The sequence below is a fragment of the Pinus tabuliformis genome, chromosome 2_2 (genome assembly GCF_031772625.1).
Source record: "Pinus tabuliformis cultivar Carrire ecotype Pingquan chromosome 2_2, CPIR1, whole genome shotgun sequence".
NCBI classification, from domain to species: domain Eukaryota; kingdom Viridiplantae; phylum Streptophyta; class Pinopsida; order Pinales; family Pinaceae; genus Pinus; species Pinus tabuliformis.
Window position 1 is genome coordinate 105,344,552 of NC_142300.1, and position 72,089 is coordinate 105,416,640.

Here is a 72,089-nt window from a genome sequence, read left to right on the forward strand (position 1 = left end):
GACTGTTGTTTGATTTAGATTTTTGTTCAAGCAGCTGCGGAAACTTGTCACTTTCCGCAGCCAGCCCAAGTTTCCGCAGCCATTTTGTTAAAGGCTATGCTACAGGTGTCCAATGGAGAAACCGGCCACATGGGTAAGTTGCAAGTGATGTTTACATGGAGTGTGTCCCTTCAGATTAGCCAAATCACTCATAAACAGTCGCGGTCAATGATGGTCAAAGGAAGGGCCAAATGAGGAGTTTTGCGGTGGCACGGCTCTGTTTTGCCCACGTGAAGGTTTGCGTGGCACGATCCTTAGTTTTCGGAGGTACTGGCACACCTGGAGAGCAGCCCGTGAACTGAACCAAGCAGCCACCACTCCATGAATTCATGACCATCACGCTAGATCTCGGGTCAAGGAGATTTACGTGTCTCTTGGCAGCATAAATCTACGAATTAGTTGCAGCACCTTTTTCTTATAAATAACGCGTTGATATACGCTGAATGGATTAGCTTTTGTATTGTAATCTTGACTATTGTCGCCCACTGTACTGCATTTCACTTTGCTTTAAACACATGAGAAGACAATTTTTCTGAATCTGATTTGTGACTAAGTGATTGACTGGCCGAGGTTGCAGAGGGCCCTTGTACACCAGAGCTTTGTATAGTTTCTTACTTGCTTTCATTTACTATTTTTTAAATCATTTCTTGTATATATATTGTGTTGTTCTGATGTTCATTTGTTGTCTATATTTCCTTTATGCTTCTTTTCTAACTGTTAGCTGATCAGTGCTTCTTTTACAGGTTTTGTTGTAGGTAGCCCGGGCAGATTTACATATTTTTTTTGATAACTACTAACATGAGATCATCTTGTCCTTTCTGCTGATTTTCATTTCCTGAAGTTTAATTCCAGCACTGTCATTTTTCAAATTGCGTTTTGCTTATTTATTTTTCTGCTACTTAGACATCATATTACTCATCTGTTTATGATTTCCTTTCTGTAGTCAAGTGACTCTATTAGTAAGGAATCGGAATATTACTTATTGTAGTATGATTTAGTTTGCTTTCCTGCAATTTAGATATCATGTTACTCAGCTTGTTCATGATTACTTCCTATAGGCAGATTGAGGTGAAGGGTAAAGGATCAGAACAGGGGTTGAAGTAGTGTGATTAGTTAAATTTTAGTTTCCTTTTATGCAATTTAATTTCCTGCAATTTAGATATCATATTACTCAGCTTGTTTATGATTACTCCCCATAGGCAGATTGAGTTGAAGGGTAAAGGATTAGAACAGGGGTTTAAGTAGTGTGATTTAGTTGTTTTGCTTTCAGTCTTTGAGTTTCTTTAAGTTCAGTTTTTACTTTCTTTTTCATGCAGCAATAAGGATACTAGGCCATTGTCACTAGTTCAGTGTTTGGTTCAATTACTTCCTTTTGAGAGTTGATTTCATTACAGTCAGTTTAGAGCTTTCTTTTTGAAAACTTGTAAGTTTGGAAAATCACTGTAAAAATCACCATTACCATCCATACTTAACTTTCAATTTCGCCATCACACACTAGGGAATCCATAAAAGATAAATCCAAAAACAAACTAAAAAAACTCAAAAACGACAAAAGACTAAGAAAATGGTTATCTTGTACATATAGTACACCTCACTTCGTCAGTTTACGAATCCCGGATTGACATTTAAATTAGCAATTTAGAACACACTAAATTGACCAAACACCTATCCTCAAAATAGAAGAGAAAGATCATGAGGAAAAGTGCCCCATTCACTTGGATCGGGGGCAACCTGTTCAAACTTGGCCCAGATCAGATTTTGAGGCATTGTGTCAGGGAGGAGGAAGTTTTTGACATCCTCCTAACCTATCATGATGGATCCTGTGGAGGCCACTTTGCAGCAAAAAGGACCGCTTTCAAAATTCCACAGGTAGGCTACTATTGTCCCACTCTTCATCAAGATGTCAGAAGATACATCAGCCAATGTGACTGATGTCAAAGGATGGGGAAAATGACTCCAAGGGATGAAATTTCCCTCCAACCTCAGGTGATTTTCGAGCCATTTGAGAAGTGGGGCATGGACTTTGTGGGTCCTATCAACCCTCCTTCAAAACAAAAGTCTTACATCATTGTGTGCACGGACTACCTGACAAAGTTGGTAGAAACAAAGGCAATCAAGGTAGAAACAGAAGAAAAATTGGCTGAGTTTTTGAGGGAAAATATCTTCTATAAGTTTGGCTACCCAAGAGAATTAGTCACAGATCAAGGAAGCTAGTTTACCTCTAACCTCATTGAAGACCTACTTGCTCATCACAAGATTAAGCACATAACTTCCACCCCTTATCATCCAAAAGCAAATTGGTGGGTGGAAGTCACTAACAGGGCTTTGGAAGAGATTTTGACTAAAGTGGTGAGCAGCAGCAGAAAATATTGGGCAGATCACTTGGTTGAGGCCACTTGGGCCTACAACACTACTTGGAAAACTACAACAGGTTTCACACCTTATGAGCTGGTCTACGGGAAGAAGGCTTTGCTGTCCATAGAATTTGAATACAACACATTGAGGTTGGCAGCTCAGCTGGACCTAGATCTTAGCCATGCACAACAGGAAAGACTACTTCAACGGAATGGACGAGATGAACAAAGAATGCAGGCCCTCCTCCACTCAGAGGTGGTCCAACTTCAAAGAAAAATATGGCGTGACCGGTACCTTAAAGAGAATCAATTTCAGCCAGGAGATTGGGTGCTGTTATATGATTCAAGATACAAGGATTTCAAAGGGAAGTTGAGCACAATATGGCTGGGACCATATACAATGGAGAAATGTAACGAAAATGGTTCAGTCCTTATCAAGACCATTGATGAAGAAGCCATCCCTATGCTCATCAATTGGCATCGATTGAAGATCTACAAGAAGCCCCTTTCTAAGCAAGAGTTCATTGAAACTATGGATAAATCAATGTTGGTAGTGGAGTAGGCCCCTGTCTCCACCCCACCCACATTCTGAGCACCCAAAAAAAAAAGAGAAAAAGAAAAAAGAAAAGCAGGAAAAGAATAAAATATCCTTGGGTGAAAACCTCTTGGAGGCACTCAGGCCAGGCAGTGAGGGTGAAAACCTCCTGGACGCACCCCGGCTGTCTCAAAAAAGAATGAAAGAAAGAAAAAACATAGAAAAATAAACCTGACTTCTGTTGAACAAATTCCAGGTTGCATGAAGGACATTGCAGGTTAGGAGGATCGCACAAGACAAATATAGAGGTAAGCACCAGGCTGCATTCATCCCTCACAATCAATTCCTCCATGACCACTACCCTTCCCTAAGATTTGATCTCATTCGGGCCAAGATTTCACCTTCTACGGGAAGTTCTGTGTCTTCTACAGGAAGTTCTGTGTCTTCTACAGGAAGTTCTGTGTCTTCTACAGGAAGATCTTGTAGAACCCACAGACGAGCGAAATTGATCTCAGAAGGAAATCCGAAGGTTGGGAATCTACCTATAAGACCTATCCACATCCCTATTTCCATTCATCACCATATGTTGCCTTTTTTTTTTTTACCTCTGTACACCTCCATTGCACCCATTTTTTATATATTCTTGCATAGTCACACACAAAAATCTTGTTTTCTTCATATTTCCAGCAAAAACTTTTATTGACAAATCAAGCAGCAGTTTCCCACTCACCATACCTGTCAATCTCCATCTAGACTTCTCATCAGTAGAAACCCTCATCAGCAGTATAGCTCTGCTCATTCTAGCTTACATTCTAGGAGGAAAAGCAGCTATAGGACATCCTACAGGAATCTTGTAGCAGTTGATCCCTCTGGAAGACATACTTTGGAGATAGGGACAACCAAGAACGGAAAAAGAGAGATGCAAAGAGCTCTTCGTGAATGTAAGAATATCAACAGCAGCCAAAGACAAGCATGCAGTGTGCATGCAGCAACAGAAGACGACGGAATGGGTTCCAAAACCCATGCATGTAGCAACAACAAATGAAGGAATGGGTTGCAAAACCCGAAATCTGCATAATGCGGCTGTGAACTGGCCACAGCCGCATTATGCAGATTGAGTGGAATTGGGAATGGTTCAGATTGAGTGGAATTGGTGGCCAGTCAACTGGCCACCCTTGGCCAGTTACATATCCTCGTGGGATCCAAACGAGCCCCATTACATTCAAAATTTCTGACGAGATGTGTAGCCAACACGTGTGGAGTGTCCATTCAAGGAGCAATCGTTGTGACTGGTAGTGGTGGCGGTAGATAATGACAGAGAGGAGGTGATGGCAGTCAGAAACATGCAGAAAAATTATGGTTGTGACATCGAACCAACGGTCTAGTCCAGCCACCTCATCCCCTCACCACGAATCATGCTGCAGTTAAAAGATGCTCGGTTGAAACATGCACCACCTTCTGTTCACTCTGCACTCACAACATCCTTGATTGGACTACGTCTCCACCGCTTCCAAAAACAATTAACTAGTCGTCCTCCATCAATTTTTCTCCCTATTTTCGAAAATCTCCCATGCATCGGGCTCTATCGGAAGCACAGTTTCATTCTACAGGAACTAGGAGCTTTCTACAGGAAAGGCAGATCAACTCTGCGGGGAAAGGAAACCTAGAATTTTTGTTGAATTTGAAGCTCCAAACGAGGTAGGCTTGAAAAAAACCTTCTCTATGCATAAGTTGTTTGTGCAAGGTGGTAAATTGAATGGCATCAGTTTGAAAAACAAAAGGAAAAAGTCTGCCTGTGTATTGAAAAAACGTGAAAGTTTCCTGCATATTTCACCGAGTTTCCCCAATTTTTTTGCATCAGAAATCTCCTCCACATTTCTTTTTAAATTCTCTTGCAAGGAGGATATATGTAGTCATAGAAACACGTTTGTGTGTCTGGAAAACTGAATTTACATATCTATCTGTATGCTGAGAAGAGAACCTGTGTCCTTATGCTTTGTCTATAAAAAAAAATTATTCTTTTCAAAAACAGACAGTCGAATTCTAGGTGACAGCAGTTTTAAAACAAGGGAATTGTTTCTAGTTGATATTGAACACACGAAAAATTCCTTCTTGGGTTCAGGGGAAACCAATTTCAAGATATCCTCTGTTCCAAATTGACTGTTTGGTTGCCTGAGAATTTCCTTTTTTGAATAAAACATAAAAAGAGCACTCTCACCATGCCAAGAGGATTCATAAGGAAGGAGACCTCAGACTCTAGCAAACTGCACGAGCATCCTAAGGTGGTGGACCTTTTCACCCGAGCAAATTGGATATCCTTCTTTGACAAAATTCAGGGTCATGATGAGGAGATAACTGAGGAGTTCTTAACGTCCCTGAGACCATAGTCGAAAACACATGCCACAGTTAGTTTTAGGGGTTTGACCATAGAACTCACCCCTGAGCTCATCAGTGTAGTTACTGGTCTACCATTGGGGCTCCCTTGGAGCAAAGAAGAGAGGTAATTGGGCCAAGTTGCTAAGAAAACATTCTTTCTGCCCGATGAGCATCCTGTAGAAGACAAAAATGGGGTTAGAAGAACCAGCTTGCCTCCTCTTTGGAGTGAACTCATTTTCCAAATTGTGAAGTACATCACATGTGAAGGGAGGTTTAGCATCATCTATGGATACCATTTCAGGTTGCTGTGTGAAATAAGGCATGGGATTGACTTGCCTCTAGCCAATAAACTGAGCATCCCCTATTTCCTTCTCCAGTCACTAATTGAATGTGGTACAAAGCTCAATGAGGGGATCCCAGATCATTTGGCCCATCACGGGCTCATCAAACTATTGGTGGAAGATTCCTTACATACCTATATTGTCCCCATATCTTGGGAAACCTTCAAAAATATGTCCAGGGAGGATAACATTAGAACTTTGGTTGAAAACATCACCCCATCCAGTAGTGAGGAGGGGGAGCACACTGAAGAAATTGAGAAGAAAAATGATGAGGGAACACAGGACATTCAAGCAAAAGGAAAACCAAAGGAAGCACAGGAAAAACAGAAGGAAATGGGCTAGATTACTAAGCCTAAAAAAGAGGAAGAAACAACAGAAAAAACATCAAAGGAAAAGATGATGCACAGTAGAAAGGAAAAGGCTGAGAAAGTCCAAATGAAGGCTACCACAGCCAAAGAGGCACACAGAAACAAAAGGAAAAGACACACCCTGAGATATCAGCAACACAGATAGAAATAGTGGACATAGGGATTTCTACAGGAAGCAAGGAAAGAGAACAACAAGAGGAGAAATCACCAGAGAGATTGGAAAGGGAGGCAGTAGTTGTGCTTGCTACCTTAAGCACACCTCCAAAACAAAAAGGGAAGAGAAAGAGGCAAACCTCCATGTACTTTAAAGCAAGGAGAAGCACAAGGATCAAAGTGGGCAGACACCAGCCATAGTTCAAGGAGCCAATTGTCATTGAGGACACAACAACTAAACCAAAAGAAGAGTCTCCTTCAAAGATATCTATCACCTATGAATGAGGAAGCCCAAAAAGCTCCACCTGGAGAGAGAGAATTAGGATGATGGACTCAAGGACAACTCTACAAGAAGTTGATACATCTCTACAGGAAACTCTAGCTAAGTTAAAGGAGACCGAGAAATTAGAGGAAAAGGCAGCCAAAACATCACAGGGAGAGGAAAAGACCGAGGAGATACTGGAACCAAGCCCTCAATGTAGCTTGGGTTCATACTACAACCAGTTAGAGGTTTGGAAAATCATCCCACAGAAATTTGTTGTGCCACTCTTCTTTGCATTGGAACAAGAGAGGATCAGAACACGCACATGGATGAAAAATTGCCAAATCTAAGGGAATTGAGGACATAGGACACATGGAGGAGAAGTTAAAAGAATTAAGAGGAGAATTGGCCATGGTCAGGCATGTAGAAAGCTGCAAAAGAGCCCAGTTGCAGGAGGAGAATGAGCTGCTGAAAAAAAAGTTGTAGCTACAGGAAGTCCACAAGGAAGGTAGGCTGTCCATTTTGGGAGGACAACAGCAGCAAGAAGGACCTCCAGCGGACAAAGACACAACTGAGAAACAACAGAAGGAGGAAAAGCTACAAGCTAATGTGGAGATGCTCACAAAATTGCTGCAAGAATAGGAGTCTCAAGCAGTAGAAAAGATACAGGGTTTAAAACAACAGTTGAAAGAAAAGGACGCCCAGATGGCCTGCATGGCCAGTTGGGCAGTAGAAGCCTTACAATGTAGGAAACCTACTAAGTAATATGCCTTACATCTTAAAGATCACAAGAAATAGAGCACAGGAAATGGGAGGAAGTAGAGAGAAAAGCAGGGTTTCATGACCGACAAGAGGACATCACCTCGGAAGCCTGGGATGTCAAAGAGGCAGTCAAAGTAATAAAAAATGATGAGATAGATTAGTTGCTCAGAGGATGAGTAACACATTTAGCAGGGGGTGATGATGAGCCCCAAAAATGGGTAAATTATTGGGCTCATTTTTCCTATTATTCTTAATTAATCCACCATTCTTCATAGTTTATGCATGCTTTTGAATATATTTATGTTAACTGAATGAATGAGAATAGTTACTTGACCATGAAGTCTAATACGTGCTTATTGCAGATTTTTGGACATATTTTGGACCAAGGTCAAGTATTTATGAGCCAGTTGATAGCCAAATATGAGGGAACAAGGCTGAGGATTAGTAGAAAGGGTGTCTCCTACACTAAATGGCCCCTTCCTCGAGTTCTCCACCATCAGCTCAGAGTTCAACAACCCACCAAAGATGATTTCCAAGGGTAGCCGAGCAAATTTTGTGAAGTGGATGATTACTTGCAGTTTTGAGCAGCCAAGCTCCTCAAGTTAAGGAGGGCTGTTGGAGGTCCTTGTGGTGCATAAGTAGGAAGGCTTCAAGCCTTGGTAGTTTAGCTCTTGAATAGTTGCTTTTCGAACTTTGGTGATGCTCTGCATTTCAGCTCATTTTCGAGCTTTTGCTGTAAACATTTTTGTGAAATGGTTCTTTTTTGAGTGATGGAGATAAATTTCACTTTGCACTAGCTCTGAGATTTTCTTAGGAGGCTGTAGCTCTTGGGGTTGGGCCCAACCCAAGTGCCAGTACCTCCTTTGTGTACTATTATGTGTTTTCTTTGCATTCATAGAATAATTTCTACTATTTAGGTTAAGATATTGCTTTGTTACTTAGGTTGCTTTTGATGATTAAAATAGCTTTTCATGCTTCAGGTTGATTTGATAGCTTGATAACAGAAAAGATCTACAAAAATTCAACCAAGCAATCCTTGATCTCATCTCTCCCTCCTTGGGACCATGAGCTGAGACCAAGGCATACTTGCTGCCACAAAAACACTGTTTTGCCTTTCAATGCAATTGCAAGTGTTAGATTTTTAGTTGGAAAAGTTGATACCAGTTGTGCTTGCATATTTAGATCTGTTCTTGCTTAGGTTTCCATAGTTATCTTGCATGATTTCCTATTCACAACTTGTTGTTCATCATGTTTCTGGTTTTTAGGTCAGATTAGGTCAAAGTAGATAGATCTCTGATTTTTCTAGTCTTTCTTTGATTAGTTTTGAGAGATAGTGTGTACATCACCTGTAATACATCCCTGCCTATCCTTCCTTCATCACACAACTTGCTCCAACCCCAAATTCCGGATTCCTTCCCTTCATTTGCCACACTTTTCCAATTTGACCTAATTTCTACATTTTTGTGCAACATTGCTCCCTCCATCCTTGAACAAATCCAACCATGTTCATCACTCCTTAGACTCATTTACCAGGTCCAAGACCTCTTCACATCCTCAGCCACCCTCCATTTCCACTTTCCCACCTTTTTTCCTCCATCAACCCTCAAAAATCCTCTCTCGGCTCTTCCTGTAGAATATCCTGTAGAACATCTTGTAGAATCCCTGTAGACTTCCTGTAGAAGATCATGTGAGCAGTTTCTCAAGATTTGATCACTGTGAAACTCTCTGTAAGGGTGATAGGGACCCCTTAGGCCCTATTCTCACCTTACTAACCTCTTGTAAATTCCCACTCCATTTCCTTTCGCCAATAAACTCCTGCACAGTTAAAAATAGTTAAAGCACATGCATAATAATTATGCAAAATTACTCAAACATACAAAAAGATGTGTTTTCCATATTTTCCTTTAGAAGTAGCTTAGTCACATGATTTTCACCTTTCCAAGAGTCAATGGCATCCATTTCTGCAACTTTCATCTCTTTTCTTGCACCAGTAGGGTTAGTCGGTAAAACTAGGGTTTGCATTTCCTTTCAGCTTTCAGTTTCTTTCTGCAAGTAGATTAGCCTCCTTTGAGTTAGCTTTCATCCATCACAGTTAAAAGTTTCTTCTAAGAGCTCATATAAGTTGGCTTAAGCTCCTAGCGGACTTGTGCCAGCTAATCAAGTGACATCCTGCAGTAAGAGCTAGTACTTGTGCATACAACACCGTCGCTTCCAAGTTTGTTACGAACTACCAGGTTGATAAAAGTAAAGAAGGGTGTCCCAGGAATTGCAACATCATTGCTACAATACTGGAGCCCACCAATCCTAACTTTCGACTTCCGCCCGGGCAAGCATGGGGACTAGACAGTAAGTGTTAAGTTGATATGTTTTATGGTGCATTTAATATTTCTATCACATGTATATTGTACTCAGTGTGAAACATATTGTATGTAGACATAGCACTAGTGAAGCCGACAAGACATGTAGGCCGAGCCACAGTGCCTAGGGCTGCAAATCGAGGGACACCATCATCATAGTAGGGTCTAGAGGATACTACACTGCTTGTTGATTTTCATCGTAGGTTGATGTACTCTTGACTAGGGTTTCAGAGCACGGATGGCATGACTTAGAGGATTGGTACATAAATGAGTGCACTGGTCTTCCCTTAGAGTGGCGAGATATCATGAGACACATGGTGATGTCAGGTCAGGCAGTACGTGATCTACGTGTAGGTGGAGTAGAACCTTTGGCGCAAGATCCACTAGACAATGACTAGATGTAAGGACATGTGTGTCCCATTGATTGTGATTTTTGTAACATGCTATGGGCATGTCATATGTATTTAGAGCTATGACTCCAAACATTTTTATGATACATAATATGATTATGCATTTTATATGATGATAATGGTTCACCATTTGTTTTCCTATCTTTTGTGGTATACATGTGATAAATTCCAATCTAGAATGTTGTTTGCAATGGTATCTACATAGTGATTTTGGGCTCTAGGCACATGACTGAAAGTAATGGTTTCAAATTCGTGTACCAATAGCTTCACTCGTAGATATTTTCTAAATAGGACTTGGTTATGCACATGATACATACCATTCAATTGCATGAAAAGTATCAAGGAATCTAAACGAACATGAAGATGAATAATGCGATGAGAGAGGGTGTCAACTAAAAAACCTATCAGTGCATCATATTCGGCCTGATTATTGGTGGCAGATTGAATGCACACACCTTTTGAAAGGACTAATGTATGCAAGGGGGTAAAACTAGCCCAGGCTGTCGAGGATAGACTCCCGGAGAAGCGACTTACACCATCGGCATGACCGATATACGGTGTGGATGATGGATCCATATGAGAGGTGCAAAAGACAACTGATGAGATGATGCAATATGCCTAACTTGATGGCAGAAATAAAGACATGGAAATTAGAGGGATGTGCGATGATAAAAATTTATTGAGGTAGAGTGAATTGGTAGAATTAGGAAGGAAATGGCCTTGAAATTCCTCCGAAAAAATGCCCCCTTACTTAAGGGTAGGGGTAATTAGGGGTAGACATAGCTTCCATGGTGTCCCCATCAGGTTGAGAGATGGGTGGATAGGAGAAAGACTAACTACATGATGCGACGACGTTACCTGGTGCATCAACATGAGAAATAAGGTTCACATATGCATCATCTTGAATGGTAGATGATGTGATGGTAGATGGAGAGTCTATGGATGTTGAGACTTGGGATTCTATCGAAAGAGGTTTGATAAAAGTGCGTGAAAAAACCTCAGAAAGGTTTGCCTGTGAGGAACTCAAGAATGACGATAGGTAAAAAATAGGGTTTGTGGTGTCCATCATCTCGACATTAGGGGGAGGGATCACAATAGTGGGGCTAGAGTCTCCGTGTTCTGGTTGACTTGTGGTACCAAAATCCATAGGTAGAGGAGTAGAGGCTCTACTATGAGTGGCCTCGTATTCGCAGATTGTCCCAAGGAAATCGTGAAACTCATCGAGGCAAGGGAAATAATGGGAATAGTGACCATGAAGATCACACAGGGCACAAGGGTGGTTTGTGAGTAGTTTTTTTAGTTTCTTAGGTGGGACCAGTAAGTTAACATGGACTTCTGGAAGATTCAACTCAAGGAACACTTCATGAACCAAAGGTTTAAGTTGAGGATGTTCAGGACAATTGTTGGTGGCATGCCCAACAACTTGATACAAAGCACACGAGGGTGTCGACTTTGGGGCCTTAGGGGTTGGAGGAGCTTGGGGAGCCTTGTCTTTCAAATCTTTCCTTTCATCTTTCCCCCCTGGCCAGATGCCTTCGCAACAAGAGCTAGTTCCTATTGAGGTTGTGATACAACTGAAGCAATGATAAGGGTCATGGGGACTGGTTGAACCGAGGTCAAATCATGATAAGGTCTTAGCTGACTAGGAGGAATGCTTGGAGGGGGATCGATGTACCATACTGGGATACGTAAAGTCATGTTAGGAAGAACCAACGAAGCCATGATAGGGACAAAAGATACTCCTGGAGGGGGGGAATAAAAAGGTATCTGGCCTGCAAGAAAACGTCCCAGAGGAATAACTCCTAGATGGTTGAGACATGGAGGAACGGTTCCTGGCGGAAACACAGGAGAGGCACCCACAAATGGAGGAGCTCCTTTGGGGTGGGTCCAGAGGGTTCCGTTGGAAGAGCAACAATAGGGTGCTGAGGAGTTGGTCGTTGATCACATGTACCAGACTGCTTAAGGGCAATATGTGACATTTGTAACATGCAAAAACTCATAGAGGTAGACTCTGAGATGGGAGGGGGAGGACCAAGGAAAACACCCAAAGATGAGGAATCTTTATATATTCCAGGTGAAACACTGGTGGAAGGAGTTGAAAACTATTTATCAGACATCGACGAGATAATGGACCAGGGGGAGGTCATGGAAGTCAGCTCATAGTAAGTAAATTAATCGATGGTAATGATCTTCCCTTCATGGGGGAAGCACATCTTGCGAAACACCGCAGATGCGATGACTAACATAGCATACGTGTAACTACAACCTAAGAGAATGTTGTAATCCAAAGGGGCATCAATGACTTCAATGTCAACATGGACAGTCTTGCCTGCAAGGGTTACTAGATAGTTGCGGTACATGCCAAGGGGCTGGGAGGGGTGTCTATCCCAAGAATGCAAAGTGATAGTGGACGGGGACAACTCAGGTGACTTGAGTTGTTTCTAAATAGTAGCAAACATCACATAGGCAGATGTGCATTCGTCAATAATGCATATGGAGATGACGACATTATGGACTCTAACTGGTATCTGGAAAGGAACATATGAAGGCAATGGGGGATGCTCTGATGTATCAACCGGGAAGAAAATCAAACGATTGTCGGAAGGATCTACTACACCCAAAGTAGTTAGTAGATCTTTCTTTTGGGATGGGCACAACTGGAGTACTTCCAGCGTCGACATGGCAGCTGGTGATTGCGCCAAGTCATCTATTATACTGTATGTATGGGCAACTCTGTTAGAAGCTGCATTACTGCGTAATGGTCCCTTTGGGATCTTAGGAATCTGTAAACGACCATTTGGTGTCATAAGGGGCTTAATAGATAGTTTGGTTTTGGACTCGGTAGTAGACGAAGTCGAGGGCTTGTCATATTGACACGACTGAGTTTGTAGGTTGATATTGGAGGAGTTAACCTCATCAAAGTTCATCATAAGAATCTAGTAGTCACTAGGACAAGAAGGTTGGGGGAAATGGGCTACTTTACTTGGCTGAGGTTGAGCAACAACAAATCCTTGCTAATGGAAAGGATTTGTGAGCACTGTCGGTTGGGTTGGCATAGGATTTTGAGGTGATTTTTGACCTCTAGAAGCTGCTTGGGCTTCCCACATTTGGCACATCTTTGGTAAGAGAGGACACTAATGTATATAATTTCCATGTACACCACAACATGCACAAGGCTTGTTTGTACGAATAGCCTTGTTATACTTGGGCTAGCCACCCTGTTGCTAGTTTTTGGTGTTAGGTTGGTTCCCTTGGGGTTCACTAGGATTATTACCATGATTACCCTGGTTACCCTTGTTACCCTTCCCCTTATTCTTTTTCTTCGAATTTGGGGGATTGGTAGCACTTTGCTGTGCAAACACCTGGCCCTGAGGGGGTGGTGGCTACTGGGGCTAAGGATGCATGGGAGGCTGCGGTGCTAATGCTTAAGGGGCTAGAGCGCTAGGCTATGCATAAGGAGGAGCAACAGTTTGGTAGATGGGTTGGGGCCCTGGAAACATGTTGCTAGCGGGAAGGGCATAAGGGTTGGAGGAATTAGTGCCCCCCTGTGGGTAGCCATAACCTTGCTGAGTATATGACAAAGAGTGTGAAAGGTATCCAATGATAATGTTATTGATGTGAGATGCTCTCTGTGCATTGGCACTTCTAGGATGAGGGAGGTCTTGAATGACGGTATAGACATAATCGGATTGTGCATAAATCAGATCATATGTTAGAGAGGTTTGGAGAGATTCTTCCTTGGTCCAAGGAAAATGGGATGCAACATATTTTCCAATGGGAGATAAAAGGCTCCTAAGAAACCAATCTAGATAAACACAGTCTTCGAAAGGCAGGGCACGACATGTGCTCCTCCTTCGATGCCACTCTTGAACATGGTTAGAAAGGCGAGTGGAAGAGGACTGACGAAATGTGGTAAGTAGATCCATACCAGTGTTGTATCAAAGAAGTAACTGGAAATATGAAAGGAACGCTTAAGCAAGCATCGTGAAAATAGAATGAGATGCAGAGGGCTAGTCTACATACCATTTTGCAACATCTCCAGTGAGCTTACATTGGAAGAGCCGAAGACGAATGGAGTCATCGATTATGGAGTTGGACAAACACCACATGTGGAAGGATTGAACATGGTTGGTAGGATCCTCTCCAGCATTACCCTCAAACTTTGGGATGTCCGAGGGAATCTTAGTCGACATAGAGGGCCAACCAGAATCATGGTGTATGGGGTCTTTTATCAACTGTTTAAAATCCAGTAGACTTAACCCAGCCATAAAGCGGAGCATGGGAGCTATCAGAATAGTTCCTGAGACTATTCTGCATGACGTGTCCACCGAGATAGAACCAAAGCCAACACTAGTTTCGGTTCCTGCACAGTTGTGGGTCCAGACATGGTGACGATATGCGGTGAAGGAGGCTCAGAATCAAATGAGGAATTAGAAGGACCAGGAGAAGAGTCGATGTGGGGAATCTAAGGGCTATGAACTTGAAATTGACGAGGAGGGGTAATATGACCAAGAGGAAATTGGGGGTGAAGGCCTAATAGTCTCCACGAAAAATGCCTTGGTAGTGCAATGATGGTAGGAAACACGTGACACGTAAATGATGAAGGGAGATCAATAATATATCTTTGTCTCGAAGTGGGGAGATAAATTTATTATGTTAAGTTTTGGCTCAGTGGTGTAAACCAAGTGCCCTTCGCTTAAGGTGTGCTTGTGTGTGCAAGTGTATTAATTGATTAAACCCAGATTGTGTTTGTAAAAAAGAAAAAATCTTGCTAAAAATAAATTGAAATAAATAATAGAAAATGAGCAGCAAAATGATTAACTAAACCCCACCCAAATCGGGTTTTCCAAACACTGTACTGCTTGGTGGCTAAACCGATGGAAAATACACTAAAATGGTAAAGAGATCTAAATGTTGGTATGGCTGGGATCAAGTGACACTAAGATGCTGGAAAGTGGTGCAACAACAACAAAAAACCAGAGGGGAAGATCACTGCAAAAAGTTAGGGAGATGGGTGAAACACCTAGGGCACCCTAAGAAAAATGACCAAACAAGTTTAAATGTGAAACTATGGATGGTAGGAACCTATCTTATCAGATATGAAACAGAAGGTTACAAATCTGGAAAATGTGGTTGAAAGCGCTGTAGAAACTCAGACTACTTACTCAACTAAAATCCTCCTAGAAAGGTAAAAGTGTAGTAGAATCCCTAGGGGAAGCTAAATTCAAATTCGAAAAGTAAATTAGGTTGGATCAAGGCCTAAGTGGTACGAGACAAAGGTTAGACAACCTAGCAAACATCTCCTTGCAAAACCCAGAAACCGATATGAGAAAAAACCTAAAACCCAGAAATCGCAGGTACTGACCTATTTCTCTATAGTCATCACACTTTTTAGGTTGTTTAGTACGTTCTAGCCTCCTGATTGCACTTTTTGGGCCAAAAAGTGAGATTTCTGCTTAATGGATCTCAGTCTGAAAATCTCAGAAAAAAGTGCCGCCTTTGTTGCAGCTGGTTGTCGTGACCTACGGAAAAGATCAGAAAGCTTGTGGAAGTCAGAAATTTATCAAATCTAGGGTTAAAAAACTAGGAAACATTAATAGAACTGAAAAAAGAAGAAACCCTAAGAAGAAAATAGAAGGTCACCCAAGGTTCTGGATCTGAAGTATAAAACCCAGTGGATTCACCAATTTTGTTGTAGTGTTTTCTTCTCAAAGATGTACGAAAAGAACCCACTTAAGATTGTGGATTACAAACAATCTCAACAATATAAATGGCTGCTAAACATCATATATCTGTAGCAACTGATAGAAACAAAACCTGCCAGATTTTGGATCTATGCCACAATCATAGTTAAACAACAAAAATAAAGAGTAATAACTCCAATCATCCAATGGAAACCATACATGTAAAGAATAATTTTATTATAACACCTGTGAAGAGAACAAATAAATGTTACCAGTCCTCCTCTATGGGATGGATTCTTGGCTATCCTCAAACGTCTTCAGCTTGTGTAGAGTCTCTCTCCTCTATAATGCATAAGCCCAACAAAAATATGGTGTGCGACAATGAAAATAATCAGAGTTACAAGAGTGAGTGCACCAATGAAAATAATCGAAAGAGAATAATGAATGGAAAACCCTTCTATTTATAACAAAATATTGAGTTATCCTCGAATAATGAGCAATATAAAATATTATTGATCCTATTCTTGGAATAACCACTAGGAATATTTTATTATATTTGTTTAGGAGGGAAAAATTATTTAAACTTTTATTTAGAAATAATAAATAAATAAATGATTTATTTATCATCTCAAAGAATTAATTAAGGAATAATAAACAAATAAGGATTTATTTAATTATTCCTAAGGGATTTAGTCAAATTTAATAAAGAATAATAATTAATCAGTGATTAATTAATTATTCTTAGAGGAAAATAAGAAAAATAATGATTTATTTGTTTATTTTCATGATTGGGTCAAATTTGACAAGGAATAATAATAAAACAATGGTTTAATTAATTATTCCTTGAAGAAAATCAAATAAATAGTGATTTATTTAATTATTCTTCATGGGTTTAACTATAAATTACTTAACAAAGGTGGTTTATTAAGAAATTTCTCACAGTGAAAGAAATTTTACTACGGTAAAATTGGCTTTACATGGTGTACTTCGATCCATCTAGTAAATAAGGCTAGATGATCAATTTTTTGGTGATAACACTTAGGCACTCTCGGCCTCTTTCCATTGCATATGCACTCTCAACCACTTCTTTGTAGCACAACCACACTTGGTCCCTTCTTAGTAGCACTCACACACATAGAGCTCTCCACTTATCTCACTCAACAATGTTGCATTCCCCCCTATTGCACCATTGCAATCCTGGGTTTTGTTCATCTACTGCATCAGGAACAATGTTGACTCTATTGCCATATACATAGTTCCTTCAATCCTACTTCTACATGGCTCTCCATGTCATTGTTCCATTACAGTACATGGCCACTGCATCCATATTAAATGAAGAATGGGATCTTAGCACTTCTCCACACTGACAACTAAATCTCAGTGAACCTGCACACTACAACAAGGCTCCCCATGCTAACTAATTGCCTACACAATTTAGATTATACTTCAAGAATGACTTCTCTAAGCTTGGTATAGTATTTATTCAATTCCATGAATCATGGAAGGAAGACCAAGTATTCTTGTTCTGAAGTCAACTACTACCTCTAAAAATCATTGTCCTCTATGTCTTAGGGTCATGCCTTCGATAGTGACCATTGAATCCATTGCAACATATGTGCAATAATGGTCCTTGTTACCTTGACCTAGCGCTCTCTATAGTTTCCATTACTCCAGTTGGAAACTCATTTTCATGCTTATAGGTGCTAAGATCTTCACTAGTTTCTGACTCATCCATGCCTGCTAACCAAACTATAGAGGTCCTCTAAATATGGTACAAATGCCAAGCTTGGCCCAACGTTCCAAAGTGCTGTTGAATATAACTCTGCGACCTTTTTTTACTATAGCCCCTTTTTCTTAGGCCCTTTAACTATTTCTCGACCATAGGACCAGGTCTTTGCAACCATTGGCTAGGACTTTGGGCACTAATTCCCTCTATGCCTTTCATGGGCTGAATTCCCTTTGTTAATGATTTCATGCCATTGGTCTCACTGTTACATGAAATGACCAAGGCCTAGTGCTAAGGCTAGAGCTCCCAATTTGGACGCTTTTATTTTTCCCCTTTATCATTATTTTGTGCCCTTGATCTTATTTCTATGCGAAATGATCATGGGTTAGGGCTTAGTCTGTAACCCTTTCTATCCTGGCACATTAAGCCTATGCCTCTTTATACACCTGTTGGGATCATGCCGCAGGGTCGACATGTCTTGTGGGGACTGCTCGACGTCATTCTCATCTGTTTCCACTTTTCCACAAGGCTTCTTGTCAATCCTCCATGTCCCTATGCTTTATCTTCTGGTGCATTCCTTAGCTGCACCTGTTTATCTCGGTAAGGGTATTCTCACCGGGCCATGCTATCAGGTAGGACCACCCGTTGCATCCACCAGCCAATCAATTTCTTGTCGGTGTGAGCTATCCTGTGGGGTTCGCTTGGTGCTATCACTAGCCAATCAAAGGCCCCACTGGGATGTGCTTTTAGACTGACATTTCTCGGTTCCCACTACCCAACACTTCCACTTTTTGCACTTAAAATCATCATCAAGCTCCAACCAACAGGATGAAGTCACCCAACTATGGCCCTTTTGGTTACCCAAAAGTGAAAAACAATCCTGCCACGTGTCCACAACTGATGTCATCACTTGCGTCATATAGGCCTACTATATGTTGCCACATGTCCTACTAGAGGAGAGAAGAAGGGTCCTTGAGACCTTGATTTTGTGACGAATTCATTTTTAGTTAAAAAAACCTTTGGATTCAGGAGCCTAGCCTTCACACCACTCTATTGTTGTTTTTTGTATTAGGGGGAGTGGTCTTGAAGTGGTTCTCCACCTTTGATCTATGCGATTGGAGGTATGGGAAACCACCTCCTAACACCTTGAGGCCTAGAAATACTTCCATATCAAGGGCCATCAAAATGCTACCACATGGCCCAATGCCTATCTTTCAGTGCTTAACTTTGTGGGCCTTTTGCAATTCTCCAAGAAATCCTTTGTGGGATTTGTTGTCACTATGGGGTCCTCTCAGTGCCCTTATCATTGGCTGTCATTGTCAACCATACTGCCAATATCATCCCGCTCTACTCCTTTGTGTCACGCTCTAACTCCATGTCCCAATACTAGTCTCTTGATGCATTCATTGTATGCACCTTAAGGTTGTGTCAGGGTTATACCGTTGGGCTTCCTCCACCAGGCCAAAATGTCAAGTGGTCTCCGCCTACACCAATATAAATTATTCCCATTATTTTGTTGTTGGCCACATCTTCTTGGAGATCTATATAACAGCTCTTCCAACCTTTATTATTATTTCTTTTGGTAAAACACCAAAATAATGCACTCCAAGGGATCCTCCAACCACTTTTAGCTCTACCACTTTGACTTTTGGAACCTCAAATTTGACTGGAAATAACCATTGATCTAGGAGGCCATTTGTAGACTTCCACATACCATTGGAAAGCTCATTCTGAGAACTATTCAGCTATGCCACTTCTAGAAGTATATGAGCTAAATTCCAAAGGAAAATATCCTTCAAATACTTAGACTCCCGCCCATCATAGTCATCATTTTATGGCTTCTCCAAGCTTGCTACTATGATGATTCTCTACAAGAAAATACAATAACCATTAGACCCCCCTGAGCTTGACACATAAATCACATCAATGTTATCCTAGTTACCATCATATCTAGGCTAGCGAACATCAAAGCCAACATTTGTTGTCACAAACATCCATGCTAGTTTGGTTAACATCAATGAAAACACTCTTGCAAATTGTCTGACAATTCCAACTACCCAACACATCTACCAACATGTTTGTTGACATCAATTCCAATACACTTGCTACCATTAGCCATCTAGAAAGTTACATCTCTCCAACAATCTCCCCTTTCTACTAATCCTCAGGGCCGTTGGGATATCCAATTTTTAGCAATTTTTTTTTTTGGCTAGAGATGTGTTCTGGTGTCTTTAAACCATGGGATCTGTTGTTGAGCGCATAAACCTGTAGATTTGGGGAGGCATGCACGCAAGAAATACAAGAGGTGTTCACACTTTTTGGACTCCCTTGTAACCCCTGTGGGTACCCCTTCGAGTAGTAGCACATCAGACATAACTGCCCATGGACTGTCTTCCAAGTACCCTCTGGGTATATCGGAAGCCCCCTAGCTCCATTGAAACCTCGCCATAGATAAACTGTCGGCCGTCTTGCTGCTACAATACACCAAGAACAACACTCCGAGAGATTACTCACGCGTACGATAGGGTAGTCGAGTTGTACGACTAAGGGTGCGATTGATCCTCCTTGGTTAGTGCCCTAAAAACTTTGGCCGAGTATTATTGTTAGACCCTTATGTATATTGCGATCTGCAGCACTTGACACTCATGGAGACCATAGTTCCCTTCTTTATCTCTGTATCACGTATAATCTTTGCCAGATCAGATATCGCAAGTGGGGTTTTTTCACAGCAGCAGCAATCAATTCTGCCAGATCAGCCATTCAGATCTCTCAGATCCATTAGATCCACCATCTAGATCTAACAGTTGGGCTCTGTAGCCGTTGCAAGAATCAGATCTGCCATTCAGATTTGAATAATTGTGTGGGTTCCTATACCTGGGTGTGATTTTCATAGGACATTGGGTAGCATTGACATTTCTAGGTTTTGGCTATTGCAGTATTCATAAGCAAGGAGTAAAACTCCATTCGGACCCCCTGGAGTGTAAAACTAAGTCTGAGACCCCCCAAGGAGTAAAGCTAAGTCTAAGACCCCCCAAGGATTAAAACTAAGTCTGAGACTCCCCGAGGCGCTTATTGGTGACTTATCCCATAAGAATTAGGTCGACAAGCTGAGCAAGGTGGCCCCATTCAATTGTTAGTGCCAAAAAATTCGGGCAGTCCCAAATTTCAAGTACATCGGATCAGTGCATGGTACAAACTAGAGCTCAAGCTATGGCCAATGAGAGGATTGACAGCCTTGAAGCACAATTGAAAGTTGTCGTGTTGCAGCTAAAGAACTTAAATGAAACACTCTTTAAGGGCAAGATGGAGAAATGCGCGGAGGCATATATTTACAATGAAAATAGTGAGGGCAAGTCTAGCCAGTCTCTTCACCTCTTTGGCACCCACCAACAATCCCATCCGTGACCACCCAAGCTGGACATGTATAAATTTGATGGCTCTCACTCGGTCGCAAGGATAGTAGAAATGGAGCAATATTTCACACTGAATTGCATCTTGGATGATGCGACTCAGATTTGCGTGGGTATCATGTACTTGGACAATGAAAGATGGCAATGGTGGCAATGGCATCAACATTGCTATGGAAGGCCCTTGACTTGGTAGAAATTCAAAAAAGCTCTTATGGATCACTTTGACCATGAATCTAATTTTTTGGGTCATCTCACTAAGCTCCGACAGACAGGAATAGTGAAAGAATATATTGCAGCCTTTGAAGCCTTAGCTTTCCACACTGGAGGTTTACACGATGAGTTATACATCGAATGTTTTTTCAGTGGTCTCAAAGAAGCCATACAAGCCCACGTCTGACTGCACCACCCTAGCTCATGGTTGCATGCTTGTAGGATACCTCGTGAAGTATAACGTGTGTTAGTGGCCTAGTCCAATCACCCAAATTTCATCGCCAAGGGTCACCCCACATAGGCTCAAAGCACTACCCAAACAATCAAGGTTCAAAAGTGTCACCAATAGAAATGGCGGAAAGAAGAAAGCAAGGATTGTGTTAGTAATGTGAGGAGAAATACTCCCCCAGGCATAAATGCAAGGAGCCCAAATTCTTTCAAATTGATGCTACTGATCACAGTTCGTCAGAGGAAGCCCCACCACTTGAGGAACTAGAGGAGGAAGAAGAAGACAACCAACAGGACAATGTACCTGAAGAACCAGTTATCTTGCTGCATACTTTAGCAGGGATTTCTTCTCCCCAAACTCTCAAAATCAGAGGTTTTATTACGCAACGCCCAGTAGTATTCTTGATTGATAGTGGCAGTACACATAATTTTATCCATCAAAGAGTCACAGAAGTAGTGCATTGTTTTGTCCGATCAGTTTCTAACTTCCAGGTCCAAATTGCTGATGGGGGGACAATGAAATGTGAAGGCTGCTGTGAAAATGTCAAACTTCAAATGGGGGATTAACAGTTAAAGACCCACATGTTTGCCATACACATGGGAGGGTACGACATTGTCCTAGGTGTTGAATGGCTTCACACACTTGGCCCAATCACAATGGATTTCCAGGAGTTATATATGAGCTTTAAGCAGAAGAATCACACACATACCCTCCGCGGATTCCAAGCGGGAGCTCCCTTTATCATCAGCTCACATTGGATGGAAAAATTGTTAAAAAAGCACCACCATGGAGTTATAGCCCAATTTAATGCCATCCAGGCCTTCAAACCCAATTCTCTTCATATTCATCCTGAGATGCAACAAATCTTAAACAAGCATCTGCCAGTCTTTGACAAGCCTCATGAGCTTCCACCCTCAAGAGGGGAACATGATCATAGCATTATTTTGGTCCTAGGGGCCCAACCACCAAATGTGCACCCATATAGATATCCATTCACCAAAAATAATGAAATTGAAAAAATAATCAAAGAACTCTTGGAAGCAGGTGTCATTCGTCCCAGCATTAGTCCTTATTCATCGCCGGTGGTCATGGTGCTCAAGAAAGATGGGGAATGGTGTATGTGTCCAGACTTCAGGGCCCTCAATAAGTTGATGGTCAAAGATATATTTCCCATCCTGGTTTTCGATGATTTGCTGGATGAAATAAATGGGGCTCAATTCTTTACTAAGCTTGATCTTCGCTTAGGGTACCACCAAATTCGCATGAAAGAAGTAGACATTCCAAAGACTGCTTTTCGAACTCATGAAGGCCGTTATGAGTTCCTGGTCATGCCATTTGGTATTTGTAATGCCCCATCCACTTTTCAGAGCCTTATGAACCACCTGCTCAAACCATATCTGAGAAAATTTGTCCTTGTTTTCTTTGATGACATCCTCATCTACAATCGCACCTGGGCCACACATCTTCAGCATGTAGATCTTCTCTTGCAACTGCTCCGCAAGCATAAATTATTTGTCAAGATGTCCAAGTACTCTTTTGGCATAGAAGAAGTTGAGTATTTGAGCCACATTGTGGGGCGTGAAGGTGTCAGGGTGGACCCCAAAAAGATTCAGGCAATGCAGGATTAGCCTCAACCAAAGACCTTGAAGAGCTTGAGAGGATTTTTGGGTCTCATAGGCTACTATCGCAATTTTTTCTGCAATTATGGTCGCATTGCTAGCCCCCTCACTCAACTCCTCAAGAAAAATTCATTCCTTTGGAATGATGAAGCACAACAGGCCTTTACAGCTCTCAAACATGCCATGTGTTCCACTCTAGTCTTAGCACTACCTAACTTCACCAAATCTTTTGTGATTGAATGTGATGCTTCTGGTATGGGTATTGGGGAAGTCTTAATCCAGGAAGGTCGACACTTGGCCTTCACGAGCCAACAACTAAGTGGGAAGAATCTGGGACAATCTACCTATGAGAATGAGATGATGGCCATCTTACATGCAGTAGATACCTGGCGACCATACATATTGGGGTGACGTTTCCAAATCCACACAGACCATCAAAGCCTTAAATATTTTTTGGAGCAATGCGCATCCTTAGCACAAAAAAATAAATGGCTCGCCAAAATGCTGGGATATGATTATGAGGTTATTTACAAGAAAGGGCGTGAAAATATTGTAGCAGATGCGTTATCCCGCCAATTTGAGGATGAAAGTATGCTGCTCGTAATTTCCCTTCCCATTCCTGAATGGATTAAAGAGGCTTGCAAGGAATGGTTTTCACATCTCTAGCTCTCCCAACTCATTAATCAATTGTAGACGGATCCAAATTCCATAGCGGGCTACTCGTGGCAGGATGAGATTCTTCGCTACAAGGACAGAGTCGTAATATCACCAACATCCACCCTCAAAAGCCGCATTTTGGCGGAGTTGCACTCATCTCCCACTACAGGACATTCAGGCTTTCAGAAGACATATGCTCGCACTTGAAGATCATTTTTTTGGATAGGCATGAAAAAGGAAATTCTTACTTTTGTAGCTGAATGCGACGTCTGTCAGCGCCACAAAGGAGAACCACTCAAATCCCTAGGCACATTATAGCCATTTCCCATCCCAGCCTCAATCTGGACGGAGGTTTCTATGGATTTCATTACAAGTCTTCCAAAGTCAGGAAACAAGTCAGTCATCATGGTGGTTGTGGAAAGACTTTCTAAGTATACTCATTTTTGTGCCCTACCCCACCCTTTTACACTGACTTTGGTTGCTCAATCTTTCATGGATAAGATCTTCAAATTGCATGGTGGGCCCACTTCCATTGTGTCTAATCGTGACCCGATCTTCACCAGTCACTTTTGGTAGGAACTCTTCCAGCTACAAGGTACCCAACTACAACTCAGTACTTCCTATCATCCACAAACTGATGGTCAAACTGAAGCAGTCAACAAATGTCTGGAGACCTACCTTAGGTGTTTCACTTCAGAAAAGCAACATCTCTGGGTACAGTGGTTACCTCTAGTCGAATGGTGGTATAACACCAACTATCATGCCACCACCAAAATGACTCCATATGAAGCAATTTACGGTCAACTCCCTCCTTCCCCTACTTCTTATATCAAGGGATTCTCGAAGGTACAAGCAGTGGATCAACTCGTACAGAACTTCACAACCATGTTGGCCCACCTTAGAGAGAATCTTCATTAAGCCCAAAACCACATGAAGCAATAGGCAGATCAACATTGCTTAGAACGCCAATTTCAAGAAGGGGATCAGGTATTTCTGAGGCTGCAACCATATAAGCAAACATCACTCAAATACAAGGGTTGTCAGAAATTATCTCCAAAATTCTACAGACTGTATCAAGTACTTTAGCACATTGGAGACGTCGCCTACAAGCTAGCTTTGCCACCCACTGCAAAAATCCATCCAGTCTTCCATGTCTCATGCCTCAAGAAAGTGATTGGGAACCATTATAGAATTAAAACCAATCTACCTGAAGTGGATGAAGAAGGGTCAATCTAGCTCCAACCTGAACAGGTTCTTGACATGTGAGATTGACACCTGTGTGGTCGCACGATCAAGGAAGTCCTTATGAAATGGAAAGACACCTCTTCGAAAGATGCAATCTGGGAACCAACCGCTATCCTTCAGAAGTTTCTGCAGCTTCAGCCTTGAGGACAAGGCTATTCTTATGGGGAAGGGCATGTTAGGCTCCAACCCTAACCCCCTTATTTATGTAATAGGATCGAGTCATAGTTATAGTTGAGTAAAGAGTCAATAAAGCCCATATTAATAATTGTAAGTGGTTAACCTGCATTTAATGAAGGGACCACAGTTAGTTGCAAATGGGCCATGGTATTATATAGGTGGTATTAATAAGAACCATGGTATTGCATGTATGAATCCTATATAAGGATAGAGACTACCCTCGAGGAGCATGGTGTCTTATTTTGTAATTGAGCTCAGCTCTATTGGAGGTTGCCCCCTCGAAGAGGCAAGTGAATATTGCTTTTTGAATAATAAAATACTTGCTATTATTTCTCATTGTTCTATTTTTTAGGTATATTTCTTCCCATATTTGGTATTCTGGCATCGTCTTGCAGGTTAAGAGAATAACAAAATTACATCATATGACCAAAAGGACTCATTAAAAGACTATGAAAGATAGAGACATATTATTACATCATGGACATTTATATGACCTTTTCATCGACTGATATACATGACCTTTATAACAAAGACCAAATTTCTAGACAATACCATGATAGTCATCAACAACTATCATACACCATATATGATTTGCACCATAAGCATCTGTCAGAAACATCCAGACCCGCAACCTGTATATGTCGATCATCAGTTCCGAAGATATGACAAAGTAAATATCATCAACCTGTGGCAAAGTATGCCATATATAGATATCAACTCATCCTCTTGATCTCATCAAGATCAACTTGCTTCCTTTCCTTAGTAGAAAGAGCCTTATCATAACCTTCCATGAACCAACTAAGCATATGTCATATCTCCAAGAAGTAACAAAAAATCATTCACATCATATCATATGCATGTGAAAACACCATAGTAATCATCTATGATCAGAACATCATCATCAAGAACTGCATGATATTTCCACAAGAACCCTCAATATATCAACCATGTATTATCACTAGGGAACATCCCCTATATGATACACATTAACCATGCTAATCAACATATGTGAGTATCAAACCTATCATCATAAAGTAAGAAGGCATCATCACTATGTGACTACGTAAGCCATGTCTCTGAATATCCATGTCTTCAAATAGCTATGTCTTCACGAGAGCTGTAATAACACCATTCTCTTGGCCAACCAACAATGTTTATCAATATGAAACTTAAGTAATCATCCATCTATCCAACATAATGTGTATCCATCAAAGAGATAGCAACATGTAGCTAGAAAACCATGAGCTCATAGTCATTTTTCAAGGTCTCTTGGTACTAACAACAACAAAAATACTTAACCATGTGAGATCCAAGAACTATAGGAATCCTACATAATAACTGCACTATATGAACTTTATGCATCTTAAAAGAAATGAGTGACTCATCGTCAAATAATGAAGTTGTGTACTCAATATTTGTACTTCTCCTTGTCCTTATGAAGATCACCATGTAACCAACATATATATATTGTATGCATCATCAAAAGTCATCCATAATCACCCATGAATCTGATATGAATAACAACTATGTAACCCCAAGCAATACAAGTATCATCATCATAGCCAACTCATAATCGCAACATAGCATGATGTATCATTTAAACACTTTAGCCACATAAGCCTCATCACCATTGATAAGAATCATTAGGTACCCAATACTTCTAAACATAATTCCAACAATGCAATATTAGAAGCATAGCATATTCTCCTCCTGAACCTATGCCAAGTTCACTGTCATATATGATCATTGCTTATATCAGTAATAAATATCAAGGCATCATCATCAATCAGATATACATCAAGTTATCAACAACTTATGAGGATCAAAAGCACTTCTAAATAACATCCACAGACTGTAGTCATCTATCATCAAGATAGAAAAGATAATTGATAATTGTCTGAACCATATCAGATCAATTTTCTGAGTTTGTCCCACTGCTTCTTCATCAAACCAACATATACACGACTATGCAGCTTCTAACTCACGTATATACGCGGCTTGTATTCATGATAATTCCGTATGAGAATTAGAACATTGAAATTTTATACTTTCAGTTACTCCTGAGTTTGTTCTATCTACATACTGAGATATGCCACATATTTCTGGTTGTACTTCCTTCTTCTTCCATACCTTGGAGTGTGATGATGTTTGCTCCTTTTGGTATGTTGGCTGAAATTTCCTCCTACATTCTTTTGCTATATGCCCAAACTTGTTACAAGCATAACATCTTATATGTTTCATATTCCCTCTATAGTAGTTAATGGCTTTGTGACCAAACATATTGCAGGAAAAACAATATCCCTTAAAGTAACTAGAAGTTGATGATCTTTCTGTGTGACGGTTATTAGCTTGAATCATTCTACTTCTGCATTTGGCTGCAACATGTCCAAAATTATGACATATAAAACATTCAACATTGTTCATTAGAGGAAAGAATCGATTATCACTTCCATAGTTAGGAGTAAATGATTTTCTTTGAAGACTTTCTTTCCTTGGTTGTTGATGGGGTTGACCTCTTATCTCCTTGATGAGCATTTTAGATTTTGCACTAGATTTCTTTGCTTCAATTTGTGAACTAGATTCACCTTTAACAGTTTCATGAAAACCAAGACCAAATTTGATGGCAGGAGACCTTTGATCACTAAGAATATAATCCAAAATATTAGTACTATCCTAAAATCGTAAAAGTTTATCCTTTTCTTCTAATTTACCTTTTAGGATATTTACCTCAACCTGCTATTGCTCTTCCTTTTCAAGATACTGCTTCTTCATGATTTCTTTAGCTCTTCTTCCTTCTTCCACTTGTTGCCTTAATTTGAGAACTTCATTTTCTTGTTCTTCAAATGCTTGGAATTGTTATTCATTCTACTTATTTGAATTTTTGAGATCTTCTTTTAGAGAAACGACCACAGCTTCATGACCTTCATAGTAGCTAGTTCTTGCTATAAGTTCCTTGGTTGTTGTGTTCTTTTCATTCACTTTATTTCTCAATGATGTCACTTCATCCTGCAGCCTTTGACTTTGATCTTCCTTTTCTTTGTACTGAATCTTTATTTTGTTTCCTTCCTCCAACTGAGCATTTAACCTGGTAACTTCTTTTTTGTAGGAAAATTCCCTTTTATCAATTAGATCTTTTTGATCTCTAATTGTGTCTGTGAGCCTTTTAAATTTTGCCTCTATTTGATTTCTTTCACTTTCACCCATAAGAGAAAATTCATTTGTTTCGCTATCACTTTCATTGTCTTCAAATGAACAGAAAAATGTAACACCAGAGGACAACAAATTTGTACCTGATAGTTTGTTTGCTTGTTCATCTTCATTCTGAGGTGATTCTAAATCTGAAGAGTTGCTTCCACATAAAGGCCAATCATCTCTCCCACTGTCACAGTTACTTTGAGATGTATTCTTCTTTTGAGGTGCTTTCTTATTTAGCTTCTTTCCCATTGTTACTACGGATCTCCTTCAAGTGATCAAGCTTCTGCCAAAGGACTTTCTCTGATACCAATTATTGGAAATAATATTGAGATGAGGGGTGAATCAGTATTATTAAATCTATAACTTTTTCATTTCCATAGTCAGATTTATATATGCTACTTCATTGAAGGTAACTCGCGTGTACACACAACTGTATTTAAGGCAACCAATGTGTATCCAACAAACTTATGATTCAGTTATTTCATCATATGTTGATCTTTAATCAGTGCATGAGTATTTCATTAACCATATAAATAGTAACCATGTGCAGTAATAACAGAAAAAACCATCACACATAAGAAACACACATGAACACCAAGATTTAAGTTGGAAACCCAATGCGGGACAAAAACCATCTGCTGCTGTCTTATTTTAATATAAAAAAAACTTGTTTACAATCTTCTACTAGTGTAGACTCATACTAGTACACAGGCACCCTCCTGCAAAAGGCTACAACCTTCTCTCGTTCTCCAGCTTCTATTGAAAGGGAGCTACAACCCCGTAGATTTTGTACTAGCCGATCCATTTACTAGTATGTAGGCGCCAACCTACACAAGACTCGAACCTTCACTCATTTTCCAGCTGCTACAGGAAGGGAGCTCCAACCCCCTGGCTCTTGTACTATCCAATATATTTACTAGTATGTAGGAGCTAGGCTACAGAAGGCTATGACCTTCTCTCATCCTCCAGGGGCCACGTTTCATAAATTTTCAGACTGGATACTCCTCGAGCACAACACCACAATCTGAAGGCCACGTTTCATCAAATTTTCATTCTGGACCCATCAACAATATTGAAGCTCAAAATCAATCACAACTGCAATACAACCATCAAATACATCTGTATCAACCAATCATTGAAACCGAATCATCAATATCTGATATAACTAAAACAATCAATCACTGAAACCTCTGAACCTCTGACACAACTTAATCAAACAATCATTGAACCTCTAAAAAAACTAAATCAACCATTCATTCAAACTTAATAAAATTCAACCATTCAACTAGAACAGACAGATCATTGTAACCAGTACACATATCTGAACCCAGAACACTGCATTAACAACCAGAACTAACTGTAACCTCAAAAGTCATGTGTCAGAATGTATACGATCCTTTAATGAAGCAAACTTGCATGTATACGCTACTTCCTTTTGCCCAACCTGCGTATAACTCTAAAGATACTAAATCATAAAACCTCTAAACCACAAATTGTAGCAACCATTGACATTTTGAATATCTACTGTCATATTACAGAGTTCTACACAGATAGCAACAAGGATCACCCTTCTTTCTCAATCATTGAGACACAAACTCTTTATCCATTCATTTTTACTTTCAGATCTCAGAAGATGTCATTGACAGATGTCAATAAAATAGCAGCACTGATCTGTTAGACTAGTCATCCTTGAACATCAAGATTTTCTTTTGCATACGCTACTTGGAAGAGCTGAACCAACGTGTATACATACCTTTGCTAAAGCGAACCAACGTATAGATTTGCAAATACTTACTCACTGCAATTCCTAACTTTAGACATACCTAGATCATCACATATAAAGGATAAAACATGTGTTAACAGTCAAATCTAGCCCATCCATTATCATATCACATAATGATAAGTCATTATGATCTTGATCCACCATTAGATCTCATCCATCATCAAATGCTGAGGTGCATATTTAGTCTAGATAAAGCAAAGCATCAGAAACCCATAACATGCATATTTTCTTTTGATCTAACACTTCATAAGAAATTTATTTCTTGTGCACTTATCCCTTTGATATTTTCCTCCTTATATAGTTTTAGGCCTTTCTCAATACCTTGGACTAGAACCACTTAGGACCAAATACCTCAGACCTGTTAGCGCTAGAATTCTGCCTCAGGCTGAGGAAGGCAAAACTCGAGGCAACATCAAACCAAGCTCGGCCTTGTAGCTAGCCCTACGAGGACAGGAGAGGGCTCTCTCTGGGTCCATCTCGGCAAACAAGTTTTCAAAGGGGGCTGAGATGACCGATACGGAATATTGATCTTAGGCTAGTAAAGAGATATGAAATGAGGTTTTAATGAATGATTGGGTTTTCTGCGTAGCATGGTATCAAGAACAACATGAGTAGAGATTTAATCAAAGGCACAGATTATTCCATAAGGTGAGGTAGGAGCGAAATTTAACAATTAAATTGAGATTAAACGGAATGGAAAGACTGATGAGAAGTTGACAAGGGCATGTGTGATGAATCCTTATCGAACAGAAGAAAACATTAAATATGAACACTTCCTCAAGACAGAGCAAATAAATTGAATTCTGCCTTTCTCACTTAAAAGTATCCATTTAGAAACGATTATGAAATGAAATGGAAACATTACAAAGACATATGAAACAGAAGAAAAACATATGCTAAATTTCCACACCACAAGAATCTTACAGATCAAAGCTGAGCCATTTAATTAATCTCTGTCATTCAACAGTACAATGAAATGCTTTGTTTTCCTCCACGCACCTCTCAGAATTTTTTTCCCCTAACCTTTACAAATGATTTTTAATACAATATAAAGCTCAGGAGAAAACCAATCCATGAAAGGATGGGACTGTTTTAACTAACATGATGAAAATAGGAAAGGTCTGCTCTAAAAAGGAGCAGCGTTACATTATTCTAGCTAAGAATTTCTAATGACCAATGGAAACTAAACCTGGAGCATACACCCTATGAATTATTAACTGAAGGCAAAGATAGGCAAATTTGTTCCTATTTGTCTGCATTTGCTCACGACTTTCTCAATAATCTGAAGTATATGTGGGTCCTTCTCCTTTGATACCGAGTGTATCATTTAAATTACTTCCAACAAATTCATTACTCTCTTTGGTAGGATTTGTGTCATCAAAACGTATCATTTGAGCGCCTTTACACCTTTGAGCAAAGTGTTCGTTGTAAAAGAGTAGCCTTTGCATAGAAATAACCATGTGGCTCAGAAGGAACACGTGTACACTTGTTTCCCATTTCAACATTCTGCATAGGCAATTCACAAACTGTTTTTGCTTGTTCATCATCCTCATCTTTGTGACTCGGGCTTTGCTCCGAAGCTGTATCGCCAAACATTTAGAACCCTTCAAAACACTGTCACTTTTGAAAATTTCAACCTATAACAAATTTTCCATCTTCCAAGTCGGCCAACCGTTGTCTAAAAGTGCTAGCATTTCTTTTCAATATCTTCACAACATCTTCTACAGGCAGTCTGTCATCCTTCCTTTGCAAGCAAAATCTCATCATATCTTTATTGTGCTCGCCCTCATCCTGCAACCGCCTCACAAGCCATATTAGAGTATCCAGATCTTTGTTAAGTATGTACGTTTCCTTAGTTGCTGCATCAAACTTTTCCCGAATAAGCTCCAGTTGGCTCATCAAATCTTCGGATTGTTCTCGGATATTCTGTAAAGGCTGTGCTGCTGAAGAGGCGAATGGATTTTCAAGTTCGACAAAAAGCATACACTCCTGAATTATAAAATTATGTTGATCTTCTGTGAATTTTCCTGAAATACGCACAATTTCCACAATAAGCTGGACGCTGCGGTTATAACTCAATCTCACTTGCTCATTGCTTTCCAAAAGAATGCAACAAAGATTGGAGGAATCTGCGCTGGTATTGAAGTAATCTGCCAGGAGACTGTTGTAAATGTCGCTTTGTTCAGTGAATTGGAGGAATTGTCCAATGGCTTCCTGGTTTGGTTCAAGGATCCGCCTTGCAAGACTAGAGCCGAATGTGCTCTTTCTGAAAAATTTTGAGTACCTTCTATCTAAATCCACGATGGAAATCTCCTTTGGCTACCCTACCGAAGCATTTGGCATCGATCTTTTTGAGTCCCGTAGGTGGATTTTCCTGACTAAATTCAGGCATATGCACATTGTTTCCTGCAAAACAGACGGAAGGTATCGATGTGCAATTTGAAGATTGTCTATTGGTCTTTGTTTCAGGCTTCACCAGCTGATTCGTGCGGATGGTGGGAGTGTCCTTGCAAGTCGATGGAGCCGATTTGATACAAACTGGGCGCAAGACAACAAAAATTTTGGTGTTGTGACTGAGTGCGTAACGTTGAACCCAACGCGTAGCGCACACCTCAGTGCGTAGCACCTGAGTAATTTAACACTGGCCGCGCGAGCCCAATGCGTAGCGCACGCCTCAGTGCATAGCGAACACCTCCAATGCGTAGCGCACGTTTCTAGCTCTGCTCCACAGTTTTGAAAACCACGATTTCACCCTTGTAACCTGCAATTTCGCCCTTGTAACCTGTAACGAATTCTTGAACAATCTCCCAAACCCTGCTCAAGTTTTATATAACCTTTACTGAGCCTTTTCATCTAAAAGTCTGTCATCCAGTTTATGATGGCCGAGCTATTGTCAACGTGACACAACTTGAATAATTTCACATGTATACACGTCCTACCTGGTTGCTGGGATGACAAAATATTGAGTGTAACAAACCTTGTGGTCCATCACTGTATTGGAATCTTTAATTTGATGACTTATTAAAATAACATGTGCATCTTGACAATACTTGAATTCCTTGAGCTGGTTTCATATGCTTGTACTTGATATACCTTCATAGGAAACTGTACCAAGTTCCATCCCTTCTCAATGTAGTGAACCCCTCACATTTTAGTGACACCAAATCATTCTTATCGAAACCTACTCATTGTAGATACCTTGTTACTTTGGTAGCACCAAAGACTTCTTCATTGTATCAAGACCTTGTACCAAAAACTAATTCATAGAGATAGCACCGAGATCTCACGATTTCATTGCTGCAGACATACCAAGATCCTTTACCATTGTAATTAGACCGATACCTGTGATAATATTTGAGACTATAATGACATCGAAATAGCCCGAAACTTCTAAGATTGTAATAGCTCGAAAATTCAAATGATTAACCCGTCCAGATCGAGTTTGACATTTCTCTTCTGTCCCTGCTTTAAATCATATGGTCGGATGCCATTGGAACTCTGTTTTTGGACAATTTAAGAGGAACCAAAACTGAACTGCCTGCAACTTATTTGATGAAGTTGACACTTGTTTCAACTGTTCGCTCTGTCGTTCTGAAAGAAAATCCAGCAATGAATTTAACAACCTTTTTATGCTATTGGCGCTGATCTGAAACAGAATCAGGTGTTGATGTGGAATCAGATCCCTTTGTCAAGCTCTGGACTCAAGAATTAGAATGACTCTTTTCTGGACCACAGTAACATCAGTGACTGCGCATAACAAGGAATGAAATTTGGAGAATTTGACTGCAGCGGGCTAACAAGACGGAGTCTAACAGGACCAATACCTTGGACCAAATACCTCAGACCAATACCTTGGACCAAATACCTCGCACAAATGCCTCAGACCAAAACTTCAGACCAATACCTCGGACCAAATACCTTGGACCAAAAACTTGGTTTTCCAACATGTACGCTCTTTTCCTTTTGTGGGAGTGCATGTATACGTATATGCTCTTTTTGTTCTGTGGACCATTGTGTATATGCTCTTTTGACTAAGTGGACCTGCGTATACTTCTTAAACTGCTTTACATCAACCTTTTCCTTTAATTTCTTTATTTTGATCAATAGGCCTTAGTTCCATCTTCCTAATCCTCTGTACCACTGCCCTATTGCCTCTAAATATACTTGTTACACTATAATTTTCCATATTACTTCTGAAATGATTCCTTTGAACTGCCATGCATTCTATCACATCTGATATCTCTCTTGTAGATTCATCTAGTTACCATATACAAGTGAGTTGTTCTGCTACAAGTGGGTTGCCATCAAGTACAACACATGTATCATAATGCCAACAAAATCCACTAATAGCACTGATAACAACAACACCAAGACCCTTAAGTCTAAGCAGAAATCATTACTTCCCTACCTTGAAGGAACTACTGGTAAAATTACTCAAATTTTGAAGCATAAAATTATCATAACTTCTTTCAAACCTATCAACACTATTAGAAAAAATATGAAATTTGTTAAGGACTCTATTGATAATTTCCAATTTAAAGGTGTTTATAAAATCAACTCTTGTGGTCAATTTTGTATAGGTGAAATTGGACGATCTATAAAATTTAGGATTAAAGAACATAATGTGGATATTAAACATGAAAGACTATTATTTTTTGCATTAGCAGAGCATGCTAAGACCACTAAACATTATATATGTTTGGAAGATACCAAAATCATCACGAGAGAAAACCATTATTACAAGTGAAAAATTAGACAAACCATTGAAATAAAAATCACCTTAACAACTTGAATAGAGATAATGGCATGGATATGAACAGTAGCTAGTTCCCGTGCTCACTTTAAACCATTAATAAAACTAATATGACCATTTTTTCCCTCCCTCCCTCCCCTTCAATTTTTCTCTTTCTAATTTATCATCTATTCATCCCTAGGTTCTTTTTAATAATACATATTCAATTACCTTATAGCATTATACATATCTTAAGTATATACATTTATAACTTTTATTAATTAATTAATTTAATTTTACAAAAAAATTTAAAAGTTATTTCTTAATAATATTATATATTTAATTAAATAATATAACTCTACTTATATTAATATTTAATTCTACATATTCATAATTCATAAATTAATTATTAAATTTAGAATCCTAATCATGTATATATTTATACCATTCACATTCACCTTAGTTGGCTCTAAATTTATCTTTACACATACCTTTCCATTATTTGTTCACCTCCGCTCTTCATAATTTTCTCAAGTCTTGAAAATGGACCTAGATAGTGGTTTTGAAACGTCGACAATAAAACCCATATCTATGAATCTTCCTACACAAACTAAAAACATAAAATTTTGTTTTATACTCCTCCTGAACCCATGTTGGCTGCTCTAACCTTTCTCTTTCTATGCTGATACATTTGAAATAAACCAATTTATTATTGTAATAAGAAAGGGGACTCGACCATACCTCCAAAGTTCAGATGCATTACTTTTAGTATCCTTTTCTGGTTTCTTGCATCTGAATTAGTTAGCCTCTCTTGAGGCCATTCTCTTATTTCAATGAAGAGAAATAAATGATATATTCCCTCTAAGCAGATTATCCTCCTTCATTGAAACCTTCATTAGCTGAGTGCTAGCAACATAATTTCTTCCCAACTTCTACTTTTCCCATATTTGGGCCTTTTCTTGACTATGCATGGCTAGAGGACACTTCTCCTTCAACTCCTCTTTCTTCATCCAAATATTATTGCTGTCTTTTTTCTTTGTTTGCAATAGAATGGTAATGAGGTTGTCACTCCCATTCTTCACTTGAGGCTTGTGCTAATTGCAGTTGGAGATTACAGAGGAATTTTTCCTCCTTAATTCAGCAAGTCCTTTTGACACAGAGCATTGAAGACATAGTTGGATTCCTTTTCTCTTCCATATCTTCTCAACATCACTGGCTGACTTTCTTGGTTTTCCTATAGATTTTGAGGGAAATGCCTTGTCCTGTCATATCTGTAGTCCACTATCTTGTGCCCTGAGTTGGCACAGTTGCAGGATTCAATATGGCTTAAGAATGGAGCAAAGGGCCTTCCATATCTTCTAGAATTATTATCACAACCTCTACTGTTGCAATCATGCCTTCTCCTGGCTACTTTTCACATTCTTGGGTTGTTTCTACCCAACACATCTTGTTTTATTGCATGCCATCTACAGTATATGGTTTTATGACCAAAATAATTGCAAGAAAAACAATAACCATGAAAAGGATTTTGATAAAAAAATATACCTTTTCTTTGAGATATTTTTCCTTGAGGGGGAAAGGAACTTTGCTAGTTTTTAATGTTCCTTCCATGGTAGTTTGCATTACTGCCTTGCATTTTTCCTTGTTGTTTCTTGGTTCTCCTTTATTGATCTACTTGTTGTTACTTCTTACCAATCCGTTGTTTTCTTTTCTTCTCTTGTTGATGATGCTTTCCTTGTTGCTATTATTGTCCAATAGCCTCTTTTCCCATGTTTTTGTTGGAAGCTCCAACTACCCTTACTTGGATACTTGACCCTTTAGTCTTTTCCTTATTGGAGCTTGATTCTTCTTTGAAACCCAAACCAACCTTGATGAGCTGGGTTCTTTGCTTAACAAGCATCTCATTCAAAAACTTATGCTCTCCTCAAGCTTCTAGTATTGATACAACTCTTTATTTGAATTTTCCAAGTCATGTCTCAATGAGACTACTTCAGCTTGTAGTCTCTCATAGTGAGCTTCTCTTCCATCTAGTTGAATGGTTAGCCTCCCATTCAATCTATTAGTCTCTTTTTGTTGAGGATTATATCAATTATTGTTTTTCTCAACTTATCATTCTCAAGCTCATACTCGTGCAACCACACCTTTTGCTTGAGATTTTCTTATGATATCTCCTTGATCTATTTAAGAGAATATATCAACTTCTTGCTAAAATATATCCTTTCATCTAGACCCTTTTCTTCGCTATTAGAAGTGCTAGCTGAGCCAACATAGAGATATAAACTCATCATTGTGTCCATGGGGTGTTCTACAAGTATGAGGAGTACTCCACCTTCATCAGTTTCAGTGATAGCCCTATTCTCATCATGGGATATACTTTCCTCTTCTTCAAAGGTTCCCTCATTTGCTTTTGCTACTAATGGGGGTCCATCTTCATTACTACTACTAGATACATGACTATCTCTATATTCAAGTGATTCACATGAATATCTAAATAATGAATGAAGTATTTCTTTACATTTACCACAAAGCAATAGATTATCTCCTAAGAATCATGGCCTTTCCTCTTATTCTTCATCATCATCAACTAGGGAGTGATGGGAATCAACTTCCTTATTGGTGTAGAGCATTGGGAAGGTATGTTTTAATAAATAATTTAGTGATGTTTTAAGCAATAGTTGTAATCTTTTCTTTATTATAAAGTAGGGAAAACGCAATAAGAACGAGTCCAAAATAATCCAATCACTAATAGTTGTCTTCTCTACGCAGGGAAAGGTAAAAGCAGGAAAGCGCAACGCGAAACGAGAATTTGATGAGAAGATAACGGCTGTCCCTCCAATTCTAAATAAGGTTCAGACCAGGTCGAGTAAATCAAGGAAGATCAGTCCGGAACGAGATGAAGGACTGCCAGTTCGAAATTACAGGCCGAGTAAAGGAAGGCGTTAACAGTTTAGCGGATCACTCAGGATCTTTGATCCTGAGGGATCGCTACGTTCAATCGTTTTGTCGTCTGGAGAACTCCGCCGTTGATTGTATAAAAGGGGGGCAGCATTGGAAATTAAGGGATTTGATTTTTTGTATCTTTAACTTTCTGTTCACGGATTTTACTGTCAGTTGAACTCAGACTATTGAGTCTATCTGAAACTTAGTTTTGTACTCTCATTGATGAGTTAATATAATAGCTTTGGTGTTAATTTCTCCCTGCGTCTGAAGTAGTTTACGGCAGTGCGCCATTGGAAGCTTCGGGCCCGGCTCCAACGGACACTGGCTGATTGTACCATTACAATTCTGTTTTGTGTGGTTTGTTTCTTATAATCTGTTATGATTGCATGTCGTCTCATACTTATTCATCTGTAGCTTTCCTGTTATAAATCTCTGTAACAAGTTCATATCATACTTTCAGAATTCCTCGCATACTGTTGATCTGAGTTGTTTGCATCAATTACAGAATTCATAAGTAGAATATTTCAGCTACAGGTGATTGGAGTAATGGACTATTGGTGATTATTGCAGATCGTGTACATATGATTGACGTTTCCTGTCTTTAATGATTTGCTGTTCCATTTGATATGTATATGATTGACGTTTCCTGTCTTTAATAATTTGCTGTTCCATTTGATTAAGCTGCAAACTTGTATAAACGATTGCTTTCCCTTTGTATGTAAGTGTGTGCCAAGGATTGGAAGTGTTGACCTCGCGAGACTTAGTTTCTTTACTGCCGTTCCATTTACTGCCGTTCCTTTTATTGCTGTTCCATTTCTGAAGTTGCTGTTCCATTCTGTTTTCTTGCTGTTCCTTTCGCTTGCATTTATTGAAGTGGCATGAGAGGAGGGTCAAGGCTGTTGTGAGATACAGCAGACGCTATAATTCTCCCAGATCATGATCCATACTCCTTCATCAGTTTCTAGGGGGATAGGTTACTAATTCCATACCCTCGACCGACGAAGTTGCTGCGTGTGTGATTTCTTTATGCAAAAGTAATTTAGCGTAGCTTAGCATCCGTTTACTCTTGTATTCTTTAGATCTATACTACGAATCATTATCCTGACAAATAGCCTCAAATTGAGATATCCTTTACAATAACAAAACGCTCCCGGATTGACTTGTAATGTGAGATAACTAGAGGTGAAAAAGACCCTTGTTACAGCTCCACATTTTGGCGCCGTTGTCGGGGAAGGGTATAGCCATTTGTCTTTTAACAGGGTAGTGTGCGAATCTGTTAGGGGAGAACTGGATTCTAAAAACGGAAGGTAAGAACCTGCGTGCGGAGCATGTAAAAGCCCTTCTCCACCGTCCGCTTTCCTAGCAAAATTGATTTAGTAATTTAATTGGAGTGCATGACTAAGCAGAAAAAGCCAGAAAAGAATCAAAAGCCTCCATCCAAAACCGAAAAAGCCAAGGGGTCGGCGACCCTTGGACGAAAGACCTTTATAGATGAAATTTATAAGAAAGTCGAATCTCAGCAATCAGTAGGTTATAGGAAAGTAAACTCTAAACAACCTGCTAGTTCCCTTCAGGCCTCAGAATCACCATCTGAAGCCTTTGCTGAGGTGCACAGTCAGACAGAGGAGCAGGACTTTCAAGAACCTGACAATTCGACTCTTGGACCAGTGCACGAAGGAAATTTTAGCAATCTTTGTGAAGGAGAAGGAGAAACATGGGAAATCGAGGAACCTAGATCTCCTATTGAACCAAACCAGCCTTTAAACAGTCCGGATAAAGGAAGCGCTGCAAAAATCCTCGTTGAAGGAATTCATTCACCTCAGACAGTAGGGGCCATCATTATCCCTGATAAAAGGAGTGCTGTAAAAACAGTTCCCGCTAAGATTACCCCTCCGATTACTCTCTTAGAAATTCCTGAAGATTACTGGCATATATTTGATTCCATGGCGCAGAATCAGCCAAATACCCAAACCTCTACTTTGCAATATCCCATAGTAGATTCCGCTGTGAATGCACCGATGAAGGCAATTCCGCTTCAACATATCCCGACGTTTCATGGACTCACATCAGAAGACCCTGATGCGTTTTTATTCGAATTTGATGTGTTATGCAGGGGATACGATTACACCACTGACCCCCAGAAGTTAAAACTGTTTCCCTCTACTTTGAAGGGAGCAGCTCTGAGATGGTTCATGGGTTTAGGTGGTGGAGTCATAAACAATTGGGAAGAAATGAAAGTGGCCTTCTTAAAAAAATATCAGGATTACTGTAGATCAAGAGAACTAAAGGATGAAATCTTTCAAATGTCAGCCAGACCAAATGAAACTTTAGAAGAATATGTAGAACGTTTCCAATATAACTTGCAAAGATCTCCCTATGCATCGTTACCTCTGCCCGATAACGTGTTGAAAACTGCATTGATTAGAGGTATGAAAGAGCAATGGATTGAAACGTTGAATATTATGGGAAAAGGAGACATTTATCAGGAAAATTTTGCTGACATCATTAATCTGTGTATCAGGAGCTCAAGAGGCAGCACAAGGATCAAACCAGCAGAATATGATCGCTTCACTAGAGACAATAGAACATCAATAGAAGGAGTATCACGAGTGGAACTTGGAAATCTGCTAGAGAATTTTAAAACTGATATCATGGGGACATTAACTACACAGCTTGATATTGTGCAGGCTAAACAAAAGCAAGCAGAGGCGGAACAGAATCTGGCAATTTTCTGCCCTCGGTGCAGAAAGAAACATAGCCAGAAAGAATGTCCGCTCAATACAGTTCAAATATGTGCTATTTGCACCAAGGACCATCCGACTGAAAGCTGTCCCTCGCTTCCTGGTTTGAAGGCGGTGTACAAAGAAGCAGAAGAGGAACCAGAATCAGCATATTTTATTAACCAGCGTCGTCAATGGCAACCTAGGCAATCTGGTATGTTTCAAGACCCCTCCTCTTCTTTTCAATCTCCGCAATTTAATGCTCAGCAACAGAATATGTGGCAAAATCAGTCTCAGCACCCGTTTTCAAATTGGTCGCCTCAAATGTTTCCTACTCCGAACCCTTGGATGAACCAAGCTGGTTGGCCAAACTTTCCTTATCCTCCGCCATATTGGCCAAATAATTCATATCCTCCGCAGTGGACCCCTTCCACTTCGCAAAGTTCACCCTGGCAGAGCAACTGGCCAAGATCGACATATCAAACACCAGGATCAATTCCGCTCCCTCAACCAACTCTGCTAGCCTTGCAACAAAATCCCCAGCCCAACCTAAGACCGCAGCTCCCAGCCCAACCCAACCCTAACCCAAATAATCGACCAGTTCAATCTCTTCAAATTATAGAATCTTCTGAGATTGAATCTTCTCTGCATGAGTGCAATGATCTTCAGTTGAGATCTGGGCGAATAATAGAAACTGAGGGACATAGAACCGCTCATATTGAAAACCAGTTACCGATAGAACAGCCGTCACAACAAGAAGATGTAAGTAAAGACCAGGTTCATCAGCAAGTAATTACATCTTCTCCACCTTTCCCAGAACGACTGGCCATTCCGAGACAAATGCAATATCCGGATTTTGATATTCTGGGAGAACTCCAAAACTTGTATATAAGAATTCCATTCCTTCTGGCTATACAGGATATTCCCATATATGCAAAAACCATAAAAGACCTGTGTAGCAGAAAATCAAAAAGAAATATAACCCCTAACCCTAGAGTCCAGGTAGTCGGCACCTTATCCGACCTCTTATCAGGGAAAGAAACACCAATTAAATATGAGGATCCTGGAAACCCAATTGTCACTGTTCAAGTCCGTGGGCAGACCCTGACCAACGTTTTAGTAGATCTAGGGGCTGCAATTAATATCCTGACAACATCAACCTGCCAGAAGCTTGGAATCACATCGGTAGAACCTACTTCCACTTTACTAGAGCTAGCTGACCGATCAGTAATAAGACCAGAAGGCACCTTGTATGATGTCATGGTTTCAGTGGACTCTTGGGAATACCCGACCGATTTTCTGGTGATTAATCCAAAAACCCGACTAGATGGACATTCGCTAATTCTAGGTAGACCATGGCTCGCTACTGCTGACGCCTACATTGGATGCCGGCAGGGAAACATGACCATAACCAGAGGGCCGGATATCAAAAATTTAATCTTGTACCCGCCAGCCCAGCCAAGCATCACACCTCAGATATCACTGACCAATCTGCGCCCTGCCTCATATATTACTGATAATATTAGACCACCATTAACAGTCCAGGAAGCGCTAGATTTTAAAGATCAAACGGAAGATGATGCCATCAATAAATTCATTAATCAAACAGAATCCACATCGTATACACAATGCTTTATGATAAAAGCGGCATTTGATAACGAATTAGAGGAAGATCCTCTAAAAGATGACCATGACCCAAATATACCTGTAACCTCTGTTGCTAACAGCAAAGTAATACAAATTGAACCGGGCAAAACTTTAAATATTAATGCTAATCTAACACCAGAGCAAGAGACCAAACTCATCCAGCTCCTACGAAAGTATCAGGAGGCATTTGCTTGGGACTATCCCGTTATGAAAGGGATTGATCCCCAGCTATGTACACATCGTATCTATATCGAGAAAGATGCAAGACCTGTTCGCCAACCACAGAGAAGACTCAATCCCCATTTAAAAGATGTTGTAAAAGATGAGCTGCAGAAATTATTAGACGTTAATTTTATTTATCCTATTTCTGACAGCAAATGGGTCTCCCCACTTGTGGTAGTACCTAAAAAGAACGGGAAATGGAGGATCTGTGTCGATTACAGAGAATTAAACAAAGCTACACAAAAAGATCACTTCCCTCTCCCTTTCATAGACCAGGTATTGGACACCTTAGCAGGCAAGAAATTTTTTTCTTTTTTGGATGGCTTTAGCGGATATAACCAGATTCAGATTGCCCCTGAAGACCAGGACAAGACTACCTTTACTTGCCCCTGGGGAACGTTCGCCTACCGAGTCTTACCCTTTGGATTATGTAATGCTCCGGCCACATTCCAACGGGCTGTTCTTAGCATCTTCGCAGATTTAATTAATGATGGATTGGAAGTCTATATGGATGATTTCACACCATATGGAGATGAATTTGATCCAGCCCTGGACACTCTCGAAAAAGTTCTAGAGCGCTGCATCGCTACCAGGCTTTGCTTGAGTCACGAAAAATGTTACATGATGATGACAGAAGGACTCATTCTGGGACATTACATCTCAGCAGCTGGCATTCAGGTAGACCCGGCTAAAATTCAAATACTCATGCTTATCCCAACCCCCACTAATCAAACAGAGGTACGCAGTTTTCTTGGTTTTTCTGGGTATTATAGACGATTTATACAACATTACTCACATATTGCCGCACCTCTACATGCATTAACTGGAAATGTTGATTTCTTATGGACAGAAAAATGTGATCGAGCCTTCACAGAATTAAAGAAGTTGCTATCTACAGCTCCAGTTCTCAGAGGACCTAATTGGAACTTACCATTCCAAATTTCAACCGACGCCTCAGACACAGCAATCGGTGCAGTTTTGGGCCAAGAAGAAGAGAAAAGACCATACGCTATCTATTACATCAGCAAAAATTTGGCTCCGGCTGAATTAAATTACACTGTCACCGAAAAAGAATTTTTAGCTGTGATACATGCTATTAATAAGTTTAGACACTATATTACAGGCTATCCCGTTATTTTGTATACAGACCATTCTGCTATTAGGTATTTAGCAAACAAGCCTGTTACAAATGGAAGAATAACCAGGTGGTTGATCTTGTTGCAGGAATTCGACATTACAATCAGAGACCGACCAGGGAAGGAGAACCCTGTAGCTGATTTTCTTTCACGAATACCAAAATCAGTTGAAACAGCAGCAGTTGAGGACCAATTCCCAGATGAACACTTATTTGCTGTCACTGTTCAGACTCCCTGGTACGCTGATGTGGCTAATTATCTCGCAGTAGGTAAGCTTCCAAAACATTTAACTCCCAATGAACGGAAACAGATCGTCCAGAAAAGCAATCGATTTTCGTGGGTTGGGGGCTATCTGTTTCACACAGGCGCAGATATGGAAATCAGAAGATGTATTCGAGAAGACGAAATCTTTGATATCTTGAAAGCCTGCCATGACGGGCCATGTGGAGGACATTTCGCTGAACGCAAAACAGCACACAAAGTATTACAAACGGGATATTACTGGCCTATAATTTTCAAAGATGCCAAAAAATTTGTCCAGGCCTGTGATAGTTGTCAGCGTGTAGGACGACCTGGCCCAGCAGACGAAATGCCTTTGCGGCCTCAATTAGTGATCGAACCTTTCGAACGCTGGGCTCTGGACTTTGTCGGACCCATCAACCCCCCATCAAACCAAAAAACCTACATTTTGGTGGCAACTGAATATGTTACCAAATGGGTTGAGGCGGAGGCATTACCCAGAGCTACAGAGGAGTCGGTAATACAGTTCTTGTTCCATTTGTTTGTACGTTATGGTCTTCCAAGGGAAGTGATTACAGATGGAGGACCACAATTTGTGGGACATAAATTAGCTGCAACACTCAATAACCATCACATCCACCACAAAATTACTACCCCATACCATCCGCAGGCAAATGGGCAAGTCGAGAACAGTAATAAGATAATAGAGTCAATTTTGACAAAAACTGTTGCCTCACACCGCCGCGATTGGGCCGCCCGACTACCGGAGGCACTGTGGGCTTATCGAACCACATGGAGAAGTACCACCGGCTATTCACCATATCACTTAGTGTTTGGAAAGCAACCCATTTTTCCTATAGAATTTGAGATCCAAACCCTGCGAACTGCCCAAGAAGTCGGATTGGATTTAAGTGAAGCACAGAAAAATCGATTACAGCAAATTAATGAGTTGGACGAAACAAGGCTCGCTGCATTACAGAATACAGCACTCATCCAGCAACAGCGAGCCAAGTGGCATGATGCGCTCATCAAAAACAAGATATTTCACGAAGGAGACTGGGCTCTGTTATATGATTCTAGATTTCAGGATTTCCCGGGGAAGCTTCAGACTCGATGGTTGGGACCATACGAGATTCAAAAAGTCCATGACAATGGGACCCTTACTTTGATTACAATCGATGGATCTGGATATACATTTAAGGTAAACGGCCACCGAGTTCGTCTGTATCGCAAACCGCTCACTCGGGAATCATTTTGCCAGCAGCTACGCCAAGATACTAACATCAAGATGATGGGAGAGGAAGCAAAAACTTCCTCCCCTATAGATGGGTAAGCAGTTCATTCTTTATTACCACATTTTGTATACAAGATTGTAAATTTTGTATATATGTTTCGAGTGCGTGTTTCGCTGTTCCTTTTCAAAAGGAACAGCACTTGCGTGTTTTGCTGTTCCTTTTCAAAAGGAACAACACTCTTGAATTTTTGCTGTTCCTTTTCAAAAGGAACAGCACTTTTTGCTGTTCCTTTTCAAAAGGAACAGCACTTGTGTGTTTTGCTGTTCCTTTTCAAAAGGAACAGCACTTGTGTGTTTTGCTGTTCCTTTTCAAAAGGAACAGCACTTGTGTGTTTTGCTGTTCCTTTTCAAAAGGAACAGCACTTGTGTGTTTTGCTGTTCCTTTTCAAAAGGAACAGCACTTGCGTGTTTTGCTGTTCCTTTTCAAAAGGAACAGCACTCTTGAATTTTTTTGCTGTTACTTTTCAAAAGGAACAACACTTTTTGTTGTTCCTTTTCAAAAGGAACAGCACTAGTGTGTTTTGCTGTTCCTTTTCAAAAGGAACAACACCTGCATGTTTTGCTGTTCCTTTTCAAAAGGAACAGCACCCTTGAGTTTTTGCTGTTCCTTTTTCAAAAGGAACGGCACCCTTGAGTTTTTGCTGTTCCTTTTCAAAAGGAACAGCACTTTCGAATTTTTGCTGTTCCTTTTCAAAAGGAACAACACTTTTGAATTTTATTCCTTTTTTAGAAGGAGCAACATTTGTGTGTTTTTTTCAGTTCTTTTTTTAGCAAGCAGCATTTGAGTGCTTTTGTTATCTTAGGACATTGCATCAAAAGAACCCTCCCACCTTCCCTTATAAGAAAGAAATAGTATGCCCTCGTCCTTTCTATAAGAAGAAAGCGTTGTCCATCCTTTTCCTGAGGCCATAAGTAGCAGCTATATATGCAACAAATATAAAAGGCATGATATATCGAGATCAGCACATCATAAATCGCTATCTATAACAGCCCTAGTATTGATGCAACAAAGGAAGGATCCATACACTCATCATTTTTTTCAGCCATAAGTCTCACCTCCTCTGCCCTGTTGGAAAACTTCATCATGTTACGTTCCTACAATTTTCTTTATTATTACTTGGAAATAAGAATAGAAAATTTATATCTTCCTATTGGGATAACAAGACTTCTTCCGCCATTCCCACTCTTAAGGAGGGCTGAACCACCCTTATGTGTAACTATACAAGAGCAAAAGTCCATCTCAAAAGAAAAAAAAAAGCAAAAGCAAAATCAAAAGAAATTATTTGTCAAATGCAGGATAGGGGGTTTCATTAAAGAACCAGCCTACTATGATCATAAGATTGGAAGCGAAGTGGCATTCCCATCATGGCCACCACACCAGGGATATGGTCCAACAGGTTCATTATATAAACAAACCTTGGAACAGGGGGTCTCATCACGAGCCAGCCTGCCCACGTTTCGCGCCTCTCTGGTGAATGGCGTCATGGTTATCTGGTTACCAAGCCAGCATGATGGCCTGCATGTTGACAAGAATTGCTCTTCAAAACTACACAAAGGACTATGGTTCCGGGGTGAAATAAACAACTCTGCCACGGTTATAAACACCGGTCGGCAGCAGAGCTCTGTTAATGGTATTGGAGTCAAAACATATACACCAATTTGGATCTTATTAAATATTTCTTTCTATCCTCGTAATAATTATATCTTACACCTTAATGGATACGTCACATGAACATCTATCATTACCAATTATGGCAAAGGTATTGACTATGACTATCTCAGACTTTCCATGAGTGCTAGACGTCCTATCCTTATGTTCTGCATCACATCACGAAGGCTTATGTTAAACGCGATCTATCTGTCGCATCGATCTCGGTATTTCTTTGTCTAATCTGAAACATGGCAAAACTTTATAAGCTGTTCCATTATGACTCGGTGATGGGATGACCGCCTTCTTCTATTTGACGGCTGAGGCAGCCTATCATTTCGCGCGGGGGGGAGGTGACTTCATTACTCCGCCGGCCACGTGTTAACACATCATTCGGAAATGATATGATACGAAGGTACGATATGCGTTAACGGCATGACAATGCTATTTTTTGCAAAAGTTGTTATTTATGATCAATTATTCATGCATGCTCTGTGTCTTTTCTTTTTTGCCGCAATTACGTTCTTTGCATTGCTGTTCCATCTAGACCCCAAAACAGAACCATGGGGGGAAAGTCTATCAGAAGCAAGCCGAGCGAGCTCGTAGTCTCCGAAGCCGCTCGGAAGATCTTAGAAAAGGCAGGGTGGTTAACTTATTTTGGCCGCCTGCGCAAATCAAACGAAATAGTGGCCATGGAATTCCTGCAGAATTTGCAGGAAGAACACTCAGTGGTAGATGGGAAGCAGATAGCAGTCACGAAGGAAATAATCGTGGAAGTAACCGGATTACCAGACTCAGGTCCAATATGGACGACAAAGAAAGAAAGACTGCAGAAGATCGTAGAAATCTTCCAAGATGAAGGGCAGAAGCTGACAGTGAAGGGAAAAGGAGTGCTGCCGGCAACACTGGGAGAACCTTGGAGCGAACTGGCAAAGGTAGTACAGAGCTACATCACCTGCGAAGGACGAAAAGATGTGGTAAGGCCGCGTCACCTTAAGCTCTTAGCTGTGTTAAAAGGAAAATGTGCTGTGAATCTCCCTGCATTGTTAAATTCATTGCTGCATGATGCCTCTCGGAGCCTGAAAAAGGCACACCATGAAGACGCAGTGGTTAGCCACCACGGGTTAATCCGCTTGATAGTGACATACAGTCTCGCTCAGCAGCAGAGTAGCTGGCGGGAACTTATTACAGCAATTGGAGGGGAAGCAGCATCACCATCCCCAAAGGCGAAGCACCCCGCTAGCACCTCTGAAACACCTAAAAAACCCAGAGAATCGCCAAAACCTAAGCAACCCTCGGGCACAACCGAGCAAACGAAGAAACGCATAAAGCTGGGGAAACAAAAGTGCACCCCTAAAGCAACTAGACATGCAGAAAAACGTAAGGAATTGCCCGAAGAAAGACGTGCTACCTTAAAGCGAAGGTATTCCTCTGGCACGCCAGAACAGTTTGAAAAACGCAGAAAGGTGGAGGTGGAAGAACAGGTGGCCAGCACACCCAAACAGCCCGAGAGGCCTAGAAAGTCAGCTCGGTTGGCAAAGATAAGAGGTAGGCTGGAAAAAATCCAGCCAAACATTGACCAGCCGATTGAAATAATAGAGGAACCTCCAGCGCCAGAACAAATACCTGGGGAAAACGTGGGACAAACAGAGAACGAAGTAGAAGCTGAAGAAGGAAATAAGAATGATGACTCTGCGGCCGAGACCAGCTATCCAGAGGCAGCTACTGAGCAGCCAATTCAGGAGAAGGAGATGGAACAATTGGGGGGTAGCCATCCGCAAACCCCTGTGGAGGAAGAAGAGCTGGCCACCATCTTGGCCAGCCTTAGAGGTTATCCTTCACCCTCCAGTCCGGAAGAGCCTCCCGAAGGACCCTCTGAGGAAGAGACGCGTGAAGAATTGCATGATGGAATGGCAGGGGAAGAAAACCCCCCTGTCGTTGACAAAGAAAATGTGAATACCAATCAGGAACAAGCCGTTCCCAAAACTCCAGGAGGAGATCCACCTGCTGATGCCATGGAGGATGAAAACGTTTGTCGGGAACAGGACGTTCCCCGAATGACAGAAGAAACCCTCGATGAAAGCGGAGCAGAACTGAGGGCCGCCCATGTGGCCACAGTCGAGGCAAGAGAAATTACAAAGTTGAGAAGAAAACAGCAAAAATTGCTGAATATTATAGGCCAGCTTCGGCAGAAAATTCGAAGTCTGAAAGCCAGTTTGAGAATAAGGAGGACTGTAAGAAGAAAAAGAAGGACAAATACAGCTGGGTCCTGTCAGAGGAGAAGGCAGAGCACCTATAGGCATCTAGTAGGTCGATACTCTGCCAGCGAACCTGCAGCTGTTCCAATTAATACTAAGGAACAAAATGCTGTTCCATCTGGAATAGAACACCAGAATGCCATTCCTATTGACATAGAGGAGCAGGCTGATATTCCAAACAGCCCATTAGAACCAACGGCCGTTCCAATTAAAACGGAGCCACAAGACGACATCCCATTTACAGAGGGACCACCGTACCCCTTTATATATGTCAAGAAGGAAGGGGAAAATAGAGCAGTTCACAGTGAGACACCACCTTCAGGGAAAATTAAGCGACGAAATGTGAAGGTCCAGGCGAAATTTCCTGCCTCCAAGGAATCATGGGAAAGGGATCCAAAAACCAAGGCCTTGCGCCGCGAGATAAGACAGGCCCAACAGGAGGCTGAACAGCTACGGGAACAAATGATCCCTCGAGAGAAATATGAGGAGCTGCAACAGGAAGTTGAGCAGAGGATTCCTCGAGAAAAATACGAAGAATTGCAGCAGAGGGCTGAGCAGTTAGAGGAACAAAGGATCCCTCTGGAAAAACATGAAGAACTGCAACAGAAGCTGAGAAACATGAGTCAATCGGAGAGTCAGGCTTTTGAAGGATGGCAGAAGGAACAGGAAAAGGTTGCTAAGGTAACATGTCGACTAGATGTTGTTATTAAACAATTGGACACTGTATGTTCGTTGTATGATGATGTTTTGACTTGCAGGGCCCCCGCGAAGAATTATGCTTTATTCCTCCTTGAAAGATACTTAAGATTGAAAATAAAAGTTGTCAGGGCAGGTGCCCCCATTCAGATTAATACTGTTAATGATTTCATTGATTGCTGCAAACATTATGGGGTTAAGGTCTAACGATTATTATGCGAATTTTATTTGCACAATATGGTGCTTGAGCAGGAAACTGACCTAAACCCTGGTCCCTTTGTGGGGGATATACAGCTGCAAGCCTTTGTTTCATTTGGGGTCAATCAGTTAAAGTGGCTCAGGGCTTACAATGCCTTTCAGAGGCAGGAGCACAGCCTAGATCTATGGGTCAGGGCTGAGCCTCAAGATCCAGTTCGCCTATGGCAATCACACAAAAGCCTTATGAGAAACCCTGGCGTTATAGAACTACTAGGACCCATGCATGAGGAGTTGATCCGAAATAGTTTAGAATACTTCCTGGTTATTAAAGATTCCACCTTGGAGGCTGCCAAATTCCGTTATCGGATTTCCACCCCAAGCATCCAGCTCAGGGAGCCCCTCAAATACGAGAACTTTGAGCTGGCTGCTGAACGATTGCCCTTTTATGGCCAGTGCATTCTGCAAGCTGGACCATCATGGTTAGGATATCGGTTCCGTAGCCCAATTATCTGGCACCCTGCACCGGGGTACCAGGCCGTGTATAATATGCCTGCAGATCAGTTGCATTACTTCTTTGATAATCTGGTTGCCTATCATGGTTGCAGACCCCCTCATGAAGTACCCTCTCCAGCCTATTCTCTTACTGCTCTCCATGTTAATTATAACGTTTTCATGAGGCCATGAAACAGAGTAAGTCGGGGGGTGTGTAGAGCATTGGGAAGGTATGTTTTAATAAATAATTTAGTGATGTTTTAAGCAATAGTTGTAATCTTTTCTTTATTATAAAGTAGGGAAAACGCAATAAGAACGAGTCCAAAATAATCCAATCACTAATAGTTGTCTTCTCTACGCAGGGAAAGGTAAAAGCAGGAAAGCGCAACGCGAAACGAGAACTTGATGAGAAGATAACGGCTGTCCCTCCAATTCTAAATAAGGTTCAGACCAGGTCGAGTAAATCAAGGAAGATCAGTCCGGAACGAGATGAAGGACTGCCAGTTCGGAAATACAGGCCGAGTAAAGGAAGGCGTTAACAGTTTAGCAGATCACTCAGGATCTTTGATCCTGAGGGATCGCTACGTTCAATCGTTTTGTCGTCTGGAGAACTCCGCCGTTGATTGTATAAAAGGGGGGCAGCATTGGAAATTAAGGGATTTGATTTTTTGTATCTTTAACTTTCTGTTCACGGATTTTACTGTCAGTTGAACTCAGACTATTGAGTCTATCTGAAACTTAGTTTTGTACTCTCATTGATGAGTTAATATAATATCTTTGGTGTTAATTTCTCCCTGCGTCTGAAGTAGTTTACGGCAGTGCGCCATTGGAAGCTTCGGGCCCGGCTCCAACGGACACTGGCTGATTGTACCATTACAATTCTGCTTTGTGTGGTTTGTTTCTTATAATCTGTTATGATTGCATGTCGTCTCATACTTATTCATCTGTAGCTTTCCTGTTATAAATCTCTGTAACAAGTTCATATCATACTTTCAGAATTCCTCGCATACTGTTGATCTGAGTTGTTTGCATCAATTACAGAATTCATAAGTAGAATATTTCAGCTACAGGTGATTGGAGTAATGGACTATTGGTGATTATTGCAGATCGTGTACATATGATTGACGTTTCCTGTCTTTAATGATTTGCTGTTCCATTTGATATGTATATGATTGACGTTTCCTGTCTTTAATAATTTGCTGTTCCATTTGATTAAGCTGCAAACTTGTATAAACGATTGCTTTCCCTTTGTATGTAAGTGTGTGCCAAGGATTGGAAGTGTTGACCTCGCGAGACTTAGTTTCTTTACTGTCGTTCCATTTACTGCCGTTCCTTTTATTGCTGTTCCATTTCTGAAGTTGCTGTTCCATTCTGTTTTCTTGCTGTTCCTTTCGCTTGCATTTATTGAAGTGGCATGAGAGGAGGGTCAAGGCTGTTGTGAGATACAGCAGACGCTATAATGCTCCCAGATCATGATCCATACTCCTTCATCAGTTTCTAGGGGGATAGGTTACTAATTCCATACCCTCGACCGACGAAGTTGTTGCGTGTGTGATTTCTTTATGCAAAAGTAATTTAGCGTAGCTTAGCATCCGTTTACTCTTGTATTCTTTAGATCTATACTACGAATCATTATCCTGACAAATACCCTCAAATTGAGATATCCTTTACAATAACAAAACGCTCACGGATTGACTTGTAATGTGAGATAACTAGAGGTGAAAAAGACCCTTGTTACAGCTCCACAATTGGAAGAAGGATCTTCAATATTTTGAGCATTTTTCCTTTGAGATGTCATTGTCATTCTGTTTCTTATCCTTATCTCATTATTAACAACCTTCACAGATTCAATTTCATTTCTTGAGCAACAAGGTTCATCGACCTCCTCTGTTACTGCACTTCTTTCTCCTCCATATAGACATTGAAATTTGTCCAACATTTCCTTTGTTGACTCACAATGCCTCACTTTGTCAGCATCTGGCTTAGACAAATCTTTCATGACGATTTCCCTGGCTTATGTAATGAACTCATTCCTCTCTCCATATATCACAGACATCCAAATGTCTTCATTGGTTACCATTAAATATGTTTCCATTCTAATATTCCAAAGCTCATGGTATGATCCATTTAAACATGGAAGTCATTCTGTTGTTAGCCAAACTTGGTTAGCCATTTTTTCCATTTGAACTACCTTATAGTGATTAATCTATTTGTGAAGGAACCTTGATCTGATACCAATTGTTGGAAATAATGTTTAATACTGAGAGGTGGGGGGGGGGGGGGGGGGGGGGGGGTGAATCATTGTTAAGGCTAATTTAAACTTTTATGCCATTTTATCTTTTCATTCAAACTTGGAAACCATCCATATAACCATCAACAACATATCATGTGGAAAAAATATGAAATCATCCCATGAACACAAACACCATGAGCATCATACACATTGGACACAGAGGTTTAATGTGGAAACCCTTCTAGGAGAAAACCCGCTAAAGCTTGTTTTTTTTATTGATGTAAAACTAAGAGCACCTACTTTATTACATCAATATGCCTGTGAGCCACCACTCATAGGAAGCACGAACTCCCCTTGATCGTTTGTTATCACCCACAAGCAGGAAGCACCAACTCCATCCTTTTATAGACACCTGATCGACTTACCAGATGCATCATGTGAAGCACCAAATTCACATATTTGTTGCAAGCACCAACTTCACATATCTTTTGCAAGCACCAACTTGCAACTCCTTGGATTTATGCAAGAAAAAAATTGTAGCAGGCATAAACCCCCAAGCCTTCTCAAACACCCACTAGAGATAGAAACAGAAACATCTTGTATGAAGGCTCCAATCCAAACTCAAAAGAAAAGTTACTGCTCACTATAATTAGCAGCCTCTCCACCTGTTTCTAATTCTATTCTCTTGAGCAACCTTTTGGACCACAAAACATTTTTTCCTGTGCACATTTTGTAGCATCCCATTGTTTTTCTCAACAATATACACTAATACACAACACTTTGTTCACTTTTCCCACCCTACAACAACATACTCACATAGACTCTCTGCTCTCAATAGTGTACACTTAGTTCTTGACCTCCTTCTTTTGCTTAGGCACGCTTGGCCTCTTTCCACTGCATAGGAACTCTCAACCTCTTCTCTGTAGCAAAGGCACATTTGGCCACTTCTTAGCAATGCTCACACACATAGAACTCTCCACTCAACTTTATCAACAATGTTGCATTACCCCCTATTTCTCCATTGCAATCATGATTTTTGTTCATCTATTGCCCAAGGAACAATGTTGTCTCTATTGCCATCCACATAGTACCTGCAAGCACACTTCGACATGGCTCTCCATTTTGTTGCTCCATCACATTACAAGTCGTTGAATCCATATTAAATGAATAATGGGCTCTAAGCACTTCCCATATTGATATTTAAATCTCAGTCAACCTGCACATTACAATAAGGCTCCCCATGATGATTAATTTCCCACATAGTTCAGATTGTACTTCAGGAATGACTTCTCTAAGATTGTTCTGATCTTCATTCAATTCCATGAAGTGTGCAAGGAAGATCAATAATACTTGTTATGAAATCAACTGCCACCTCTGCAAATCATGGTCCTCTCTGTTTCAGTCTCCTACCTTCGATAGTGACCATTGAGTCCATTGCAACATATGTGCAATTTGAACCATCCTCTATGGTCCACTCATGGATCTATCCTGATGATGAACCACAGAGGATGGTTCGAAACATCAATTCCAAAAAAATGAATGCGATGAACAATGTAAACTTTGAAACGGGAACTATAAACTCAAAACGGGAACTCTGGCCCAAAAACCCCCAAAAAACCACAAAAACAATGCTCAAAACGAAAAGTGTGTATACTGGAACGATTTTTTTTTTTTTTAGGTGTCAATTTTGCGGCTGTTTTAAAAATGGTAGTGACTACGAAATTTTCTACGAAATTTTCCTGCAAAATATAGCTTCAGAACGAAAGTGTTGATACTGGAATAATGATTTATTTTTTTAGGTGTCAATTTTGCAGCTGTTTTAAAAATGGCAGTGACTACGAAATTTTCTACGAAATTTTCCTGCAAAATATAGCTTCAGAACGAAAGTGTTGATACTAGAATCGACCCGCCGCTGGTCCGGCGGGGCGGGGCGGCCCGGGGGTGCCGCTGCGTGGAATTGGTAATGTGGATCGTCATTTGATGCGTGGAATTGGTAAAACCCAAGCTGCCCGTCAATGGAGAATGTCTGCGTCTTTTCACTTTGCCGAGTCTCTCTGTCGCGTACTGTCTCTCTGTCCGTTGTATCGCACATACAAGCTGACGTCCACCCTTGAAACCTGTAGTCGGGGATGCGAAGGCAACCTAACGTCACCTTAAAATTTTCATCAAAACTATAATGCTAACTATATATAATTGGAGTACAGACAAAATAATAGAGCTCGACCAAATATAGATATCATTGCTCAAACATTCACATAATAAATAACAAATTTAATATATACAATTAATTTTTCAAAAACATGCTACTTGGACCATTGCTGACCTAAGAGGCATCCTTCACAGTATCATATAATAAAATACAATATATTACAATAGCCTTTAAGAGTCCATGAAGTGTAATATGGTCTTGAAATACACTATACATGTGAGGACTTCCAACCAAAGGGCGTATGCATCACTAAAGAACTTATCCAATCCTAATATTTGTATTGTTCCAAAGCATAAGGGTTCAATGAATATGCACGATTATTTTTTAACTAAGCGCAATCATATCTATGAGAATCCTCCTATTTGAATTCTCTCATGCATCCCCCTAGCAACTTCCCCTGAATCCTTCTTATTCCAAGAATGGAGGTGAGACACCTCTTTAGTCTTCCTAGTCAGAATTTGCCTCCAAAATTTCTTAGGAGCTAGCTTAGAGAGGTGTAAGAGATTCCCTTGTATTTGACGAATGTATTGCCTCTTTTTCCTTTTAGTTAGGGCTTTATATATTTTTATCTTGTCCATTTTAAGAGATTCATCAACAGCTTCCTTAATTGCTCTCCTCGCACTTTTACACTCTTTGTCATACCATGGATTGGTTTTGCTATTTCTTTTATTATTTGATATAGGAAAAATAATTTGCAAAATTTGATAACTAATTCTCTAAATCCCTTTCCAAGACTAACACTTGAAAAATCAATTAGGTAACAAACATGCTATTAGATAGAACTATTTGTTTCTTTATTTCACCAAACCAAATTGAAAAAATAATTTTATAAATTAAAAATCAATAATACAATATTAGAAGCAGTTTAAACCTATTATTATAATCATGATGTGAAATTGAATAGCTAGATTCTTAGCACATGTAATATTCTCTTTTATTCTGCTATCAATGATATCATATTTTCCAACGTTTGATACATTGTGCAAGGCCTATCTATATAAAAGGATCATGAAATACAAAAAATGGAGAACCTTTTCCCACGAGCATGTGTGTGCTTGACACAATAATACTTGCAACAACAAATATTCAATAAGATGCAGACACTTTTAAATTGGTTGTAATTTGGAGAACCTGATCTTTTTTCAACCTTTTGAACTCATTTCTGTATCAGCCATAGCCAATATTATGCTTTGACTTCCTTAAAATTTTCAATGGTTAGAAGAATAAATTACTGATTAGCAGAAATAGTAAGATATGTACAATTTTGGTTTTGTTAATATCACAGTTATGAGATCAAATTACATGTTATAAGTTTAGAAATTTAATTTAAGACATCATTAAATCATTATCCAATATAGCATACAACATTTAACCTTATAAATAGTGTTTTATTAGCACAGGGTCCACATTAAATATATTATTTACTTCTTCCAAATCATCTGGGGAGGGTTTCAAATGGTCTGCCTTCCATACGCTACATGCAGAAAATACATTCCAAATAAGATTTAATTTTATAAATAGTGTTTTTGTTAGTACAGGGTCCACATTAAATATATTACTTACTTTTTAAATCGTTATACATCTTTACAAAAAAAGAAAAAGGCAGTGACATCATTACCAAGGCAGTGACATCATTACCATGCAACTCTTGTGTTATAAAGAATACGAAATTCAAATCTATACAAATACAAAATATATATATATATATATATATACAAGAAAAAAAATCTATACAAATACTTTTCACCACTTACACCCTCATGTCCATCAAATTATATTGAATTTAGGTGTACAAATAAAATAAAATAGATAAACCTGAGAAAAAATCTATACACACAAACGTAACATAGGGATTACTTGTTGGTGCTGCACATAGAGATAGAGATTTTGAATTTTGAGGATTATAAAATTTATGTGTATTCAGTTTACATTAAAAGGTCTCAAGGAGCCCCTACACAAATGGGCTAAATGTTAGAATAGGGAACCTGTCAATCCTGTACAGTTTAATATAAAACAATTTTACGTCCTTATAAAAAGTCTCTCAGTTATTAAGCTGAACATATTTATATTTGAATTTTGTTAAATTAAGTTGTTTTTTTTGTTTTTTTTTTCTCAAGAAACTTTTTAATTTCAATTTATCTAATAAGATTTTAGCTCAACTTTGCGAATTAGTTCAATTAATTTAGTTATTGTAATTAAAACATTTTTTCTATTCAATTTTCTCAACACTCTCTAAATTAGGTTTTTTAGCTCTGATAATTAATTTAATTAATAGAGTTACTGTAATTGAAACATTTTTGCTATTCAATTCTCTTAATATTTTGGATTGGGCTCTTTAATTTAATTTGGTTCAGCCAGTAGCATGACATGATCATGTTGAATAATCCTGGAATAAAAATCTATATAAAGCTAAACAAGACTTCTTCAATACGGGAAAGAGAGAGAAAAAAAAAGAAGAACTAAACTGCAACCCAACTAACAAAAATGCTTTATATAAAATAACATGCACAACCAAAGTTCTTTAGCAGAAAGAGTCGAAATCTTGAATGAGCAGACAACAGCCGGACCAACTTATCGATCAGAAAGAGTTGTCTATTTAATAAACATAGAGAAAGTCATAATATTAGAATAATACTTACAGAGAAAATGAAGTTGTAGCCGGCCTCCAACACCTGGCCGAAGAATCGAATCCTTCTCCACATCACATCCAAGTAATCTTGACTCATAAGGGGCATCAAGGCGGAAAAATCGATCCCTTCTGTCTTCATAAGATAGCAGTGCTCGCGAATCTGCCTGCAGCGGTGTAGCGCCTGGTTATCCACGGCAACAATCAGAAGATTCTTGAGCAATTGTTCAGTTCCATTACCCACTAAGAAACTCTGCATGAACAGATCGAGCATGCTATTATTCTGCGCCCATGCTGCGTTCAGCACCGTGATTATAACCGTTCTGTTAGGGTTCGCAACCTTCGACAGTGTTGATTCAAGCTCCACCTTATCACCCAGTATTGCAGTTCCAATATTATTCTGATTATTTATGCACACAAATCGTTAATAACGTAAATGGCAGTCTCCACAAGGACCATTAATATAAAATGTGGGATGAACTAGAGCTCACAAGCTCCGAAGCCGGTACGGGTCGATTCGCGGAATCGACCCGCCGCCGGTCGGGCGGGGCGAGGCGACGCGGGGGTGCGCAGCTGCCACCCCCGCGCCGCCCCGCCTCGCCTGACCGGCGGCGGGTCGATTCCGGGAATCGACTCGTACCGGCTTCGGAGCTTGTGAGCTCTAGTTCATCCCAAATTTTATATTAATGGTCCTTGTGGAGACTGCCATTTACGTTATTAACGATTTGTGTGCATAAATAATCAGAATAATATTGGAACTGCAATACTGGGTGATAAGGTGGAGCTTGAATCAACACTGTCGAAGGTTGCGAACCCTAACAGAACGGTTATAATCACGGTGCTGAACGCAGCATGGGCGCAGAATAATAGCATGCTCGATCTGTTCATGCAGAGTTTCTTAGTGGGTAATGGAACTGAACAATTGCTCAAGAATCTTCTGATTGTTGCCGTGGATAACCAGGCGCTACACCGCTGCAGGCAGATTCACGAGCACTGCTATCTTATGAAGACAGAAGGGATCGATTTTTCCGCCTTAATGCCCCTTATGAGTCAAGATTACTTTGATGTGATGTGGAGAAGGATTCGATTCTTTGGCCAGGTGTTGGAGGCCGGCTGCAACTTCATTTTTTCTGTAAGTATTATTCTAATATTATGACTTTCTCTATGTTCATTAAATAGACAACTCTTTCTGATCGATAAGTTGGTCCGGCTGTTGTCTGCTCATTCAATATTTCGACTCTTTCTGCTAAAGAACTTTGGTTGTGTGTGTTATTTTATATAAAGCGTTTTTGTTAGTTGGGTTGCAGTTTAGTTCTTCTTCTTTTTTTCTCTCTTTCCCGTATTGAAGAAGTCTGGTTTAGCTTTATATAGATTTTTATTCCAGGATTATTCAACATGATCATGTCATGCTACTGGCCGAACCAAATTAAATTAAAGAGCCCAATCCAAAATATTAAGAGAATTGAATAGCAAAAATGTTTTAATTACAGTAACTCTATTAATTAAATTAATTCTCAGAGCTAAAAAACCTAATTTAGAGAGTGTTGAGAAAATTGAATAGAAAAAATGTTTTAATTACAATAACTAAATTAATTGAACTAATTCGCAAAGTTGAGCTAAAATATTATTAGATAAATTGAAATTAAAAAGTTTCTTGAGAAAAAAAAAACAAAAAAAACAACTTAATTTAACAAAATTCAAATATAAATATGTTCAGCTTAATGACTGAGAGACTTTTTATAAGGACGTAAAATTGTTTTATATTAAACTGTACAGGATTGACAGGTTCCCTGTTCTAACATTTAGCCCATTTGTGTAGGGGCTCCTTGAGACCTTTTAATGTAAACTGAATACACATAAATTTTATAATCCTCAAAATTCAAAATCTCTATCTCTATGTGCAGCACCAACAAGTAATCCCTATGTTACGTTTGTGTGTATAGATTTTTTCTCAGGTTTATCTATTTTATTTTATTTGTACACCTAAATTCAATATAATTTGATGGACATGAGGGTGTAAGTGGTGAAAAGTATTTGTATAGATTTTTTTTCTTGTATATATATATATTTTGTACTTTAAAAAGCATAGAGATTTTTTTTCTTGTATATATATATATATTTTGTATTTGTATAGATTTGAATTTCGTATTCTTTATAACACAAGAGTTGCATGGTAATGATGTCACTGCCTTTTTCTTTTTTTGTAAAGATGTATAACGATTTAAAAAAGTAAGTAATATATTTAATGTGGACCCTGTACTAACAAAAACACTATTTATAAAATTAAATCTTATTTGGAATGTATTTTCTGCATGTAGTGTATGGAAGGCAGACCATTTGAAACCCTCCCCAGATGATTTGGAAGAAGTAAATAATATATTTAATGTGGACCCTGTGCTAATAAAACACTATTTATAAGGTTAAATGTTGTATGCTATATTGGATAATGATTTAATGATGTCTTAAATTAAATTTCTAAACTTATAACATGTAATTTGATCTCATAACTGTGATATTAACAAAACCAAAATTGTACATATCTTACTATTTCTGCTAATCAGTAATTTATTCTTCTAACCATTGAAAATTTTAAGGAAGTCAAAGCATAATATTGGCTATGGCTGATACAGAAATGAGTTCAAAAGGTTGAAAAAAGATCAGGTTCTCCAAATTACAACCAATTTAAAAGTGTCTTCATCTTATTGAATATTTGTTGTTGCAAGTATTATTGTGTCAAGCACACACATGCTCGTGGGAAAAGGTTCTCCATTTTTTGTATTTCATGATCCTTTTATATAGATAGGCCTTGCACAATGTATCAAATGTTGGAAAATATGATATCATTGATAGCAGAATAAAAGAGAATATTAGATGTGCTAAGAATCTAGCTATTCAATTTCACATCATGATTATAATAATAGGTTTAAACTGCTTCTAAGATTGTATTATTGATTTTTAATTTATAAAATTGTTTTTTCAATTTGGTTTGGTGAAATAAAGAAACAAATAGTTCTATCTAATAGCATGTTTGTTACCTAATTGATTTTTCAAGTGTTAGTCTTGGAAAGGGATTTAGAGAATTAGTTATCAAATTTTGCAAATTATCTTTCCTATATCAAATAATAAAAGAAATAGCAAAACCAATCCATGGTATGACAAAGAGTGTAAAAGTGCGAGGAGAGCAATTAAGGAAGCTGTTGATGAATCTCTTAAAATGGACAAGATAAAAATATATAAAGCCCTAACTAAAAGGAAAAAGAGGCAATACATTCGTCAAAGACAAGGGAATCTCTTACACCTCTCTAAGCTAGCTCCTAAGAAATTTTGGAGGCAAATTCTGACTAGGAAGACTAAAGAGGTGTCTCACCTCCATTCTTGGAATAAGAAGAAGGATTCAGGGGAAGTTGCTAGGGGGATGCATGAGAGAATTCAAATAGGAGGAAACAAACTAGAAAAAAAGGAATGAAAAGAGAAGTTTAAGAGAAGAGAATGGGATAAAATGAAGTGCGACGAGTATATAGACTAGATCAACTCTTAAAAAAGGTGGATCCATTTTCAACATTGTCCCTCCTAACGTGCGTCTAGAAATAAAACAATTGCATGTGAAGGTGGGAGAATAAAGTATTCATTGTTTGATTTGAAATTACTTGAAGATTTGGGTAGATGTGTTCTAGATCCGCGCAGCGCCAGCCCCGGGCCGCCCCGCCCCGCCCGACCGGCGGTGGGTCGATTCCCGGAATCGACCCGCCGCCGGTCGGGCGGGGCGAGGCAGCCTGGGGGTGCCGCTGCCGCGGAGGAGGCGGGGGAGGGGGAGAGGGAGGGGTGGCCGGGGAGGGGGTGGTGGCGGTGGAGGGTTGGGCAGGGGGCCGGGAGGGGGCGGTGGTGGGGGATGGGTGGGCGGGGAGGGGTGGGCGGGGGGGCCGGGGAGGGGGCGGTGGCGGGGGATGGGTGGGTGGGGTGGGCGGGCAGGGGGCGGTGGCGGTGGGCGGGGAGGGGGCGGTGTGGGTGGAGGGGTGGGCGGGGTGGGCGGGGGGACCGGGGAGGGGGCGGTGGCGGGGGAGGGGTGGGCGGTGGCGGTGGATGGGTGGGCGGGGTAGCGGTGGAGGGGGGGCGGGGAGGGTGTGGGCAGGGTGGGCAGGGGGGCAGTGGCGGTGGCGGTGGCGGGGGATGGGTGGGCGGGGTGGGCGGGCAGGGGGCGGTGGTGGTGGAGGGGTGGGCGGGGGCGGTGGCGGTGGAGGGGTGGGCGGGGGAGAGCACAACTGTGATTTTCGCATTGATTTTTTAGTTAATTATTATTTTTTGAAAAAAAAAAGTTGTTATTATTATTTTTTTGACATGAAATTCATAAAAAAAACTATTATTTGACCATTTTTAGTTAATATTTTTGTATAAAAATTGTGATTTTGACATGTTAATTCTAGCAAAAAATTATCAAAACGTTTAGTTTTTTTGTTATATTTATGTTAAAAATGGTTATTTTTATGTCCATTGTTAAAAAATGTTGTTTTTTAGAAACAATTATTTCATGTGGATTGAAAAATTAATTAAGGATGTATAAATATGTAGATTATCTAAAATTCAAACTATCGACTTTCTAATTTAAAAACGCAAAACAATAAAAACCCCACTAAAAAAAAAAAAAATTAAGATAGAGAACAAGAAAATATGAATAAAATGACCACTTCCAAAACTATCAAATTTAGAAAATAATTTTTTACATTTCACACACTAGAAAATTTAAAGTCAAAAAATAGGTCTTTTAAAAAAAGGGTGTGATGCAGAATACTCACTTTTTAAAATCAGGATGAAAATCACTACCATTCACTACCATTCTAAAACTTAATGCACGTGAAAAAATTAAAGTTCCAAAAACCATGTTCTAAAAAAAACATGTGTATTCTGCATCACCACTTTTGAAAATCGGGTCATTTTTTTGCCACCTCTACAAAACGGGTAACAGTATCAGTCCCGTTTCAAAGTTTACATTGTTGACGACCCCAAAAGATAACACCACACAAAATATAAATCGCAGAAGCCTTAAATCAATAATCTGTGCAATTGTTGTCCTTGTTGCCTTGATTCAATGCTCTCTACAGTTTCCATTACTCCAGCTACTGACTTGTTTCCATGCTCAAAGGTAGAGAGCTCTTCATAAGATACTGAATCATCCATGCCTACTAACCAACCTATGGAGGTCCTCCAAATATGGCACAAGTGCCAAGATTGGTCCAAGGTGCCAGAGTATTGTTGAATCTAACCTTGCGACCATTTTTTATTATAGTCCATTTGCTGAAGCCCTTTAACTATTTCTCGGCCATAGGACCAGGTCTCCGTGATCATTGTCTAGGCCATTGGGAGCTAATAGATCCCTATATTCCCTTTGAATTATGAATTCCCTTTGTTAATGGGTTCATTTAATGTCCCCTCTAGTTAATCTCACCCAGTAGCTACACCAATTTTTCAATTTTTGTCTAAGGCAAGTCAATTTTGATGTTTTCTGTGCTTAACTTAGGAGAAGTGGGTTAGGTGGACCACAATTGATTAAGATTTATAAGGAGGGTCCCAACATAGGAGAAAGAGGGAAATCGAAGTGATAGTAGATGGTGGGGGGCACCCTAAGAGGGGAATACATACCCCTTGAGCAAACCTTCACATTTGGAGGGAGAAAGGAAAGGTGGGGTCGAAGCATGGGGCCCACACGATAAAGGAGGAGCTCAAGGATAAATAAGGGGAATATTCATCATTTTGGGGGTTTTTAACCTTTGATATTTACACTCACCTAGCACACTTGAGTTGTTGATCTAGCTCTGCAAGTGATTTTAAACACACGAGATTTTCATGCAAGAATATCAACCCTCCTTTAGTGGACTTTGAGTGCTAGTCCAAGGAGGAGATCTAAAATATGTGGTGGAGCTATTTTTAGTGCATTTTTTAGGAAATTCATGGGATTATTATAATAGACTGGGTATGGTAAAGGGAATACGCACTTCCCAAGAGAGCTGGGTGTGGAGTAGTAGTGCTAGTCCAAGGAGGAGATCTAAACTATGTGGTGGAGCTATTTTTAGTGCCCTTTTTAGGAAATTCATGGGATTATTATAGTAGAATGGGTGTGGTAAAGGGAATACACACTCCCCAAGAGAGTTGGGTGTGGAGTAGTATAATTGTTGGCCTTTCCGGGAGAGCATTGGTCTAATTTTAATGAATATTTGGAGTTTTGGTGGGGCACATTTCTTTGGAGTTTTTGTTGCAGCCTTATCATCATTTCAAGAGCTATGTGAGCTTGCACAGATGCTATTTCTGGATACACATGGAAGTTGGGTGGTTTCATATTTGGAGGGTTGAAAGGACCTAGGATTTTTGGGGGCATCCAAAGGAAGTTTACTGGCATTTATCAACATTTTTGCAGGGCTGAAAGGTGATATTTCTAGGTGGGTCGAATTGCCCAGCAGTTGGACGAGCCCAAGGAAATTGGGGAAAATTCAGAAGGTTGGAATTGGACCCAACCCTTTCTGGGTCTTTCTAGGTTTATTGAGTAGAGGAAAAGATTAATTTGTCAAAATTTTTGGAGCTGTCTAGGGGGCCCAACTAGGGACCACATTCTAGCTAGCAGTGCACATTGTCAGACAACAAAGCATAGAGGAGGATTCATTTTCTAGAAGTTGGGAATCTTACGTTCTCACCTGGGGTTTGTCTAGCTTGCCTTTAGCAAGCCCAAGTGCACTTTTTCCTACCCACTGTACTCCTACCACTACATATAATAAAATGGCTCAACTTGTTTTGGAGAAATCATGGTTGTGTTGATATTTCTATTGTGATTTTGGTTTTTGGTTGCACGAGAGAATTTGATCACTGCTATCACTTAATATTTCTATTTAGAAATATTACAATGGTATCAAATATCATAGTCTTAGCTCAGCCTGTGGAAGAAGGATTTAGTCTATGACACCATATGACAAGAAACATATCACATACGAAAGGAAGAGGTACAAAAGTAGGGAAATACAGCTATGGATTACCCTTGATCTAGAAACTCTTGAGAAGGAGGTTGAGGAGCCAAATATGGGGGATAATTAGTGCGATAAGAAGATCAAAGAGGAGGAATTTCCCCAAAACCTCTTGAAGGTTATCCATGACTTGTCTAGGGGTATTGATGAATTGAGGCAAACAATAGATGTAACAATAAAGGCAAGGGAATTTAGGAGGACATCCATTTGGGTGAGAGTTCACGTACCTCGTAACACTAGGCAGAAAACCCACCCAATGCACCTCATGTCTCTAGCACACCACCCAGGTCGACTATCTCTACATTCTTAGCATCAGGTATTGGAGGGCCACAAGGGAAGGAGGACATGCCCAAAGGGGAGTATTTTGTGGAGTACCAATCCTATGGGGATGATTTTAGAGAGGCAATTTGTTAGAAAATTATATATTACAAAGCAATGGAACACATAGAATATTGTAGAAACAAGAACACAGAAAATGCATAAAACAAGAGAGATACAAATATACGTGGTTCACCCAAATTTGGGTTACATCCATGAAGAAACAAACAACCCTTCCTTTTATTTTATCTAGCAAAATGAAGAGATACAACCTACAACATATCTGATGTAATTTCCTCTTCACTCTCACACAATATCCTCTCTCTTTCTCGCTCAAAATACACATATACAAAATCGCAATAAAATTTCCTCGTATAAATCTAGGGGTTGCATTATAGGGGAAAAAACTTAAATTAAACATAACTTCTACGGTCAAATAATCTGCCTAATGAACGACCCAAATTGACTACAAAATTACAATATTTTACAAGGAATTTTTCATCTACTTTTAGGCCCTCGCACACCTCCCTGTGTGGAGGGGTGTATCGTATTCCTGGGTATACATATGGCTAAAACAAAGACCACTAAATCAGGAAGATAATCAGGCTCCACACCCAAAACCATTAACTTCAAAGACTTCTTCCAACTTAAGGGAAACAATAGTACCAAGGGGAAAACTGGAGGAGGCTACAAGTATGGCATTGATTTGAAGCACACAGTGGGAACGTTATTCCTCCAATTTTTTTATGGCTCACTTAAGAGCTCATCTAGGTCGTGGGTTGAGAAGTTGGACGTCTATTTATAGCTTAACTAGATGACATCGTGTTGCACAATATTTTGTTGCACTCCTTGTCTCATATCCTGAAGTGTCAAAATGACGAAAGTTGTCAGTCTGTTCACCATGAAACATGTTAAGAAGAATCCTAGAAGAAAAGAAGAAAAACTTGCCTTAAAAGATTTATGAAGAAACTAGTAAAAAAACCTTGTTTTCAAGATCAGTTATTTTTACATCACTAGTGACCCATGCTGGTACCTTGTTGCACTATACTATCCTAGCACTGCCAACACGACTTTTACCAGGAAAACTCATGCTAAACCTCTTCAGGTAGTTTTTCCTAAAGTGGAGGAGAAGCTTCTCTTATTATAAGTCTCGAGAATGACGAGGTAGTTATAGGTCAATAAGGATTGGAATGAGATCTCCCATTCTTTTTCCTTGACCCTACTTTCATGGATATTTCCCTTGAGATGTGGAACCTCTCCCTCCTTTTATGGATCCTTAACTCCCTCTCCTTCCCTATAAATGAGATCCCTACTATCCACAATTGGTTGGCTATTTCTTGGTTTCCTTCCTAGTGCTAAACTATGCCCAAATGCTACCCATTTTGCTAAGGAGAAAGGAGTGCTTGAAGGTTAAGGCTAGGAATTGGAAACTCACCTAAAGGAGGCTTCCAACATCAAGGATTAAGTGGTTGTAATGTTCCCTTTACCATCTATTAATAATACATTATGTGTTTTCTTTCCATAAATGTGTAAATCATTTCTCATTTAGTATAATACTCCTTGATCTGTTATATGGTTTATATTGGAATGGTTTTTTCTATGTATGTGTATGTTGTATCCACATGATTTTCGTTACAGGTGTTCATTCCCATTGGCAAAGAGGAGATTGAGCTTGGAAGCGAAAGACTCAAGGATGAAACCAACGAACGTTAGCATTAGAGTGAGGTAGGTCATCTATCCTCCTTTGTGTTTTTCAAGTATAAGCTAAGAAAGTTTGCACATATTTGTCTAGTTTGTTGTCGATCCTCCCATAGGACTAGAGGGATCGTTTATGTCTGTAGAAAGGATTTCTTGAATAATAAAATGGTGACTCCGATGGGGAGATTATAACCCTTAAAACCTCCTTTTTATGTTTGGTCTTTTTTATTAGTTTGGCAAACCTCCTAGTGATCTGTAACTTAGGTTCATTATGGGTCCAAATTCTGAGTAGTATGTTCTTTAGAGTATCAAGTTTGGATCTCTCTTTGATTGTATTTTCATTTTCCTAAGTCTTTATGACCCAACACATTTTATCCAGAAAGAGTCGCGTTGTCAGTACTGATTTTTCCCATTAAAGTCATGTTGAATATGTTGGCAGTCTATCAACATGGTTTTTTACCTTTTGAGCTTAGTCTCGAAGTATCCATAGTAGAAACCATATTTCTGTCAATGTTTCAAATCACAACAGGGATCCATCATCAGGACCAATCTAAATGATGAGAGAAGAAGAGCTTTGTGGTAGGATAAATAGTTAAAGAAATATTTTGATTGAAGGTCGGCTAATAACTTTGTTTAGTTTTGATTTTGATTTTGATTTTAATTTATTATTTTTATTACTAATAGTAATAAACGTTTTATCATAATTTTATTTAATTTGTTTATTATTTTTATTATTATAATTTGTATATTAGTTGAATCTTGTAATATCTCATTAACTAAATGGAGCTGATATCAAGAATGGAAGATCTCATACTTCAGCCCTTGCGGAGCATTCCTCAAAAACAAAACATCAAGTTTGTTTGGAAAATGCCTCAATTATCACAAGGGAAGAGCAACATCAAAGAAGGAAGATCAGGGAGGCTCTTGAGATTATAAAACACCCACATAATCTCAATTGGGACAATGGTATCGAGATCAGTGGTAGTTGGCTTCCCTTAATTAGAAGGTTAGAACCACAAAAAGCTTCCCAGGTAATTAGGTAGTTTTTTTTTGTTTTTTTTTTTAATTTCAGAAAAGTTATATTAAAATTAAAATAGATATTATGATTAGGTTTTATAATAATTATTATCGTTTAAATTTAAGGATTATTTTATTTATAATAATAATAATAATAACAACAAATTAATTATAATAATAATCAGTTTTCAACTAAGAATAAAATCTACTTATGTTATTTTATTATATTATTAATAATATAATAAAGACTATCTATCCTTTACAAATAATTATTATAATAAAATTAATATAAAATAGAATAAAATAATTATTATTCTTAATAAATAATAATTATTAATTAAGTATAATAAGAATTAGTTTTAGAATTGAAAACTAATTAAAAATATAAACTAATATTATTTAACAATTAAATCTATAAATAATAATAATTTATTTATAATAATAATAATAATAATAACTATTATTATTTACAATTTAGAATATTAATTAGCCTTTTGAGTAGAATTAATCTACTAATCCCATCACAAAACATAAAATCTAATCTATTATAAAAATTAAAATAAATTAATGAATTAAGAAAGAAGATTTTTTTCATAAAATCCATTTAATTAATGAGCTATTACAAGATTCACCTAATATAAAAATTAAAATAATAATAACAATAAACAATTTAAATAAAATTATGATAAAACTTTTATTACTATTAATAATAAAAATAATAAATAAAAATAAAAATTAAATAAAGTTATTAGCCGACCTTCAATCAAAATATTTCTTTAACTATTTATCCTACCACAAAGCTCTTCTTCTATCATCATTCAGATTGGTCCTGATGATGGATCCTTGTTGGGATTTGAAATGTTGACAAAAATATGGTTTCTACTATGGATACTCCGAGACTAAGCTCAAAATAAATGAACCACAGATGCCTAAAATCCGGAATGGTTTTTTACCATTAAAGTAGCACTGAAAATCCCTATCAGCGCTGATTTTCACCATTAAAATATCACTAGCCCAAAAAATGAGAATTTTTAGGGTTTCTGCTAGAAAGGTCTAGTGTGTCTTGATCTTTGAAGTGTCCTCCTGCTCTGTGTGCATAGAATTTTCCATTATTTTTGTTGATTTATTATTGGTTTGCAAAAGTCCATCTCATTGCTTGAATTCGTGAAACTGAATTTTGGTTGAGTCTTTAGGTCTTTGGGTCAATTGAATTTACTGTTTGCTGCTTGTATGTGTGGAAGGAATACTTATTCGTTGTTGGTTAAAGCATTATTAGTTCTTTTGGAAACCATAGAAGAAATGGAATTTGCATTTAATTAACTTTCATCTCAAGGTTTACTTTTCAAAATTACATTAGATTACATTGCATTGAAAATTCATTTTTGTGATTATCATTGAGCATAGATCACATTGCTTGGTGTTGAAATTTGTAAGTGCATTCCCATTCATTGAAAATAAAAAGTGAAAAAATTCATGTAAGTGCATTTTAGTGAATTGAAATTCGGTTTACTTTTGGTAGGTGCACTGAAATAGTGAAAGCGAAAGATCTAGTTAGGAAGCTCTGCTTGTTTCATATTTGTTTGTTGTATCAATGTTTGAACTTCTTCCCTACACTAGATAGCTTTCATTGAAATAAAAAGAATAATTTTTTCATATTAGTTGCTTCTTAGGTGTGTTCAGGTGACATCGATTTTTGATCCTTGAAACTAAAACTTAATTCAAGATCAACTTTAAAATTTACTTCAATTAACCTAAGGAACATTTGGAACATTAACGAAAAAATTTAGAGGTCTAGGCTAGAGACGTGTTCCAATGTTGTTAAACATAGGAGTTGTCATTGTTTTCTAGCATTGCATCACGGGTGTGAAATCTGGTTCCATGTACGAAAGTGTATAGGACCGTTCTCCAGTACTTTCAGGTATATCGAAGGCGCTCCATGCATGGTAAGTATATGGAAACACTCTGATCGAACATTTATGCATTAGACAACACTACTACTGACTACACTCCCACGTACCACCGCGTATATTTTGGGAGTCCCCAATAGGTTGGTGTCCATCCATAGGTAACTGAGTTTTCCACCTTGTATACCGTGAAACACCAAACACAACATTTGGGGATATTGGCTTCCATACATTAAGTCCTAGATTTTCCAAGGTGTATATTGCAGTTCACGGTTGCTTGGTAAACCTTTATGCCTAGTTATCCTTTTTTATTTATGTTTTTTTAAGTTCTAAAATTAATTGACCGCAGAACAACATATTTCCTGTGAAAATACTCCTTAGTAGATCTTAAGTTGAGACTAATGGAAACAATTCCTGAGTCCACCAATCAATTAAATCCCCTTTGACAGGAATCCTGGTCCTTTTCCTTCTTTTGAAAATGTTGGTGCTCCTTATATTTACCATTGGTTTTCCAGTTTGGTTGTTTTTTAACCCTATGGTTCCAAATTTCTAAATTGATTCTCAATCGGGTTCTCCTCCACCTAAACAATATCAACCTCCAGTTGATCCTAAAGTTGACTCTTTTCCTTCTTCGCATGTTTGGTCTTCTTCCTCTTCTTCCTCTTCGTCTGGTGAAAGTCTGCAAGCTAGTAACTAGGTGGATAAGAAGAAGAAGAAAAATAAGCAAGGGGGGAACCAAGCAACCATTGCTACAGATGCAACTAATGTCGAGAAACCTTCCAATCATCCCAACAAAGTTAAATTCACTTGCCTGCTTTGTAAGGGTGGCCACCTTCTTTGAGATTGTCTTGGTATTCCCAGGTTATTAGAAGTGTGGTCTAAAGGCTCACATTGACCTTCATCATCAGCCTCTAGAGATCATGCTGGTGAAAAAACCTCGACTAGTGACAGTAAGGTCCATAGGAAAAAGGGTAAAGTCGAATTTCCGTATAATTTATGTGAAGGGAATCATCCTATTCACCTTTTTCCTTATATGGATGAAGCTTCGAAAGTGTTGGACAACCTTACAGTTTCTCAACCTCATCTTCTGATAGGTTATTGAAAGCTTTCCCACGATCCTCCACTAGTTGACCAAGTGATTGATCAAAATTCATCTCTAGTCAATCCCACTCTCTTTTAAAGTGAATCCCATGAGTCTGTTCCTGACCAACCATTGTTTGAAAAAATGGTTGAATTGATTTCACTTGCATTTCATTGTACCTCTCTCATAGAGAGTGAGTCTCATACAACTCAAGTTCTTCTTTTTCCTTCAGATCCCAAAGAATTGGGGGGCGATCCTCTCATTCCCATGGTATAGGGGGGAAATCCTCCCGTTCCCATAATGCAAGGGGGGAGTTCTCCCTTTCCCATGGCACCCCATCTAAGTAGTATGGTCACTTACTTTGATTGGAGTCGACTGGCATGATATCGTCTTCCTTCTTATGTGCCCTTTCAGATCACAGTACGGGCTTATAATATACCTGTACCTGGAAGAATCATAGATGAAGGCACATATGTTAGTATTTTTTCCTCAAATAATTGGCAAGCTTTAGGTTCTCCACAACTTGTGCTCGTTACCTAGAATTTGTTGGCTTTTAACAGAGGAATCAATCAACCGTTAAGGATCCTTCATAAGTTGCCTATTAATTTGGGAGGAAAAATCATCTATATTGATGGGATGGTTATCCAAGGCCCTTTGGATTTTAATTTACTCCTTGTCCATGACTATGTTTATGTCATGGGAGCTCTTGTCTCTTCTCTCTTTCATGTGATATCTTTCCCACAAGAAGGAAGAATCGTGGCCATTGATCAAATTTCATTTGTTGGTACTAATTTGACTCCCAATCAACCATTGTCCCTAACTGGTCCCTGTATGCAAGTGGTATCACCCCACCACAAGTTATTTATGTGCCAACCTATTCCATGCCCACATATATTAATGATCTGTTCAATGATATAGTGCATCATGTACTAGGGGCATTGGAGCTTGATATTTCCATTAGATCCCTTGACATGTATCCCTTCCAAAGCATTGTTCTCCCATTTAATGAGAACCTCTTAGAAGCCATGGCCTCTTATGGACCATGAATCAAGGTTCTTGGAGCACAATTCCTTTTCTTGTGTCAAGCTCCTTAAAAAATGAATCAAGGTTCTTGGAGAACAATTCCTTTTCTCGTTTCAAGCTCCTTAAAAAATGAAACAAGGTGTCAAATCAGAGTTCTTTGTCTTGTGTAAAGCTCCTTAAAAAACAAATCAAGGTTCCTAGAGCAAAGTTCCTTTACTTGTTTCAACCTCGTTAAAAAATGAAACAAGGTGTCATGAGCATGATTCTTTTCCTGTGTCAATATCGTTAAAAAATGAAACAAATCCCCTCCCAATTCGAGCCTTTGATTAGATCTCATAAATTCCTAGTCGAGTCTTTCACTTGAGGTCATTAATGAACCTTCATTCCATCCACTTGTTAGTAACCAATAGTCTATTCAAGTGAGTAAAATGAATCTTGGGGAGCATGTATCTTGATTTGAGTTATTACGTTGGGGGCATGCAAACCAACTTCAAGCATAGTTTTTCTTTGTTTCAAGCTTGTGTAAAAATGAAACCAATCTCAACCATAGTTTGTCTTCAGTTCAAGCTCGTGTAAAAATGAAACCAAATCCAAGCATATTTTTTTCTCATGTTTCAAGCTTGTGAAAAATGAAACCATCTTCAACTATCCTCAAGCATAGTTTCCCATGTTTTAAGATTGTGTAAAAATGAAACCATTCCCACTTTACCTCTCGTGATTTCCATTTTTATCAGATTATTTTTGCGAGATGAGCCTTTCTTTTCTCATTCCATTGTCACCATCTCTTTAGCCAATCATATGCTTTCACTTGGTTGTTTTACCCTTTCCTGGAGAACATCTGTGATGAGTGGTCTTATTAGC

At 39.4% G+C, this 72,089-nt stretch overlaps 1 protein-coding gene and 1 pseudogene across 1 annotated transcript; both read right to left on the bottom strand.

The window, feature by feature from the left end:
• Window positions 1-31,524: 31,524 nt before the first annotated feature.
• LOC149191602 (UPF0496 protein At3g49070-like) lies at window positions 31,525-48,962 on the bottom strand. The gene is made up of 3 exons (XM_089406712.1): window positions 48,803-48,962; window positions 32,221-32,298; window positions 31,525-32,042 (listed from the first exon to the last, which is right to left on the bottom strand). The coding sequence occupies exons 1-3, from the start codon at window positions 48,960-48,962 to the stop codon at window positions 31,525-31,527; spliced, it is 756 nt and encodes a 251-aa protein (XP_089262838.1).
• An 8,210-nt stretch (window positions 48,963-57,172) lies between these two features.
• On the bottom strand, window positions 57,173-57,642 carry LOC149191603 (uncharacterized protein At4g15970 pseudogene; annotated as a pseudogene).
• Window positions 57,643-72,089: the final 14,447 nt, after the last annotated feature.

What these genes read in the sequence shown, in the direction of transcription:
- LOC149191602 (XM_089406712.1), bottom strand. Translation starts at nt 48,962, where the DNA reads ATGTCGTCTTGTGGCTCCGTTTTAATTGGAACGGCCGTTGGTTCTAAT. An exon ending in ATTAATTGGAACAGCTGCAG is followed by an intron (nt 32,299 to 48,802) that starts GTTCGCTGGCAG and finishes TCTGTTTTGCAG; the next exon opens with GAAACAATGTGCATATGCCT. An exon ending in GATCGATGCCAAATGCTTCG is followed by an intron (nt 32,043 to 32,220) that starts GTAGGGTAGCCA and finishes GTCTCCTGGCAG; the next exon opens with ATTACTTCAATACCAGCGCA.